Source organism: Mesoplodon densirostris, chromosome 17 (assembly GCF_025265405.1).
Source record: "Mesoplodon densirostris isolate mMesDen1 chromosome 17, mMesDen1 primary haplotype, whole genome shotgun sequence".
Lineage (NCBI taxonomy): Eukaryota > Metazoa > Chordata > Mammalia > Artiodactyla > Ziphiidae > Mesoplodon > Mesoplodon densirostris.
This window is the reverse complement of record NC_082677.1, coordinates 17631082-17701519: the sequence shown is the minus strand read 5'-3', so window position 1 is coordinate 17701519 and position 70438 is coordinate 17631082. Positions and strand designations below refer to the sequence as shown.

Genomic DNA, 70438 nt, shown 5'->3' with positions numbered 1-70438 from the left:
CATAATCGAAGAATATACCACATTTTGTCAAACTAATTTCTTATTGTTGAACATTTGGGTTATTTTCCATTTTTTCACTAGTATGAAGTGTGTGACATTGAGTATCCTTTAATCTTTGTGTGTGTGTGTCTGTGTCTCAGTATTTATGGTATGTTTATTTTTTAAGGCTTTTGACCCTCCAGAATGGTTGGACTCCTGCTGAAAATGGATGCAAGTTCTTGGTCCTCACACTGCAATGACAATCTGGCTATTTATGATCTGTACTGGTTATTTGACAGGGAGCACACCACTTTCCTAGATTTGGGAAGGAAGGGAGGGTATTAAAACCCTGGGTGTAGTATAGGTATTTCCCAGATATTTGCAGTTAAAAAGCTATCTCAATATTTTGTTTTTTCTTAAAAAGCACCATAGTCTGAAGAAGGAAGGCTGATTAGCTGGCTCCATGGCCGCTGCCTGATGCCTGCAGGGTGTTCTGAGTGTTTTCTTCTTCAGAGCCTCATGGTTGTGCCTAAATGAGACATTACCCCAGAAGAACCTCCACCACCATGACCACCACTACTTCTGAACTGAGTCTGTCTTTGGCTATAAATTTGCTTTGGAGACTTCTCTAGAAGTTAAATTTGTTTGTGTGGAGGCTGAAACTAGTCACTTGCCCACATGTGTAACATGAGCCACATGAATAAAGATCTAGGATGGTGGTAAATTGTTCTGCCTAAACCGAATCAATAATGGCAGTGGATATTAGCACTTATAACTTACAAATGATATCTTTCCCAGTCCCTCTCAGTTCAGTCTGGGTTTGACTTTTTTTTTCATGACCTATACACGAAGGGTGTGTGCACGTGCACGTGCGCGCGAGTTATTTTGGAAATTTTGAACAAGATTTCCATATGTTATTGTGGTATACTGCTATAACCAAGTGTTAATTCAATACACACACACACACACACACACACACATTACTTGTTTGGGGAAATACACTGACTTCTCTTGCTCACAAAACTGAAAAATTGGCAGAATCTTTAACTTGTAACTTGGCAGTATTGCAATTTACAGGCAAGAAAGGCAAGCTAAATTGGGTGAAAATTGTTTGAAAAAAAGTTTTGAGTCTTAGACAGTGAAAATCATGTGGCTGAGTGTGCACATTCGGATGTTTTCTGCGTGATTTTTAACCACATCCATTGGCACTGCCAGAGGCAGTTAAAGCTTCCCAGTGAAGATGTGTGATGTCCAGGGGAAGGTGTGGGGATTTATGTCTATCCTCTCCATGCTGTTAATGTTAAAATGACTGTTGGTTTACTTGTTTTGAAATATTGATTAGGGAAATATGAAATGTGATTTTATCGAGCTTCATAAATCCACGTTAATCATGAATTATATAAACACAGACTTAGGAGTTGAGAGGTCAAAATCAGACATGTTTGCAGGCCTGAGCTTTTTCTGTGGGTTCCTGGAACATTCGTGGTGACTGAGACGCAGCAGGAACCTGACAACTCTAAGAACAGGCTTTCTCTTCTGAATGCTGGGGGCTTTGAAATTGTCTTCACGATGAGGGAGGATTCATAAAGTAATGAAAAGCTGTTTCCTTTTTAAAACGTTCAGACAGCAACACAAACATCTGGGAATTTATTTAAGTACTCTGGTTCCCTGAATTACCCATTTCCTTAACATATACTTTACTTATTTTTACGAGAGGGGGTAAATATCCACTTTGTGTTTTTCCCAGTTCAACTGTGTAAGGCTCCTCATTTTAGCATTTAGTTTGCTTGATATTTAAGAGTACAAAGTAAGACCCTATCACTCGAGCTATGATTTGGGGGGCAAGGGGGAGTGGGATGTTATCAGGTGTGTGGGGCAAAGTGATTTTTGTGTAGTCAAGTTTCATTACGTTATAGTTTCACTTCTCATAAATCAAATAAAGGAATAGATGGCTAAAAAGATCTAGTGTATCTTTTAAAATATAATTAAGCAACAATATTTTGCTCAATACTTGAATTAAGCAAAACTTCCATTCTTTTCTCCTTTTCAGAATTTAATTCCTCTTTCCAATTTCTGAAGTCACGAGACTTCTCTTTCTTTCTCTTTCTTTCCCTCACCCTGCAATGTCTCAAGTGGTGAAAATGCATGTGTGGTGAAGGGAGGTGGGGAGTAGTGGTCAGAATTCTCAGAAAGCTAGGATGAGAGGACCCAGCTTGATTTCTACACTTGGAAAATAGTTTATGTCTATTTAGGGATGTGAGATCTGGATGGATATAAAAATTGGGACATACTTAAATATTTCAGTATGTAATATCAGATGATGAGATGGTGCAGCATTTATAGCTTCCTGGGTTGTCAGTGTGGTTTGGTCTCTTCTTCTGTTTTACTTGTCACATTTGTAGTAGGTAAAGTCAGTGTGGTTTTAAATGTTCAGGACTGGGCTATTTTTAACTAACTGGACTATATTATCATATGTGGCTTGCCAGTTTATAATCAATTAAAATATGAGAAAAAATATGAGATCTATTGATTAACATGACTATACTAAATAGAATTTAATTTAGTTGATTTATTTAGTAAGCATTTTAGGACATCACAGTTACTACTGTGAACTTCAATGGCTTAGAAGCAACAGTTGTTACTATGCAGCATTGGACATGGAAATGTGAGGACTGGGCTTAATAGATACACATTTAGTGGTATAACCTGGCAGTTGCCTAGTTTAATATCCTGTTGCCAGTTGAAATACTATTCATTTACCCTTGTCTCATAAAAGTAGGTTTCAGGACATATTTTAAAAAATTCTAGCTATATGAACTGGTTAGTTTATTTATTTAAAAAAATTTAAACAGTAGTTAATTGTGATTTGCGGGTCATTCCTCCCCCCCCCCCATTCATTTAATCTCTGCTTCCTTAAATAAATGAACGAGTATTCTGGATGTCTCCTTCTCCACCTCAAATTTAGGAGTATTGTGAAGTGAGACTAATACACTCGACTATGGAAAGGTATATATTTGCACCGTATTACCTGGGTTCTCTTCTCAGTGTCTCTTTCTGGTTCAGATGGAATTATCAATTTTATATCTAGGTCTGGTGAAATAAAAACTGAGGGAGAGGGACCTCCCAGAACCCCATTTTCTGAAATGTCATGTTGCCTGACATGAATGAATACACAGTTACACTCTGGTACCCTGGGACTGTCAGTGAATATATGCACAGATCCCAACTAGGAGAGGATTCCCTGTGAGGAAAAGATAGGCCTAAGGTCCTCTAAGTATGAAGATGTGTTGCAACAAGTCCCAGAAGTAGTTCATCGTTGAGATCCAGAATTACATGTTTGGGTTTGTGATACATGGAACCAAAACGAGGCTTTCATTAGCAAAGGTGAAAATGCCTAATTCTGTTATATCAAACTTAGTTGATTAATGAGAGGGCTGACAGTTTTGGATGTTTTTGTTTGTTTTGGTGTGTGTATATGTGAAGAGGGTGTTTGGTGAGAGCCAGGCAGTGTGAGAACTGTTCTAGGGGTCTGATTCCTTTGGGAACAACCCCAAGTTTCTCATCTGACCCTGGTAATCTTTGATTATCATTCAGCACAGTACCTGGCTCTTAATAAATGGGTCTGTTTCATAGCTGCAATAGAAATCGATCCCTCTACCATGTGGTCACCTCTTCCCTGTCTCTACCCGCCTGCCCCCAAATTTGGCCTTTCATCTTGAGATTTGGGTCACAACCTTTGTGGAAGGGTGGAAAAAAGCAGAATTGGCAGTTATCCCAGTGATCTGAATTCTAATAAATTAAGGTCTACTTTATTCTACTCTTTTGGGGGGAATTGTGCCTGTTGGCATTTTGTGGGAAGGATGCATTTCTTAATGACTAACTCTACCTCAAACTTTTTTTGGACCCAAGAGGGGATATAAAAAATAAATTGTTAAAAGGGGCACAACTGAAAGTAAAAGATTTACACTCAAGCCAAGAACTTTATTTGCATATCAAATAAATGACAGAGTCATGCTTGTAGTCTCAGAATCTCTAGCTATCATAATCAGTAAAGAAAGTGAAACCAGATGTTTCATTTAAGCTTTGAATTGTGTTACTATTAAAATAAAAATCAAGTTTCTTTAAGTATTCTTCTAGGTCCAATCTAATCATTTTTTTCTACATAGAATTCTTGGAAAGGCCAATGGCATTTTGAGAGTGGAACCTGGAGTTTTGCTGGATTTAACAGTTCTCCATGAAGCTGCATACAAATTTTGTTCATTTGCCCTTTTGCTGTATATTTCTTAAAGCGCTATTTTTGTTGTGGTTTCAGTGATTCTCATCCAAAAACATAGCAGCCTCATGTCATGGAAAAACACTGGACTGGGAGAATCAAGTCTCGTCTCAGTCCTTCCATTAAATGAAAAGATTTGAGCTTTTGGAAACCCACTTTAACTCTTTGGACCTCAGTTTCGCCAGCTGCGTGTTGGTCTGCCACGTAAGGTCACTTCTTTTGTCTAATATTTTAAGTCTTTACTGGAACAAGCACATTACAAGTGAGCTACAAGGATACTCGTCCGTAGAAATTAGACATCTCAAGCTTCAGAATAACACTGCTTAGCGTTTAAAGTGAGTGTCATTGTTGGCAGAGTGTGTAAATCTTAGCATTAGAAAAGCAAATACCATTAACTTATTGAACTGACAGTTTGAAATATTTTAATGTATTAAGAATAACATTTAATGCTTTTTCTGTTATGCTAGTAATTCACGTTCATTGCAGAACATTTACGAAATTCAGAAAAAAAGAAAAAAATTGATCTTAATCTCACCACTCAGAACTAACCAGTAATATTTTGATATATTTTCATTCCTTTTGGCTCTTTATATTTCTCTTGCATTCTATGCCATATATGATTTATTTTTACAAAGTTTGTAAAATATTTTTAAATTGTTTGTGCTATTTTGTATTTTTTTTCACTTGAGAAAACATTGTGAGTTGCTTCCCATGTGCTTATTGTGAAACATGATTTTTGGAAGCTTTTTATTTTTGTGACTATAAAACATATATTTACCAGATATAAAGATTTAAGCAATAACTAGTTTTATAAAGCAGAAAATTAAACTTTCTCTCTCTTCACACACTGCCAACTCACTTTGTCTCAGTCATATTCCCTGGAGGCAACTCCATTTAAAGCTTGGGGTATATTTTTATGGTCATTAAAAAGTGTAAGTATATAAATGTATATGTATGTCCGTGTGTATGAATTTTTTTCTTAAATAAGGTCATTCCACTCAAGCCACTTTACACTTTGTGTTTTTTCAGGCAGCATCACAGGTGCATAGTTTATTTTTTCTTCCAGTTTTATTGAGGTATAATTGACACACAGCACTGTGTAAGTTTAGGGTGTAGAGAATAATGCTTTGACTTACATTGTGAAATGATCATCACAATAAGTTTAGTGAACGTCTATCACCTCATGCAGGTGCAAAATTAAAGGAACAGAAAAAATTTCCTTGTGATGAGAACTCTTAGGATTTAGTCTCTCTTTTTTTAATATATATATATATTTATTTATTTATTTTTGGCCGTCTTGGGTCTTCATTGCTGCGTGTGGGCTTTCTCTAGTTGTGGCGAGCGGGGGCTACTCTTCATTGCGGTGCGTGGGCTTCTCATTGCGGTGGCTTCTCTTGTTGCGGAGCACGGGCTCTAGGCACGTGGGCTTCAGTAGTTGTGGCGCACGGGCTCAGTGGTTGCGGCGCACGGGCTCAGTAGTTGTGGCTTGCGGGCTCTAGAGCGCAGGCTCAGTGGTTGTGGCGCACGGGCTTAGTTGCTCTGCGGCATGTGGGATCTTCCCGGACCAGGGCTCGAACCCGTGTCCCCTGCGTTGGCAGGTGGATCCTTAACCACTGCGCCACCAGGGAAGTCCAGGATTTACTCTGTTAATAACTTTCATATATAACATACAGCAGTGTTGATTATCTTTATCATGTTGTATATTACATCCCTAGTATAAACTTATAACTAGAAGTTTGTACCCTTGGACTGCTTTCATCAAATTCCTCCTCTCCCCACTCCCACCTCTGGTAACCACAAATCTGATCTCTTTTTTTCTGTGACTTTGTTTTTGAAGTATAATTGATCTCCAACACTATGCTAGTTCCTGTATGCAACATAGTGGTTCGATATTTCTATACGTTTCAAAATGATCAGCGGGGTGGATATTTTCTAGTGGGTATGTACAGCCAGAATTGCCCCACCACAGGGGCTACACAGTGATTCCATTCATGGTTGACCAATTTTATTTAATCAGTCTCCTATTGCTGGACATTGTGGTTGATTTGAAATTATTTTATTTTGCTTTTAAAAGTGTTGCATAAATATCTTGTATGCAAATTTTGGGGTCATCTTTGATTATTTCCCTAGAATGAATTCCTAGATATAAAATGACTGGGTCAAATGTTATATACGTGTGATTTGGGGTACATATTGCCAGTTTTCCTGCAGCAATATCTTCCTGGTTTACATTCCTGAGAGCCATGTATGAGAAGCTTTTGTCCTGTCCTTTTCCAATTCAGAACTCGTCAAAATTTAAAGTAAAATTTTCATCATCACTGTGTCAATTTTTACCTCAATTTTAGTTCAGGACATTCCTTTCAAAGTATAGGATAAAAAGTAATTCAAAATCTCTGGTGCCTTGACCATCTTTGAATCCTCTGGTGAGACTTTATAAAGAACCCTTGGGAATTTTAAGTTCTACTATACTATATTTCTGTTTTTATTTAGTATCATGAACTCACAGATTAATGATTTATATATTTCGTCTTTTAAATTTTGAAACTGGCTGGCTTAGATTTCCTCTCCTATTAAAATATAAAGTCCTTTAGGAATGAAACCTATTAAAGGACATTGTCATTTATAGCTCAGTAACTAGAGTCTGGTCTGATTGAGCTTCTAAAAATCTTTGTTAGTGGGAGATGAAGAGAGCCCAAGATTGGAGGATAGGGTGCCTTATCTAAGGGGAAGTGTCATTGCTGGAAGAGGGAAAGGGGACCAGTGGAGATTCAGTGTAATGAATAGCAATTTAAATACATTGGAGTTAAAATTGCCAAGGTCCAAAGCTTTTTCTTAAGCATATAACAGTAAAGGTATCCATATTTTATTTGCATTGAAAAACACACTTTAACACTTTGGTTTTAGCAAACTGTGACCATTAGTAGCAAACCACAGTTTCATTCAGTCTTTAAAGAAATGTGTGTTACATTTTAGTTGAACATTTTCCTGGTCTTTAGATTTTGTGACTGGAGATACATTCGAGTTATTGCTATGCTTTTTTCCTAGAAAAGAGTACTCCCAAATGGGCAGTGTTTTGAAATATAGCCAGCACCATTTCAATACAGCACTCTACCGTGGGGTTCAGTTTATGACAATGGAATGCAGCAATAACTAGTCACAAAGGAATTGAAGTCATAGTATAATGGGGAGCAGGTTCAAGCCTAAGTCAGGATGTCTTTGTTTGATTCCTGGCCCTGGATTAATTAATAGCCCACATTACGCTGGACAGGTAAGGTAGGTCATGACACTATAGGCATTTAATAAATAATAGTGTGAGCGAGCAATGCCGCTTAGGGTCCTAACCCTCCATGATATCTTCACTAAATCAGGTGGTCAAAATACAACGGGAACAACAACAACAACAAAAATACAACGGGAACAAAGAACACCTAACCACCGAGTTCAGTTTAAGCCATACAGACAGGACTTTTCTTCCTCTTCTCCTGAGTTTGTCCAGCTATAGCAAAATATTGGTACCAGTAAGATATAATCTAGAATCTGTGACTTTTTTTCTTCATTCATTTATTCAGCAAAGGTTTATTGACTATGACTATGAGGCAGGTCCTGTGCTACTCACTTAAATTTACAGTGGTAGGAGTCAGGGGAGTCAGACTGGAAGGTACACAGAAAAGGAGCCCACCCTACATCTGGCATCCCTCGGTTCTGCATTGAGATGTAGATGCTTGGGCCTGTCGAGAACTTCACCACTGGCTCCCCTGTGAGAGATAAGAACCCGTCTTTGCAGTTATTGCTGCCTGACCCTTCTTCAGTACGCAGAGGTTGGAAGGGGAAAAAAAGCAAAATTTGAAAATTAAAACTCTCCCTGTCCTCATAGATCTTGATTCTTGAATTTCACTGTCATACTAGTATCTTGAGTCATTTATTTCATAGATGGTAGTGATTTGTTTTTGATAAGTAGCTCAATACCTTTTCAATCATCAAAAGACCAACTTGTCCACACAACAGAATAGTAAATTAAAGACACATTCTAAATATACTTTCACATACACAGTTCACAAATGTATGCAGGAACACACATACAACTGTTAAAGCACCCTGCCTTGCTGGTTCTTTTTAAAATTAATTTATTTGGTTGCACCGGGTTTTAGCTGTGGCAGGCGGGCTCCTTAGTTGTGGCATGTGAACTCTTAGTTGTGGCATGCATGTGGGATCTAGTTCCCTGACCAGGGATTGAACCCAGGCCCCCTGAATTGGGAGCATGGAGTCTTATCCACTGCACCACCAGGGAAGTTCCCTTGTTGGTTCTTAAGAATAGAATTAGACCGACAGTTGTGAAATACAAACTGAACCACATATATTTGGGGAAAAAATTATACCTTAAGAAAAAAACAAGTTCTGAGGCAGAAATGTGCTATTTGAGAAACAAGAACTTGTAAAACACCACACTTTGTTAAAACTGGCTTAATGGAAGCAGCATCTTGCCAAAGTGTATCTAATCAGTATTCCACTGTATCGAGGCCACAAAGTAGGGAAGGTTTCATCTTCAGTTTTGCAAAAAACATTTTTTTTCTTTTTTTTAAAAAGTATCCTGTCGTAATCAAGAGTAAAATATTTAACTTCTGAATACATTTATTGGATTCTTATTTAATAAAAATTGAGAAAAAGACTTGTAAAGAAAACTCTTGGTGTATTAAGCGTGGCACGTTCTCTGAGGCACAGGAACCCAGGGTGCTCTAAGAAACACTTTGACATTTTCAGGACTTTCTGCCGTCTGGGATGTAGATCAAACCTGCAAGGCATATCTGACCATCTCAGGACAAGGAATGATCGTCTCAGGCATCGTTCATGCTCTATGTTTGATGAAAGATTGGGATAGAGTCGAACCATGCATTTCAGTGTGGGACTTTAGTATTTGCATTTGGCATTTATTAGCTGATGAGTTACTGGAGATTGGCATTCTTTTGGACAGCCGATATTATCTAGCCATTTAATTGCGGCCTAGAGGTGTACGGAAGGGTGCCTCGGACAGCATGTTTTCTGAGTGTTGGGCAAGACTGATGTTCACAAAACTTGTAGCTGAATGTAACATTATCCAATGCTAGTCTTGAAAATACAATGACTCTGCAAGAGATTGTGGAAAATTTAGAATAACTAAGACTTACATTTCCAAGACTACCTTGGCTTTATGAATTAAATTCCAGTACCTTTCTCCAGTTTTCTCTCTGTCACCCCCTCTGACCATCCCTAGACCCTGTTTAACAATCCTCAAACCCCTTCCCCAGTCCACTTTAATGGACTCAACATCTCAGATTTCACTTTTATTTTTAAATTAATTTTTTAATTGGAGTATAGTTGATTTACAATGTTGTATTACTTTCTGCTGTACAGCAAAGTGAATCAGCCATACATATATATATATATATATATATATATATATATATATATCCACTCTCCTCTAGACTCCATTCCCATATAGGTCATTACAGAACACTGAATAGAGTTCCCTGTGTTATACAGTAGGTTCTTATTAGTTATCTTTTATATATAGTAGTGTGTATATGTCATCGGATTTCACTTTTAGTATTCTAGGAATTTATTACGTAAATTAGAGCAAGAAGCAAATACAGAGGAAAGAAAAAAATTGATCAATAGTGTGGAAAAATAGGACTATATGAGGGTTAAAGGAGCCAGGATTATTTAGCTTGGAAGAGAGAAACTTGTGGGTAGCTTAATAAAACTTTTCAGGTATATGAAGGGTTATTGTATGGAGACTGGTGACCAGCTGTTCTCTTTGCTGCAGAGAAGAGAACAAAAGGAAATGGTCTTTAACTTCAGCAGGGGGTAGCTAGGTTGAACATAGGGAAGAATTCCCCCAAAGTGAGGTTTGCTAAGCATTGGAATGGATTACCATAGAATCTCTTTCTGGAGATGTTTGGAAATAAGTCAGAAACTGATGTGGGAGGAATGGTTTAGGTAGGTGGAGCCTTGCTTAAGGCACTGGAGAATCAACCAGATGACCTGCCCTTTGCTGGTCCCTTGAGTCTACACCAAGCCAGCTGGACCTCAGTCTGACAAGGTATGGAGGAGTGCCAGGCTAGTTCATGCCTTTGACTGTTTTAGCAGATGCTGAGCCAGTGTTCACGCTGCCACTGGCTTGATTTTCTTGGTATCTAATTATTATTTGGTGGGAAGTAGTGATCGGGGCAGAGGTGGAAGGAGGTTAAGAATACTGCCTTGTCATAGGCGAAAGTATACATAGGCCCCCTTCAAAGAATTCTGAGTGAGTAAGGGCAAATTCTATGAAGTGTGAGAGGCCCTTGTAATTTTGTTCTTTTTTTTTTTTTTAGGCCTCAAATACTTTTTTCCCCTAAGCAATATAGCTTCTATGTGTTCATTAAAACTGCTCCTTCCTTAAAGCTTTTGAGATACAGAAGTATGTGTATGTCTCTGAAGAAGTGTTCTATTTAGTTCTTGTTAATAAACTAATTAGAATAGTAGAATTTTAGGCTTGGTTGGAATCTTGGAGTGACTATCTCGTTTAAAGCAGTGGAAAAGTTTTTCCAACCTTATTAATAATCCCCAAATTGTATTGCCATGACAGTAATAAATAATATAAATATTACCACAAGAATTAAGTAAAATCACATTAACCAAAATAACTTAGTGTGTTATTTTTAACTAAGCTGTAAGTATAATACTTTTACTGAAATGAATTTTTCTATTTTTTAAAAATTTGATTCATCATTTAGACACGGCTTAAGAGATCTGACAGGGCTTCCCTAGTGGCGCAGTTGTTGAGAGTCCGCCTGCCAATGCAGGGGACACGGGTTCGTGCCCCGGTCCGGGACGATCCCACATGCTGTGGAGCAGCTGGGCCCGTGAGCCATGGCCGCTGAGCCTGCGCGTCTGGAGCCTGTGCTCCGCGACGGGAGAGGCCACAACAGTGAGAGGCCCACATACCGCAAAAAAAAAAAAAAAAGAGATCTGACAACATTTACTCAGTTTTAAGTACTAAAATTTTGAATACTGGCTAATAAAATATTCTTGGTTGCTTCAAACATGATTATTACAATAGAACCACAGTAAAAGATTGAATCAATACTAATAGCTGATTATAAACACACACACACAATCAAATGTAAACCCTTTGTTACTGAACAGTTAAGATGAAAGATTATACTACTGCAGTTTTTAGCCTAGAGATTTTTCTCTTTCAACTATTTTAAGAAGTTTTGAGATTAAAACTGTTTTAAACTTTACTTCTGACATCGTTCTACAAAAATGTCATTAAAGAAAATGAAAGTAACATTTTACTGTGCAGCATCAGACTCATGAACGTGGTGTATTCTTTCTCTTTTAGTCATTTCCTTTAATGCTCCATTCACAAAGATTCATAAAGAAGCAACTGCATCGAGGATGTGCTTTGGCAGGCAAGGAGAGGACATGTGTTCAATTTCCCACCCCGTTGTCTAGCTTTGAACTATTAATATAAAGCCCAGAAACCCGAACTCTTATCTTTCCCTTCCCTAATAGGGGTGACCAGACCTATTCATATTAACCTGGTGAAAATCCAAAAAATTAATGGGTCAGTCTGATAGTCTTAGGGCTTCCTAAATTTTCTTTGTTCTTACAAGATATTCAGGTCTATAAAACCTAATTTATTCTTAGGGACACCAGCAGACTGCTTGAAGTCAGATATTTCATCTAAAGAATATGACAAATGGGGAAGTAAGGGCAAGAAGCCAGAGGGAGCTTGATGCTTCTGGCCCAGGTAACACCTGATAAGGTCAAGTCAGCAAGTCTTTCAGCTTTACTAATAATGACAGCCTGAAGCTTGGGTTTGGTCAATAGCCTGTACATGCCCTCTCTCTAACTGGAAAGGTCATATGTCATAGAATATTTTTTCAGTTTTAAAAAATCTGCTGGAAGTTCATCCTGATTTCTTGACACAGTTTTGGAAAGGAGCAAAGCTAGAATATTTGATGCATCTCATGGGTCTATGGTAGAGTTCGACACATGTGCACGCACACTTGTTCTTAAGACTTCTGTGCGGTCAAGAGAGCTTGCTGTTCAGAACTCAAAGTTGGCCTAAGACACCAGACTACAGTACTTGCTTTCTTTGTTCTGTTTGACTGAACTAAATGTCTTCAAGTTTCGTTTTCAATTTTCATTGTAAAAACTGTGAAGGCAAGGTATTTGCTTACTGCTGGGATTTGATTCTATCTTAAAGACCTGGAGCAGAAGTTTTATACAGGTTTCAGAAAGCTGGTGTTTTATGATACATATATAGTACAAGGTATAAAAATGTAAAGTAACCCAGTAAGAGTAAAAACAACATAACAAAAACTAAAAAAAAAAAATCCAAAGTTGAATACTTAGTACACCTCTCACAATAGAAACCCAGACTTTTAAGTGATTGCAGCATGCATTTAACGTGAGGAATCTGTGAACGTTGTTCCCTAACAGTTAAAAGATCTGATGGGGTTATATGTTTCTGTCCTCTTATTCATGTTGGCCAGCTATTCATATATTCAGATGCAGTAGATTCATGGGAGAATTTCTAGCAGGAGTTCTGGTATATTATTCTGTGTTATGCTTTCTCTATCTATTTTTTATGATGCGCATCCTGTTGATTCTGCTCATGATGGTAGAAAGGACTTATTTTGGATTATGATTGCACTATTGATATACATTTGATACTTTGTCTAAGATAATCAAAAATCAGGTAAAGGCAAGAGTATTTTAGCTTTTTAATTAATATATGCATTTCCCACCTGCTCAGCCTAAAAACTGTCTTGTAGGATTAAAGGGAAGGGGAGTGTTCATGGGAAATCATTTTTAAAGGAAAAAAGAATGATACATAGAGTTAAAAAGCAACAATATAAACTGTTAAAGGACCAATGTTTCAACACAAACAATATCCAAGTTATATAATAGCCCTGTGTATGATATGTTTATTGTTATTAATTTTTAGGCTCTATAGTCTTTGGGGACTTTGCTGGCCTGGATATCTAGTTCAGTAGAGTACATTCAGCTGCATTGTGCATTTTGAGTTCTATGGAACTGTTGTGCTTCATCCCTATTTACCTCATCCTTGTGGGCAAGCATCTGCTTTTTCATCTTACTGCTAAGAACTGCAGCTGGATTTCTGGAATTTTGTGGCTGTCTGGTATTTTCTTCTGCATATTAATATGATTAAATTGTACCAATGGTTCTCTTTTGATCCCTTCAAAATGAATATACTCCTAATATTTTTAGATTATGAAAATAAGATAGCTTTGTTGGAAAATATTCTAACAGTATAGGAAAGTACAGAAGTTAACAACAAAAAAGACCCCAAGATAACACTGGTATTATGATAACACATTGGTGATCATCCTTACAGATGTTTCTCAATGTACGTATATTCACATATAAAAATGTATAAGTAAATACACATGCACTTTTACATAAATGAGAATACTAAACAAACTGTCTTGTAACCTTTTCTCATACTAATAACTACAGATATACATCACTATTTTACTGGATGCATTATGTATAATGTGTATGGAATGCTGCCTGGCATTCAGTAGGCCCTCAACTAATAGTTGTTGAATGAATAAGCAATAATTTATTTAACCAATCTCCTATAAATGGACATGATTTATTTCCAGTTTTTCAGTATTGTAAATTACGTTGCAATGAATATCCTTTTGCATCTTCTTGGGTCACATGTGCAATGATCTATTTAAGGAAACTTCTTAGGAGTGGAATTGCTGGGTCAAAAGGTAGAAATATTTAACAGTTTGACAGTGACAAACTTGCAGAGTTGCTAAATTTATGCTAAAGTTGTTCAAAATTATACCATCAGCAACAGTACACGAAAGTGTCTGTTTCCACACATTCTTCCCTGCACTCTGATTGTTATCAGTGTTTTAGAATTTGCCATCCTGATAGAAAAATTGCTGTACTGGTTTTATTTGCATTGTTCACATTACAAGCAAAGCTGAATATCTCTTTGCATATTTACTGGCTGTTATTCATTGTGTGCTCTTTGTCCAATGATTTTCTCTTGAAACAACAGAGACCTGTTTTATTCTGCTGAAGGCATCTAATTTTGTAATCCCCAAATATACCCCAAACAGGTAATAAAATACTTCCTTCAGTTGGGTATACTGGTAAGTGAACATGTGGAACCATAGTCCTCACTTGTCAGAGATAGCAAAGAAGAGAATTTGGAGATTTTACCACTTAGTGTAGTGTCTCTTTGTCTGAGGACCACTACCAAAGTTTTAAGAGATTTGTTAAAGAGGCAATAGTCATCTGGAACAAAGATTATGTTGTTCAATATCTGGATTCCAAAAAGTGGGGAAAAATCAGTTTATTATTTATGTATATTAAAATGACACACTATTTCCAACTGCTAGATACAACGTTCACCTTTCTTCTGTTTTTGTTTTTTTGTTTTTGCTTCATCAACAGGCTTCTGAAATGTGTGTGTGTGTGTGTGTGTGTGTATTTAATTAGAGAGAAACTCATTCCTAACTTCATATGTAGTATTGGGACCAAAACTTATTTAGTGAGGCTAATTTTTTTTCAGATCAAAGTTGCTGCTGAATTCCCAATATGAATAAATCACAAGGGTTTTAGTACCCTTCCAGAAAGTGATAATAAAATGCTTGTTTTTAAAAACAGTAGGTATGTTATGTCCAGTGGGGTTAGTTCAATTCTTAATTTTCCAGACCAAAATGCCAGAAAATGAACTTCGGTTTCTTGGTGAACTGACTTCCAGCAGAGAGAGTGTGAGACTTGTGACGTGCCCCCGTACTTCCCCCTTCTTCAGCCTCCTTTTTCCACTTGGCACACCTTGCTCAGCCCTCTAGCCTTACTTGGAAAAACGTCCTCATCAGTGAGTACTTGTGGGGTTAGGGTGATAAGGATTCTAAAGGAAAGAGTGCCTTGTTTCAATTCAAATAGCTTGATTAGTCACAGGGATACTTAATCCACTACAAATAGTAGAATCCTCCAGCAAGCTTCTTTGTGTTCATCAGAGTATTTTGTACTTGTTTAAGGGGAAAAAAATGAACAAATGAATGCAAACTATGCAGGAACTGTCCAGTTAACAGAGCTCTAATTTTCCTGATTCTAAATTGTGTAAGCATTTGGATATTTTTAAATTTTAATTTTTAACATATTTTAAAATTGTCTTTAAAAGGTACATAACATACAATTTACCATTTTAACTGTTTTAAGTGTATAGGTCAGTGGCATTAAATACATTCATGTTGTTGTTTTGTGGTTGTCACCACCATCCATGTCCAGGACTCTTTTCATCTTGTAAAATTGAAACCCAGTACCCATTAAACAATAACTGCCCTTCCCCCAACCCCTGGCAACCACCATTCTATTTCGTAGAGACTTTTTTGAGGGATATTATATTATATCTCCTTCTTTTAAAAATAGGATAGAAATCCAACTATCAGGAATGGCTTTAGTTGCGTTCCTGCCTGGACACACAGTTGGACAGTCCTATAATTTAATGCATCTTCCTGAAATGCGTTTCAGGTCATTTCTACACATAACTTTAAAAAATACTTCATATGAGTACTAGAGGTTCTTGCATCTCTTATCCCACTAACTTTTTGCAGCCATAAGAATATCTTATTAAGGATTATGCAAAATAACCTCCTACAAATCCTGATATTATTACACTGCCCAAAAAACTTCAAAGCATCAGGAAAGTTTTTTTTTTTTAACTAAACCAGATTCAGCTGGCTACCCCAATTGGCTACAGAGTACTAAAGAAGAGACTGAACTTGATCCTGCTGCCCTTGCATACACAACACTCCCATTGACTCTAGAGAAGACTTAAGTGCATGAAAGGATTCCAAGATCAAAAGGTTAGCTCTACGGGGAGCTGTGTCTGGCTCAAGCAATCCATTTTTTTTTCTATTGACAGAGAAAACGTTTTATAGTTCTTTTTCAAGGTTTTTCAAACTTTTACAAAAACAGGCTACTTGTGAAAAAGTGAGAAGGCATCTAATTGAACTATATCCAGAGGAGATCATGGCAGAGACCAACCGGGAGGAAAACATTTCTAAATCAGAGTGATATTGGCCAATCACTTGTATTAAAAAAAAAGTTTTTGAGGCACCAGCTGAGGGAAATTTTCATTATGAAACCTGGTTGGGCTGTGAAGCAGAATGTGAGATAAATTAAAACCCAAAGTTTGTGAGTTTTTACCCTTGTCTGTTAATGACAACACTTTCAAGGTTATATAACCTTTACATTTTATGAAATCTGTGAAATAGGAAAAAATACATGCTGTGGGCAGATGATCAACCATCATTTCTGGGAAGATAAATGCCTTCAAACATTTCAAAAAGAAATATCCTTTAGGAGAGTAAATAACAAGCAGGAGTAGTAATAGCATTTTTGAGGAAAGTGAGATACGGTTCTACATGTGAATTTTCTACATCTATTGAAGCTCCTTAGTATATCTAAGAATTTATTCATTTATCAAACATGTTTTTGGGTGCACTTACTATGTGCCAAATGTTAATCTAATAGTTTTCCAAAACTTCAACTGAACAAGTATACAAGGAAGTGGATTACATTTAGTAAAAAAGGATCGACAAAATACTTGAGACAAGTACTTTGTATTCTCAAATCACTCTTCGTTAGTAAATTTACCTCAAGAATTTTCTCCAGCTTCACCTGGAATGTACAAATTTTTATGGCAAATGGCTTCTGTGATCTGTCTCCTAGGAATAACTGTTCTAATGTTTATCCTAATACAGGTACCAGGACAGAGAACAGTACATTGAACTGACTTGAAAAACATGTTTTATAATCAGAAAACCGATTTAATGCCATTAAGTTGTTGTTGTGTTTTTTTTTTTGACATTAAGTTTTGATCTTAAGCATCCTCCATTGTATGAGCAATGGAAAGCCTTGGTGAGGAGCTTGTCTGAACAGTTCTCTTGCATTTTCACATAATTGGACTTGACAGTTTTCTGCCATTGCACAGGATAACTGCAGTTGATGGTGTTCATGTTTTTACTTAAGGGCCATTGAATTGTATTAGAAACTTTATACTACTCTCTTGTAATCCTGTAAGTCATTTTTGAGTTGCATGATTGAAAGTGAATAATAATGTACCGCAAAACAAAAATTACTCATGCAGTTAAAGCTTTCTGTGTGTAGTTTTAGAAACAACCAGTCCACAGAGAATAGGGCTCATGAAAGAAATGAAAATACATGTTCATCCCTACCCACTCCTTGTTGTCTAGGCTTAGTCAGATCTGGTGAAAACATTAAGCCACTTACCCTAAGTGGTATTGGATAGCTAATTTATTCAGCTTCTGGAAAGTACTGAGTTGATGCTTACAGAGGCAGGATTTAAAATTTGGGAGGGTGGAGGAAGGTTCTAGCAAACTCTTCCACGTGCCCAAAGGCCCACAGAAATCATGTGCTTTTTTTTTTCAATTACCTTAGGTTTTCTTGGTAATTTTTAGGTGTTTCATGGGTCATGTTCTTGTATAGTGGTTAAGTTGGCTTGCTGAAATGGATCTAAAAAAACGACTGAGAGAGGTGACTGGTTGAAAAAAGAGTTTATGAGTGGGTACTCAGAAAATTGAGGAGGTATGACTCCCAAATTTCTCTTCTAGCCAATTAACACTAAGGTCTGAAACTTTCCCCATTAGTGTCAATCAGGCCATTGTTTCCAAGAAGGGGCCTGCTAAAATTCAAATATGTCCCTTTGGAGCATTAGCACATTAATTTAGGTGATTTTGTCAGGCTAGCTAAGCCATTATCTATGGAACTAAGAAAGAAGGGTCCAGGAGGAGTAATATGATAGATACTCAGGTATTAATAGAGAAGGAAGTTGGAAGAAGAAAGGTCCTGAGAATATAATAACATCTGTTGAATGCAGTCCAGGTGTAGGCACATAGCATGGAAATTTGGCAGCTTGATGTGGCATAAACATCCTAGAATGATGGCTTTGTTGGGGTTGGGGATATTAGAAACAATGGAGTCACTCTGGTAAAGAGGGTTTAGGTGTCACTGAAGACAAATGCAACCTGTTTCACAACCTGATTTGGAGTTTGGTTTTTACAGTAGCTCTTCATAGGAGATTAAAAAGCCTTAGCCTGTATACGGAAAAAGGCTTCATCTCAAGTCTTCACTCTGCCTGATTGAGGCTGCTTGGGTTGGGGTGCTGGGTCAAGGAGAAGTTCTGAAGCCAAGTCCAGACTCAGGGGAAGGAATTCTATCATTTAATGATTTCTGCCATAGGTCCCAGGGGAACAAGTGGTCGGTTATTGCAGCCTTAGATTCTGCTGCATTTTTGAGAATTAAGTACATCAGCAATGACAGTGACAACTCAGTCCAGTCCTGACAAATGTGAGAAGAGCTTGGGGACATCCAGCTAATGAATCTACAAGAGTTCTGGGCAGCCTTGATGGGCCGAAGTATTCTCCTTGCATATTTGTATAAACCTGGAAAATTGCTTCTTGAAGAGAAAAGGAAGTGATATTTTTAGACTTGGATCAGCATTTCCAGCACATCTATTGATGGGCTAGCTCTTCAGTGTGTACATGGCAACGGGATGAACTATTATTAGTACTGCTCACATCATGGGGTATCAGAATGCTTTTTGCTATACAGATGAGGAGGTTGCGGGCATTGATTTATTGAAATTACTGTTGACATTTTAGCTGTGATTCTTAGTTTTTTCTCTAATGTCAGACTGTAAATTCTCATGCTCTTGAGAGAAGATTTTTGAAGACAATAAAACACAGACTCATATTTAGTGGAATGAGTTTTTCTTGAATGTTTGCTATGTTTTTGACACTGTGCTGAGTGCTGTGGGGATACAAATGAAGGAGGGAATACCCTCAAGGAAGTTATCATTTATTAAGAGACCCAAGGCATTCCTGGACCACTGAAATAATGACAGTATATGATATATATATACTTATAATGATTTAGTAGTTTAGAAAAAGGAAGGAACAGTGGGATTACTTAAAGAGCTAAAATACCATAGTCTGCTTCTCTCATTGAGTGGTCAGTAACTCTGGAGTTCTGTGAGAGAGGGGGTAAGGAGAATGGAAGAAGGCTTACTCATCTCTTACTTCCTCACTCAGCAGTGTTGCTCTTGTAAAGTCAATGTCGACGGAAATTTGGGGATTGATGGGAAAATTATTTTCAGAAATGGAGATGAAGGTAGTAATGGTAGAATATATATTTTTTAAATTAATTAATTGATTTATTTTTGGTTGCGTTGGGTCTTCGTTTCTGCACGCGGGCTTTCTCCAGTTGCAGTGAGCGGGGGCTACTACTCTTCATTGAGGTGCGTGGGCTTCTCACTGCGGTGGCTTCTGTTGCTGCGGAGCACGGGCTCTAGGGTGCGCGGGCTTCAGTAGTTGTGGCTCGCGGGCTCTAGAATTCAGGCTCAGTAGTTGTGGCACATGGACTTAGTTGCTCTGTGGCATGTGGGATCTTCCTGCACCAGGGCTTGAACCGGTGTCCTCTGCACTGGCAGGCAGATTCTTTTTTTGCGGTATGTGGGCCTCTCACTGTCGTGGCCTCCCCCGTTGCGGAGCACAGGCTCCGGACGCGCAGGCCCAGCGGCCATGGTTCACGGGCCCAGCCGCTCCGCGGCATATGGGATCCTCCCAGACCGGGGCACGAACCCGCATCCCCTGCATCGGCAGGCGGACTCTCAACCACTGTGCCACCAGGAAAGCCCTGATGGTAGAATATTAACCAATAGTAACTCGTCTTCTGTCCACCAACCCAAAGAGCTGAGTGCATATACGTACTCTTCTAGGTACTGCAGCCCATTCCTGGATGGTCACAGGTCTGTCTGAGGTCACAGGGACTCACCTTGATTTCTGGTTTTCCAGTCAAATGGATGTTTCAGGCAGGGAGAGGCAAAAAGCCATATATGGATTTCCTTTCTTCCTCATTGCTTTTTCCCTCCTCTCACCTCCCGTCCCCATTCCTTGTGTTTTTACGGATTTCTTTCTCTCCCTTCCTCCTAGTGGTACGTCTACTTTCCCCTAGCATTCCTAGTTTCTTTTTCACAGCTGTTCATGGCTGTCTACATGCCATTGTCTCTGTCTAACTCTGAAGAAGGAAAAAGAGAAAGAAACAAGTGTTGCTAAGCAAGACCCTTCCCTTCCTTGCATGTTTGGAAAACCACCTCATGGAATATAGCTCTTGAAGTAGAGGGGTTGAATTATCTTTGTTGTTCTGTACACATCCCAGTGTGCTTAAGTCATTCCATAAAGTTTAAGTGAGAGCAATAACAGTCACCTATCTTATACAAGACATTCTGAGCTTCATCCTACATAGGTGGTGCATTGCTCTCTCTCATTCATTCATTCATTCACTGAATAAAGAAAGAGATAAGCAGAAACCAGATCCTGTTAGGCCTTCTAGGTCAAAGTGAAGAATTTAGTTTTGATTCTAAGAACTGTGGAAGACCGGGAGACTGACACAGTCTCACTGGGGTTTTTAAAAGATTTGGCTGCAGTGTGAGAATGGATGAAAGAGGTCAAGGGCAGAATGAGGAGAATGCTCCTCTGAGAGGCTATTGCAGAATTCCAGGCTAGAGATAATGATGGCTTAGACTAGGCTGGAGTAGAAATGGGGAGAAGTGGACCAATTCTTGCCAAAATGTGTATTTGCAGGCCCAGTCCTATGTCTCACACTGCTGTAGACTTCATTTATGGCTGGGGGCTGGCTTCAGCATTCACATGCTTAGGTTAGTGTCTGAGCAGCTGGGTTAGACCCATAGCAGCCAGGCCTCATTGGATCAGATGTAATCTTGACCCACGAGCCATTCATGCATATCGTAGGGGCCTGATGCTGCTCAGAATGTTTGTTTGACAACTTGATTACTACATTCCACTGGCTTAAAATATTTTTTAATAAAAAAGAGATGCTGGAACTGGTGGTTTAATAAATTGCAAAATGCTTCTCCCACCCATTTCCTGCTTTATGTGCATTGTCATGTGAGTTATTTCATCCAATCAATCTGCTGAGATAAGAATTTTAATATTTGGGGCATAAGGATGCCAGTGTGGCTTTGGAAAACACCAAAAAGCACTGGACACGGCAGGGGTCATTTTCACAGATATTTGCTAAGGGTTGGGTGTGTGCAAGATAAGAAAAATGATGTGGCTTCTGCTTCCAAGAGGCTTGAGAAGAAGAAAAAGTAACAAAGTTACTGAGTATCTTTTAAGTTGCTGGCCTTTTACAACCTCCACCCGTTCAACCTGTGCAGTGCCTCTGAGGTGGGTGCCATTCTTACCCCTATTTTATGACAAGGAAAGAGGCACTGTCATCTGTCTCGGGTCACACTGCTGTCCTGTGCAGAGCCACAAGCTAAGCCCAGAGCCCATGGTCTCCCCACTCCACGCTGCAGGTACCACTTCACAAGATGTCAGATATCTTCTGTTTGAATACTGCCCCTGCTGCTTTACAGCTACAAGATCTTGGGGAAAATGCCTTACTCTCTCTGAGCCTCAGTTTCCTTATCTAAAAAATATGGATAATGGTATTTACTCAAAAGGGTATGTGTGAAGCATGTATGAACGTTCCTGGCACGCAATAGCCAGGAAGTAAATTTTGCATTCCATTTATTTTGTGAACCAGCATTAGGGCAAGAGGAAGTGTGATGTGATTCCGTTGTAGAGTACTAAGCAAGCATGGCAAGATTTTTTATTTTTTCAACCTCACAACTGTCAGAAAAGTTTGCATTAGGCATTTGGGTATAGGGGTTAGGAGAAGGATGCAAGACTGTGGGATTTGTGTGCAGAATATCTGTGGGAAGAGAGGCATTCCCAAGCATCCTGGATCATCCTACCCAATTCAGGTAGCAACAGGAGGGGAAAGAGGCATTGTTTATATAAGACATATAAATGAAGGCCTCACATCCTGTGGGGGCAGCTTTGTGTGTCCTTTGGAGCTGAAATTAATGGATATTTCCCTTTGAAGGGTCAGCTCTACAGGCAATATCAAAGGGACCTCATACCGTCTTTTTGTGAGGGATCATATTTATGTTTTCAATATGATGAAAACCAGTTTGCCCCCCCTGAAACTAGACATGTAAGCTTTGATAAGCTGACAAGAGAGGAAAGAAGACAACAACCACAACCTTTCAATTTATAGCAGGCTCTTAAAAATAATGTGTGAGACAATAGTCCTGCTAAGTTTTCTACAAAGTCACCCATCATATGCACGTGAAGAAGATAAGAAACTACCACTCTGGGAGAAAAAAAGGGCCAAAAGGCTAATCTTAATCATTGAACCACCATATTGGTCCAAAGTTTTTTTAGAGTAGATCATGGAGGCCACATTTGAGGGGGGGTTCTCAGTCTCACTGGCTGACTGTGCTTTATTAAAATCATTGAAGCATAGATGATCGCTGGACCTTTACTCTTCTTTCCTTACTTGGCGTCTGCTTTGAACCAAATCTTATTGGATATATAGGAGCACCCAGAGCCTTTGTTAGACTCATCAGTGTCCTCTCCACCCTTGGTTTCCTTTTCTTCCAATGCTGTTTTCCTACCATGTGGTCTATTCCACACCAGCGGCCAGTCTCCAGCAATCGAATAATGAAAGCTCTGTAAAAGGTGCTACCAGTGTGTCCACAGAATTATGTGTTTCTAAGTCTTGCAAAAGCAGGATGTTTTGAGTGCAATCACTCAAGATCACCTTCTCTTTCACTCTGACTTCCTGCCCATCACAATTTGTCAGCTACCATCTGAGTGATGGGCATATTTTGGATCTGGCTAAAAGGAAGTTGAATTGGGGATCAAAGTAGTTTAGTGGAATAGTTTTAAGTAGTTTGCAGTCCCTTTTGTAACCGTCTGGGTGAGGAATGGCTTCTACAAATACTCCTACCACATTGGATGGCTCACCAGCATAGACGGGGAGATCAGGTGAGGGCCAGAGGTCCTAAGGATGTGAGCCAGTCCTATGGCGTTCATCACAGGAAGTAATGGGGGTAGGTGGAGGGGAAAAAAGTGTTGAAGTAAGGTTTGAGAAGCTCAACTGTGGAAAATACTTACTTCAGCAGACATAAAATTGTGAGCAGAATATTGATGCCTAGCCAAGTATATTCTCTCTTGTATGGAATATGCTTGATTATGTCAAATATCCAATTATAAACTCACTATATGTACGAATAATATGGAATAGATTTGATCAGAATTCTTGTGTTTGTAGAGCACAGGCCGTAGGCAGTACAGCAAGAATGTCTGTGTGAGAAGATGCATGTTTTTGGCATCGCATTCTGGATCTCGTCTTATTGTATCTGTTGCATCTTGTCCCAACAAAATTTGGTGGTTTCGGGGGGAAGGATGCACAAAATTGCCACCAAAGCACGAGAAACGCCCTGAGAAACAACTGTTCTGGTGACAAAACTCTCACACACATTCATCAATAAGCCACAGTATGTGGCATAAGAGGAATTCAATTATCCAGTTATGTAACTCAATGCAATGTAGAAACATTAGAATTGTTCTTGTGTATGTCATAATTTCAGATTAGTTTTGTATTTTTTGCAGAATTATTGTTCATACAAAAATTCAGATGTGACAGGAAAGATGTATCTCTATTGAAAGCCAAAAGTGAAAATTGAAAGAAAAAATTTGCAGTACTTGTCATCTTTAAAAGAAAATTGTAACTTGTGTAATTTCTTTACTCATTCTCCATAAATATTCATTTTTGTATCGAATTTTGTATTTTATTTTCCTTAAAGAGGGTCGCAACATTTGTATAAGCTTTAGGCCCTGTAAAGCCTGGATCCGCTGTGCTCCTTACCTTTGCTGTTGTGTGGGCGTGTTCAGTAGCAGCTGGGCAGCTGGAGGAACGTGTGTAGAGGGGAAGCAGCATATGCTGAAATGGAAGGAGAAAACTTGATTCTGCCACCTACAAGCTGTGTGGCTTCAGCAAGTTCCTTAGCCTCTCTAAACTTTAGTTTCCTCAGCTGTAAAGTTTGGATGATCCTACTTCACAGAATTGCTGTAAAACCTAAAGGAATACTTAACACAGTGCAGGCAGGGCCTGTGATCAACACTCCATAAATATTTTTACCCCTTTTTTCTTCTTCTCTCTTGAACGGTTCATGGGTTTATCTTAGGTCAGGGACCCAGGGGAGAAAATATTTTGTCTTCAAAATGAATTTTGATATAAAGTTATTAAAAAGAGAGCTGGGGTTTTCCCTGTGATTCTTGTCTTTAACAAGCCCTAGACAAGATGAATCACCATGGTATTTTCTCTGAGTATAAAGCAAAGAATGAAGTGCTTTCATCAGTTAGGTAGAGTATTGGGCCAAAAGTTCCAGTTCAGTGTGTCTGCCACCACACACACACACACACACACACACACACACACACACACACACACACACACACTCTCACAATCATTTGATATGGCTCAAGAATTAGATAATTCTGAATCACTGAAGTTTTTCTTCAAAACTTCATCTGTCAGTCAAAAAATATTGATAAGCAAAGCGCCAAGTCATATGCTATATTCTCATGAGATGTAGGAATCTGGGAACTTGGGTTTGTGACTTGTGGGGTGTCCTTGTGAGCAAATAGCTTTTTGTGGGGTGTACCCTGGAACAAACAGCACAACCTTTCTGATAGGTTTGCTTCAGCCACATGCATGCAGAGATAATCTCTGTGTGGTGGAGGGTGGGAAGTGGAAACATAAAGTTCGCTAAATACTGACTTGCTGTCAGGGTACGAGTTAGTCTGCAGAGCAGACTAGACTAATGTCTGTGATGCTGGACTATGAACTCTTTTCTTCGAGGGCAAGATACAAGAATACCTTTTTTTCCCATTTCCTACCAGTGCTAGTACATAGTAGGTGTTTGTAGTATGCATCGAATTGATTTATAGTCTATCCACATACAGTAAAAGTAAAAAGAAAGACTTTTAAAGTGCCCAAAGGGTTTCCCTTTATGAAAGAAAACTGCAGCTTTTGATTAATAAGCATGATTATTACGTCCCTTGTCATGAAATTTTAGAAGAAGGGGAATGTTCTTCAAATGGGGAATCAGAATTGGTCTATTTCACACACTTTGCTGATAAGCTCTTCCTTCTCTGTGTGGAAGAAACCAAATGTAAGCAAGTCCAGGGACGTCTGAGAAGTTAGCATACTTGTAAAGACCAAACAATCACAAGTAGACTGTCAGCTGAGTGAAGACAGGTGTGGACTGTAACCTGCAGGCAGTTAGAAAGAAAACTTGTTCTGAGACTACCTGTCCCCCTGTAACTGGCACACATGACTGGTTTCTAGGGAAGAGGAATTGTTGGTCAAGTAGGAAAGAGTCTATGTAATATGTGTCCTAATGAGTTATTCATTTGCCCTCGAATTAAGAAACCTGGGTGTGTATAGCTTATCCATATTTTATTTGAGGCCATCTTGGTTAATTTTCCTGCTTTCTAAACTACTGAGTGAAATAAACTCACTCAGGTGTTGTCAAAGTGAACCCACCAAATCTGGCTGATATCTTGGTGGGTGGGTGAGATCTACCTGGGATGTAGTCTATTTGGCTGCTAACACACACACACACACACACACACACACACACACACACACACTTGTTTAGAAATATTTATCCATGCTCACTGTGTGATAGGGGTGTGAGCAGGCACGATCCTGTCCCCAATGCAGAACAAATGAGCACATGGCCATGTCACTTATTTGGCTATTGCAGAAGACCTGGGCCTTATCCTAAGCTTCTAGCAGTGTTTCCAGAGGTGGCTGGGCTTGCTCTCCCAAAGGATAAGACATGCAGGTTACCACTGAGACAAATGCCCCATCCATTGTCTTCTGGGCCACTTAAACCTTGATCTATTAATTAATCTTATGAAACAATAGAAAAAGTTTAAGAGAAAGATAGTCTCAAATAGCCATATTTTAAATTTAGAATATTTAACAGAAGTTAATTGATAATTTTAAGGCCCTTAATAATAACTACCCTTAATTACATCAGTTTGCTTTGGACTGAGATTCCTGGGATAAGTCTTATTTCTAGTTGGAAAAGAGCATTGAAATAGTACTTACCTTATATTGTCAAATTTTTAGTGCTTGGGTATTTGGAGTCACACAGATGTACTCTTTGTGAGTTCAGGAATGTTAGTTATTTCAGACTGCACCATGACTGGCTACAGCTAGTTGAATAAAATTCCTGCAGTTCATCCATTCTTCTTCTACCAGCAGGTGTCATTATGGAAATATGAAAATACTGTAAATTCCAAAGTTGTAGGAACTGGCTGTAAGAAAGAGCAGTAGCACTTTGGATATTAAAAAACAAAAAGAAATCATTTGGTGCTAACCAAGGGCAGCATGTTTAAGTACTAATTTGGCAATGTTCTACAATATAATGTAACTGGCACAGGATTTCAAGGGACATACGTAATTTATTTTAATTAAATTAAGCAAATGTTTATTAAAACCTACTTCAGGCTCATAGGAGTCTCAAAAGAAAATGAAGACAATTTTTATCCTTAAGGAACTGGCATGATATCTGGGGAGAAAAGGATACATTCACGAAATTATAGTGAGCAGAATGAATTAGTCCTTTTTTTAACATGCTGGATTGAAGTGCATAGCTAATAAAGGTAGTAAAAGTTCCAGTTGGAGCAGCTATGTAGTATTGTGGATTCTGGGCTCTTCAAAGAATATTTTTTACATATTTAAGTAGAGAGGAGCTTCAAAATTATTTGGAAACTAGATGGCTCATTCTTTCCTTTCTTGCTCACTACTGTCACCTATCTTTCTCCATACATCTAAAGAAATAATTACAATAATTACATATATATTGGTTAACCAAGCATGTAGTAACTGGTTGTAATAGTTTGCTATAATCAACTGATTAATATGATCAAATCTTTCTAAAAACTAAGGTAAACACTACAAGTGGGCATTTTTACGGGGAGACTTACACCAGGAGCCTGGGTAAGAGTATTAGTGTACTAGATCAGGAGCAATGCTTCATCTACTCTAATTCCGCCCTAGACTCTGAGTTCTTCCAAGGCATGGGGTATGTGGCATTCCTCTTTGCATTCCCGCTACTCTAATTCTGTATCAGTACATGTTTGTTGAATGGCTAGATGAATGATAATATCACCAAAGAATAGGGTATTGGCAATCCTTCCTACGTTATGTTGTTAGAATATGTGTCGATATTAGACTAAGAAATCTCAGATTGAATAATTCAGAAAACTGGATTGAAAAGTTGAGAGCATAGATCCTAAAGTTTTCTCCTTTGGTTCCATTAGTCCACCCAAGGAAACTTGTCTCAAAAATTATTTCCGCATACTCTATAAAGGACATTATAATTCATCTAAATAGAATGTGCTTAATTTTAGACCAAAGGATGTATGTATTATTCTTTATTTCATAACCTCTTCAATAGCTTGTTTCTGTGGTAGTAATCAATATTTTTCAATGAAGGCAGCATGTTTACTGTACTCATACTAGTTCTTTTTATTTGAAGGTCATTGTTAATTCACCAGCTGCTACATGATGAGGGGGATGTTCTCAGCCTCCTTTGGTAGAATGAACTAGCTATCATTTTTGCCTCACTTACTTAAATCCCTAGCTGTTTACTGGACTTTCCCATCTTGCTTTTTTCTCGTCACCTCCAGCTTAACATGTAAAGAGGGAAATCATTTTAGCTTCTAAACCACTTCCTTCTGTTAGTCATACCTTTTCTCTTAATGGTACCATCATTTTTCCAGTCGCAGGCTAAAAACTTTGACGTTTTCTTTTTGTTAAATCCCCATCCAGTCAATCAACAAATAATTTATACTTCCTTTGTGTTGCTTTGTTATAAGTTCTTTTCTTCCTTTCTATTTCCATTACCAGGACTCTGGGTTAGACCATGCATGGATGAAATAGCCTCCTGGATCATCCTGTTATGTTTCTCCTCTTTTTTTTACTCCATCAACGACTGTGAACATTTTAGTTAGAATCATTCAAGCATCAGCACGAAGTCCATACTCTATCAGAGTTGCCATGGCTCCTCATTATATGCTATCTGATAACTACTCTAACTCAAATCTTGTATACTTCAATTGCTTTGCTCCAGTCATGTAGAAAAATGCAACCTCCTAATCCGTGAATTCTCTCTCCGACTTCTAGATTTTTTTTTATTGTGGTAAAATATACATACCATAAAACTTACCATTCTAACAATTTTTTTTTTTTTTTTTTTTTTTGCAGTATGTGGACCTCTCACTGTTGTGGCCTCTCCCGTTGCGGAGCACAGGCTTCCGACACGCAGGCCCAGTGGCCATGGCTTACGGGCCCAGCCGCTCCGCGGCATGTGGGATCCTCCCGGACCAGGGCACAAACCCGCGTCCCCTGCATCGGCAGGTGGACTCTCAACCACTGTGCCACCAGGGAAGCCCCATTCTAAAAATTTTTAAGGGTGCAGTTCAGTGGCCTTAAGTACATTCACATTGTTGTGCAACCATCAGCACTATCCATCTTCAGAAGTTTCTAATCTTCTCAAACTGAAACTCTAGTCCCAGCAGACAATAACTCTCCATTTCCCTCTCCTCCAGCCCATGACAACCACTATTCTACTTTTTGTCTTTATGAATTCAACTACTCTAGGTACCTCATGTAAATGGAATTATATAATATTTGTCTTTTTGTGCCTGGCTTGTTTCACTTAGCATAATGTCTTCAAGGTTCATCTATGTTGTAGCGCGTGTCAGAATTTTCTTCCTTTTTAAGGCTCAGTAGTCGTCCATTGTATGTACATACCATATTTTGTTTATCCACTCATCCATCAAGGGACATTTGGATTGTTTTAACATATCTTACTAATTGCAAACAGGTTAATCTTCCTATACCTTACTTCAGTCATGTTACTTGACTGCTCAGAAGTCTTCAGTGAGTTCCTTCATACAGACAGGATCAGCTGCAGCTTTCACAGCCTACACCCACTGCTTTCCCCTGTCTGGGTCCTGACCTATGTATAGAATATTATCATCTGTTATTAATCTTCAACACTTATTTATGAAGCAAATATTTTTTGAGTGTCTGGTATATGTTGGGCCCTGATATAAGTGCTGCTGACACAGCAGTAAACAAAATAGACTCAGTGCCTCTCCTCACGTAGGTGACTTCAGAAAATGATGGAGACACATCTTTTAAAATAAAGTATATCAATATACATTCTATTAGCCAATCTTTTAGTGTAGGGTCAAGGCATTTTTTTGAAAATGGGCCTGCTGATTATTCATATCATCTCTTACATAAACCAAAGTGAATCACCTATGATTTCCAGTTTCAGTTTCTTTAAATAGGAGCAAGATCTTAAAGATACTTGTGATATAATGAGTGCAGAGTCCTTGTGTATTTTTATTCTTCTTCCCTGTCATTAACAGTTATATCACTCATAGCCAATTTAAGAGGAGATTTTCTTAGCAACTCATCTTTACTGATTCTTTAAAGTAATTTGATTTGCTTTTTCAAATATAACTCTCTTTTCATACTTTATCAGATAACATAATATTTAATTGAATTATATAATTATAATAAGTACAAGTGGCACAACGTTACTACCAATTGACCCTTGGAAAGCCTACCATGCAGCTGATGGGAGAAGAAACCTGCAGGCTTATGACAGAGGATCCTGCTGGCCATGAGCACTAATGATGCCGTGGTGTCAGCTAGTATGTTTTCCTGAGGCCGTAGGGGACTCTATGTCCTTTGTATGTATAGGACTTTAGTGCAGGTTAAATATATAGTCTTTAGGGCAGGTGGCTAGAAGGACTTTTACTGTATTTGTTCATTCTTATAGACAATGGTGTATACATGCTTACTATCTTATAATACAGCAAGCGTTGAGGAGGGATCTATCAGAAATTGGTAGAATTTGTACAGTAGAACTGCACAGAATCGGTAGATTTCCTTCAGGTTCAAATGCACAAATCCTTTCTATTCAAATAACAGGAACAGGCAACTTTTACATTTGATGTAAATTTGCACAGAGATCCAGCGCCTGTGGTAGTGAGGGTAGAGGGTGACGAAGGGGCAGCGTCTTCGGCTGTCACAATTGGCCACTTTATCTCTGGGCGGATGAATTTCTTCACACGGACCATCTCTGCCAGGAACTCCACTGCTCCACCCAGAGTTGCAGCCCCCTGTGAGGGGGGCTCACTTCACGTGTCTGCCCATCCTCTGGCTGCCATTGACCTCCTCTAAGTGTGTGCCAGTGGTGTTCTGTCAGGGTCTCCTCCGCTTACTTCTGTACGTGTGTATAAGAAAGAATTGCGTGTGGAGGTGGGAGCCGGGATGCAGGCCTTGTGCCTCAGACGTGTGTCCACCAGAAATTCCTCAACAGTTCTGACAGTGGACGCTCCCTCCCTACTTTCCAGTACTGATGCAGGCTTCTCCTGTTTTTATATTCCATTTGTCATTTCCATGGAAATCCATATTTAAGGGGTTGGAAACCTCTCATCTTTTATCCCAAAGCTCTCTTCCTCTTTACCTCAGACTCTGCCTTTTAGGCTCTTGGACCGGGCTTAACAGTGTGTTTTTCCTCTGCTATTATCAGATGATAAATAAACTATAGGTCAGAGTTAGGCAACCAGCAGCTCTTTATTTCTCAGTGTTAGTGCCGTTAAGTTATTCTTCCTATTCCGACTCAAGGCAATGGAATAACAATACTGATAAGTTATTTTAGGCTGTACTTGATGGTTTTACTGTGCTTTATTGCTTCATTTAATGAGATAAATAACCAGACTAGTTGAGAGGGATGTTTTTGGAACAGAACATTAACTGAGGTAAGAAAGGAGTCGGATTCTACTTTCCCTTTCTGGCAGTCCTCATCTGGGTACTTTTTAAATTTTATTAGTATAATTTTTATTTTTGGCTGTGTTGGGTCTTTGTTGCTGCGTGCGGGCTTTCTCTAGTTGTGGCGAGCGGGGGCTGTTCCTCGTTGCAGTGCGCAGGCCTCTCACTGCAGTGGCTTCTCTTCTTGCGGAACACAGGCTCTAGGCACATGGGCTTCGGCAGTCGCAGCATGCGGGCTCAGCAGTTGTGGCTCATGGGCTCTAGAGCGCAGTCTCAGTAGTTGCAGTGCATGGGCTTAGTTGCTCCGTGGCATGTGGGATCTTCCTGGACCAGGGCTCGAACCTGTGTCCCCTGCATTGGCAGGCCGATTCTTAACCACTGAGCCACCAGAGAAGCCCTGCATACTTTTACTTTTTAATTATTTTTATTTTTATTTTTATTTTTTTTGCAGTACGCGGGCCACTCACTGCTGTGGCCTCTCCCGTTGCGGAGCACAGGCTCCGGACGCGCAGGCTCAGCGGCCATGGCTCACGGGCCCAGCTGCTCAGCGGCATGTGGGATCTTCCCGGACCGGGGCACGAACCCATGTCCCCTGCATTGGCAGGCTGACTCTCAACCACTGCGCCACCAGGGAAGCCCCCTGGGTACTTTTAAATCATCTTGTCTCAGCTTTGTCTCACACAAGTACAGGTACATCAGGACATTAGCTTATCAATACACACTGTTATTTTATTTTTCTTTTAATAAATATAGTTTTTGATAGAACAGAAAGATCAATAAACAATGTCAAGGAGAGCAAAGACCTTAGTCTCAGTCTTGAGGATAGCTTTCAGAAAACAGTGGCTGGGATTTCCTTGTCTTTGATCTTGTTTCCTAACTGCCCAAATCTGCATTGTCACAGATGGGCATACTTTTGCAGATCAAGGAAAAGATGAATCCTGTGGCTTAGGAACAACAGTTTCTTCAATTCCTTAACTGCAGGCAGGATACAGTCTTTTTGAGAAATGGCAACTGAACTGCAGGCATCTTTCTTCCCTCAGAAGAAGAAATGGATCCTCAGTCAGCCTTACCATATACAACCCTTGCTTTATGTTAACCTGTGTTGAAATCTTATAGATTCTCTCCTCGATTTCTGAACTCGAAAATCTCTTGTAATACTATACATTACCCTTACTGGCTTCCTTTTTTGAGCTCTAGTGAATAATCCAAGTGTTCTCAAATTTCTGATATAAATATGTTCCTCCACGGATCTGCAGTGAAAATGAAGCGTTGTTTTACCACTGAATACTGTGTGAACCCAGTCCCTGCTTTGCTTTTGAAACTGACCATATTTGAGGCAATTCTTCTGCTTACAGCTATGGCTGAATTCTCTTCTTCTTTTCATTGCCTCCAGGGCTGGGAGCCTCTGATTGCATGAAGGTGGGGTGAGAACTGTGACCTGCCATAAGAAAAGGAAAAGTCGGTGCTTATTCACCCAGTGAACCAGGGTGAGTAAAGAAAAGAAAAATTCGAGAAACCTTGAAGAATAATGTAAATACTTCCAGTGCCCTCAAGAAAAAGGGCAGTGGAAACAATCCCCCCTTAAGACAATCAAACATAAGAAATGCACAGCAGAGTGCTGTGCACATAATAGATGCTCAATCAGTATTTGTTGAATAATAGATGGATGCAGCAGAGGGCAGCAGTCATGCTACTCCCAGCTCGGCCTCTCTGGTGGCAGCCTCCATCTCTGTTTATCCTCTCAGACCTTAGTTCTTCATCCCTTGCCCTCTCATCGCTGCTGTCCCATTGTTGCTCTGGCTTATCTTCTCTAACCCAGGGGAAAAGACAAGGACTAGTTTGGGAATCTCATTCTTAGGCAGGACTGGACTGATGGCAATTAGAGGACATAAAATGAGGATGCTTCAGAATCAGATCCCTATGCAGCTTCTTTCAAATGCAGACATAGACACCTGCCTCTACCTTGGGCTTTCCTGTCCTGATGCTTCAGTAGGTGGGATGGTCATTGGTGGCCAAAGGGCTTTCGTGGAAGAGTGACTATTCAGTGTCCAAGTTGGGTTTCTAATGCTTTGTAATCCAAGGGGTTTAAAATCATCTGTGTTCACAACACATCTTATTCCAGCAAGCTTTGGATGAATTGCATGCTGTTGACTCTGGAACTGGGACATGTTCTCCTCTAGCTTCTCACCTTTTTAGAACATGGTTTGTGTCTGTCGTGTTGTGTCACTTCTGGCTTTCATAGAGCCACAACTATCTGTTAAGCAGTGGAAAACCGAGTGTGGCTTTTCTTCAACGCTTCTGGGGGCAGTGTCTACTCTGGAGGCGGTTTCTCTTTTCTCCACCTTTAGGATAATTCTGAGAATTCAAGGAAATTTTGGTATCTTTTGGACTTTCAACAAAGTGTATTTGCTGGTAAGACTAAATATTCATGCAGATTTACTGTGAGTGACACTGGGTCTTCAGTTGTAGGGTCAAGTTCAACACTTTGATTAGGGTCAAGTTCACTTCGATGTGTCTTCTTTCCCACTGTGTTTTTTCTTCTGACTAGATTGGAATCTTATCAACTGTATGTTTAGCTTAAACAAATACCATTATACTTAGATAATTTTGCTCCCTACTCCAACCAGTGAATGCTTGCTTTGGGGCACACAGGAGATGATAGAAAAGAGCCTGCCGTTCCCTGTGTTGTCTTAGTTCCCATGTGCTGCTCATGGTGTGAACTTTTCCTTGTGTTGAGAGTGATTTTAATGTTGATTGGTACAACTACTGTTGTTACCACATAGTCTATAAACAGAAGCTAGGTCTCTGGTTTTAACCAAAACCATGATCATCTGTTCTACCTTTGGCAGTATGGATGTGTTGGCCTGAACTGAGGGACTGTGTGTCTCCAACATGGTGCCCTCCTTAGGGATTTTCAAGGGTCTTTTTTTTTTTTTTTTTTTTTTTTGCGGTATGCGGGCCTCTCACTGTTGTGGCCTCCCCCGTTGCGGAGCACAGGCTCCGGACGCGCAGGCTCCGGACGCGCAGGCTCCGGACGCGCAGGCTCAGCGGCCATGGCTCACGGGCCCAGCCGCTCCGCGGCATATGGGATCCTCCCAGACCGGGGAACGAACCCGTATCCCCTGCATCGGCAGGCGGACTCTCAACCACTTGCGCCACCAGGGAGGCCCTCAAGGGTCTTTTTTTTTAAGCATCTTTATTGGAGTATAATTGCTTTACAATGGTGTGTTAGTTTCTACTTTATAATAAAGTGAATCAGCTATACATATACATATATCCCCATATCTCTTCCCTCTTGCATCTCCCTCCCTCCCACCCTCCCTATCCCACCCCTCTAGGTGGTCACAAAGCACCGAGCTGATCTCCCTGTGCTATGCGGCTGCTTCCCACTAGCTATCTGTTTTACATTTGGTAATGTATGTATGTCCATGCCACTCTCTCACTTCGTCCCAGCCCACCCTTCCCCCTCCCTGTGTCAAGTCCATTCTCTACTTCTGTGTCTTTATTCCTGTCCTGCCCCAGGTTTATCAGAACCATTTTTTTTTCTCTTTCTGACTTACTTCACTCTGTATGACAGACTCTAGGTCCATCCACCTCACTACAAATAACTCAATTTCGTTTTCATTTAGGGCTGAATAATATTCCATTGTATATATGTGCCACATCTTCTTTATCCATTCATCAGCTGTTGGACACTTAGGTTGCTTCCATGTCCTGGCTGTTGTAAATAGAGCTGCAATGAACATTGTGGTACATGATTCTTTTTGAATTATGGTTTTCTCAGTGTATATGCCCAGCAGTGAGATTGCTGGGTCTATTTTTAGTTTTTTAAGGAACCTCCATACTGTTCTCCATAGTGGCTGTATCAGTTTACATTCCCACCAACAGCGCAAGAGGGTTCTCAAGGGTCATTTTGATCATATGTAATTTTAGCCCTAAGCACTGGTTTTAGAATCTGTCCCCTAAGATATTATACTATAGTAGTGTCTGATTTCTCTTAATGGTGCCTTTTGTGGCATAATTCAGACTGGTGACAGTTTGTGTTCCTTTTTTATTGTAAAACATTTTCTAGTCTTCCTAGGTGATGAGAATATAGTTGGAGCTGGTATTTGTTGCCTTCTCTACATGTGCTATATAGGGTCTATGTAACCTTACTGTTGATCTGGGATATTATGGAGGAAACTTAGAGCCACGCCTGGAGTCAAAATATTGGACACATCCCAAGTTGCTTTTTTAGAATTAATTGATGGATGCTTATGCCACAGGATACTAACAGTCATAAAAGTAAGCTAAGATTTCACCAAAGCTCAGTCTTTCCACATTCTGCTTATTGTGGATCATAAGTTGTTATAATATAAGGAAAGGTCTGCACTGAAAGGGGCTTGGGAAATATGTTGAAATCTGAAGATGGACTTTGCCTAAATGAAACTCACATAAAGCCAGGCTTCCTTGTATAGGTCTCATCTCTTGTAAGTGCAACTTTCAACAACAGTCTAATTTGAGAAAACTTGAAGAATAATGTAAATATTTACCCTAAGGTTTACTTTAAAAATATTGCAGTATAGGGATTTCACGTAGTGAAACCATACAGAAAGCTTCCTAAAAATTCCCTTTGCACCTCTTTCCTTCTTGCCAGTTTCGTACTCAGGACAACTGCGAAAATCTCTCTCTTGTTCTGCGAAGAGTGTACTTCTGGGTGGCTCTCCCATCCTGTGCTCTCCCACACCACACACTGGTCTCCTCTGGGATGTGTACTCTCTAGCTCAGGCGGGTTTTCTTGTGAGCATAAGCTACCCTTGCTCCAGAATTCTGGTGAATGGAAATTTCAAATCAGTATGAAAGTTTTGCTCTTATTTACACTTTGATCTTGGCTTGAGACATACCGCTTGTTCTTACATTGATATAATGTATTCAGTCAAGTCCTCTAAGACCCTGCAAAACAGATCAATCTGCCTTCACTCTTTCATTAAATTGGTGGGGCCACTAAGAGAGGAGGTGTACAGTTATAGTTACAGTATATACCAGATGGTGGGCCCAAAGCATCACTCCTCCCTTCCCCTCTTGGTCTCTCCTTAGAAATTATGTTGTTTAATACAGCCTGCTTCCAGAAGGCTGTATGAAGGTGGTAGATTTAGATGTAAATGGCCCTGACTGAATGTGGCAGCTCTGAATATGGCGGTGTCAGTGGGGACTTATTTCCTTTTAAGTCTGTGTGTGACTTTTACTCCAGATCATTCTTTGAGTTACTGCCAGAGCAGGACATATGGCTGTGGGTCAAGGGGAGAGGCAAACAACTAAGTCTACTTGATATATCTTTATCTTTTACACAAGTTTGCTATAAAATTTATAGAAGCATCTGTATTAGGGTTCTCCAAAGAAACAGGATGTGTGTGTGTGTGTGTATGTGTGTGTGTACAGAATATATATATATATATGTGGCTTATGTGATTGTGGAGGTTTACAGGTCCCAAGATCTGCAAGATGAGCTTGCAAACTGGGGACCCAGGAGAGCCAGTGATGTAGTTTTAGTCTGAAGGCTGGCAGGCTTGAGATGATGTTTCATTTCAAGTCTGGAGAGAGGGAAACACTGATATCTCAGCTTGAAGGCAGTCAGGCAGAAGGCATTCTCTCTTACTCATCCCTTTTGCTCTATTCTGTCCTTCAACTCATTGGATGGGGCCCCACCCACAGCAGTGAGTGCCATCTGCTTTACTCAGTCTACCCATTCAAATGTTAATCTCATCCAGAAACACCCACACAGACACACTCAGAATAGTGTTTGATCAAATATCTGGGCGCTCTGTGGCCTGCCAAGTCAAGTTGACACATAATTTTTTCCATCACAGTATCCACAAGATTGTAGGAATATATAATTTACAATTCAATTTCCATTCATATGTATGGGTATTACTTGATGGATATGATCATACTTTTAGACTTCCGTAAAAGGAAAGGCATGGGAAAGTTGTAATTTATTTCACATGTTTTTCTTGAAGAGTTCTATCGATCCATAGATCTTTCCTCCACTTCATTTAACAATTTAGAGTATATACTTTATATTGCTGTCCTGACATCAGGAAATGATAAGAGAGTTCTTTCTCTGTTCTATGAAAAGATGACTCTCTTTTTCTCTATAGAAGGTGTTTATATCCACTCCATAAAATCTCTAAATGGTTTACCCACCTCAAAAGTAACAGTCAGACCAGAGTTTCTGCGTGAATCATAGCTTAAAGAAATCCTGTGGTTTTTTTTCCCATTCTCTTCATCTAACTTGGGTTGTCTCAAAGAAGCCTGCTTGAGCTGACTCACCTCAATATTATGCCTTCTGGGTTTTGTATTGTCAGCTTTCTTCATCTGAGAATTTGACTGAGAGACAGGTCTGTCAAAAGATTACAGCTTGATCCACTTGGTGGAGTTATTTGGGCCACAGTGCAGGGAAACACCTGTTGGGTGGGATAGGCTTTCTGGGTGAGGGGTTCTTTCTTTCAGAGGTGGCTTATGCCAGAGGGGTGAAAATATAGCTCCTAACTTTCTTAATCCAATTAACTGGGAGGCAAAATACGCTGTAGTGGTGTTATTTCTGTGGTAAACCTTCTCAGAGGTCTTTAGACCAGTAACTGGCCCAAAAGAAAGAATAAAGAGAAAGACTGGTTTTACTTGAAGTCTATGGTCTTTCTTATTGCTGTCCTTTGTACCTTCAAACCAGACTCCCTCCTTGGTCACCCGATCCCTCTCCCACCCATGTCATTTCCTTGGTGTGGTTTGCTGCTGGTACAAGTGTGCCCTCATTGTTCCAGACCTTCTCCTGGACTGTTCTTTATGCCCATCCAACTAATATCTCAAACTTGACCTTTTTTTTTTTTTTTTTTTTTTTTTTTTTTGTGGTACGCGGGCCTCTCACTGTTGTGGTCTCTCCCTTTGCGGAGCACAGGCTCTGGACGCGCAGGCTCAGCGGTCATGGCTCACGGGCCCAGCTGCTCCACGGCATGTGGGATCTTCCTGGACTGGGGCACGAACCCGTGTCCCCTGCATCAGCAGGCGGACTCTCAACCACAGTGCCACCAGGGAAGCCCTCAAACTTGACCTTTGTCTTTTCTTTCCAGCTTTGTGCTTGCCCCTTTGGGTTGATGAGATTTTCAGTTTCTTCCACTCCCGACTCGTTTCTAACTCTTCTTATTTCTAGGCCCTTGAAATAAATACTTTTTCCAAACCCACACTGGACTCTGGGGCCTCATCCTGTGCTTCCTTACCCAGGCCATGGTGGGAGGGGTCGAGGAGGAGAAATCCGACAAATACCCTATGAGGTCCAATTTTCAAAAATCCTGCACTTAACCACAGCAACTTTAGAAGTAGCAAGCTCATTTTATGGGATTTGGATTAAATTTATTTATCAGATAAACAAAAATAAATATATATATAATTATTTCATTCCAAGATTATTTTCTTTCCAGGCTTGTGCTTGCTCAGATCAGAATTTTACTCCTGTAGGACGTTAATAGTAAATCACCAAGGGAAATGTAAACTCTGCCACTAATAAACAGCCTCTAACATGGATGGGATAGAGGGCTAAGCCAAAGGGAGAAAAATAGGAAATTTGAGAAATATCAGTTTTGGAATGGATAATTTTTAAATAATGTATCTATCTAGTAAGTTCCCAGCATTTTAAGGGGCAACAGGAGTTTGATGACAAAAGAATTAGGTGATTAAAACATACAGGAAGCCAGGGCTTCCCTGGTGGCGCAGTGGTTGAGAGTCCGCCTGCCGATGCAGGGGACACGGGTTCGTGCCCCGGTCCGGGAAGATCCCACATGCCGCAGAGCGGCTGGGCCCGTGAGCCATGGCTGCTGAGTCTGCGCGTCCGGAGCCTGTGCTCCGCAGCGGGAGAGGCCACAACAGTGAGAGGCCCGCGTACCGCAAAAAAAAACAAAAAACAAAAACCTACAGGAAGCCAATCCTAGTAATTAGCCGTACTTAGGTATCGCAGTGTCACTTTGCTCAGGGACTCAAGCAAAAAGTCTGTTTTCAAAACTTTTCTAAATGATAAAACATTGGTATAATTGAGTAAATTTTTTCTACTGCAAGAACACTCTTTGTCAGAAGGAATTAAGAATTAATTATCCTCATATAATTGGACTCGGTTTTTCTCATTAACAGTAAAAATTGGTGGCAGCTTGCATTGTTTTTACCCTGGGGCTTACTGGTCATAAAGCACTCTAGAAACAAATTAATTTGTAGAGCTTATTCTGACAAGAAGTAAATACAAAGGTAAAGTATAGTTTGTATAGTACTATTATCATGGCAGTCTTGGGCATAATTTATATATAAAGAAAATAAAAGAGCAAACATAATTTTCAAGCTGATTGCCTGTAAAGAACTTAATTGAAAACAGTTTTCTCCTTTTAAAAAGTGATTTATTTTAAATGTGCTTTTAAAAACAAAGGTCTTATTGATAACCATTTTAAGTATATTATCTCAATGTGGGATTTAAGTAAAAGGTCAAATCTTGTAGAAGTATTTTCGGTATGACTCAGTTCTGTTCACAGACAGACTTTATCAAGAAAATGAAATTAGTTAACATTTTCAGGCCTGAGTACTTGTTTAAAGAGGCAGCAACTTTTTTTTTTTCTTCTCACAGATAAAGAGTTCAAGGAGAGAACTTTGATTAAGAAACATGGGAGGGGCTTCCCTGGTGGCACAGTGGTTGAGGGTCCGCCTGCCGACGCAGGGGGCACGGGTTCGTGCCCTGGTCCTGGAGGATCCCACATGCCGTGGAGCGGCTGGGCCCGTGAGCCATGGCCGCTGGGCCTGCGCGTCCGAAGCCTGTGCTCTGCAACGGGAGAGGCCACAGCAGTGAGAGGCCCACGTACCGCAAAAAAAAAAAAAAAAAAAGAAACATGGGAACTGAAAAATTCAAAAAACTGTTGTGTACATGTTCTTTAAATAAGCTAACACTATATAAGAGGGGAAGAGCGCTGGCTATGCTACACTAGAAGAAGGAACTTAATTCACACCTGTAATTTTTACAGTGTGGACAGATGAATCTCATATTTTGTGCTTGAAATTATTTATTCAACTTGTTCAACTAGAGAGCCTACATTTTATATCAGAAAAGCTACTGTGGAACTTTTCATTTAAGTCCTGTCTAGGAGTTAGCCTTTCACCCACCTTGGACCCTATCCTGAGCATCTATGACTTGCCTTTTTCCAGGATCTAGTATGATTCCTACAAATGGCCAATGAGAGTCATGCACCCAGTCACAGTAGGGCAGGCTCCATTTGCTGATGGGCTATGTGACTCAGTGCCCACAGACGTTTAGTCATTTAGCTCCTTTCCCACGGAATAAGCCCCAACCATTCAAGTAATTAACCTTAGCTAGTCCAGAGGTTCATGAGAGGCAGGGAAAGAAGGACCTTTTCACTTTCCTTCTCAGTCCTGCTGCTCTCCCCAGCTTTGTGAGTGACACCTGAAGTGTGTACTTAGCAAAGAGCACGTGGGACTCAGGTCCCTAGAAAGCACTGCTTGGTAAAAGCTCTGAGCATCCTAAAGTATTAAGCAACAAGAATCTATTATTCCCTAATTTTCCCTGATGGGGAAACCTCTTTAGCATTGAACTTCATTTTCTTTACCCCCATTTCCTGCTCTTGAAGTGGCGAAAAGGAAAGCTTCCTCTAGGAGTCTGAGGGGACCACTGCTCAGGCGGCTAAGCCCTCCAAGCCTCCCTTCTGTTTGCACCCCTAATAACCTCTGATTAGATATGAGAGATACTGCCAGGCTCTTCCTGCATTTCCATCTTAAGCTCTGGCAAACAAATGCCAAATCTTGGCTCTTTTCCATTTAAAATAATCCTTCCTCTTTGCTATGTGAATTGGGGTTAGAAATACTGACTTAAGTTGTGCCAGGCTTGCTTCCAGCTTGCCTGTTCTCCATCACCCCCTTCTTCCTTGCTAACAGAACCCGATTTTGTTCATTATTGGCAGCAACATGCCCTATCCCGGGCAGTGGATCTTGACTGGTCTAAGCCAACAGGGATATCTTTCCCAGTCTCCCTTGCAGGTAGGGGTGGCTGAGTAACCTAGTTCTGACCAGTAAGACTTAAGCAGTCTAAGTGCACTGGGAGGAAGTGAGTGGGGAGGGGCAAGAGAAGGCAGATTCCTGGGGAAAGTTTTTGTGCTCTTGATAGAAGGGTACAGAAACTGCTGGGCTTTTTGCCCCTTTATCTTGGCTTGTCTGCAAATGTATTGCTTGGAGCTGGTGCAGCCATTTTGTGACCATGAAGTATAATCTTGACTCTGTTATGTGAGAACAATAAACCTACATCCACATAAGTTACTGTCATTCCTTCCACTACTGGGTACAGAATTTTTAATTGACACACACCAAAATGGAGATGTGCAAGGAAAATATAGTTTCTTTAATTTTTTTGTAACTGATTTCATTTTCTTCTCCAGCCTTCACATTGGAAACGATGGTGGTGGAGGTAGTAGTAGATACTGACATTTATTAATTAATGATAATTTAATTTATTTGGGTAAATGACCCAGTTGTCTGATTTTTCTTCCACTAACCCTATACCTCTCCAAGATGATATTTGGAGAAAATGGGCAGGGTTTTTTAAGCAGTGGCATGCTCTAGCTGGCTTGCACTGGCTTACCAGAACTGATGGTTAAATCTTGGGGAATTTTGTAAGTCAGTTTTTAAATACAGTCTTTATTAATAACTAAGTTATACAAACTTACAATTAAAGAAATAATACTGACAAGAAAGGTAATACTCATAACTCATCACTTCCTAATTATTTGACTATATTTTACTGTTATCTATGTTACTGAAGTTATGTCTCTTGTATCTGTAAGTGGAAGTACTATAAAATTGTATGCTTCTATGAACCTCATCTCTTCCCAACTCTAAGTTCAACGGTACAAAGGTGAAATCTTCCTCGGTGGCAGTATTTACACCAAGAAAATCTCTAAATGCTACAAACCAGGGCTTTTCCTCTCTGGAGAGTCTGTTGTTAAACATATATTGGAGCACCACTGGTATTAAGTGACCTCAAGGTCTATGCAGAGACTTAGGCCTTTGTGCTGCCTTCTGTTCTCCACACCAGTGTCACTTCTCTGCAGGTCGCTGACCATCTGCTGGTATCTGCTTCTGATGAACCTGGGCCTCTCTCTTATTCTGGTTGGGCCCTGGTGGTTGGTCCTCCCTAGATGGCCTGACCCACCTCATTTCTTGTTGACACCATACACACTCCTGTGGTCTGTTGGGATTCTCACTTATTTCCAGACTGGGTGGTTTGTTCTCTGGGCCTTGGCTACAGGATCTTTTCACTTTTGCCCTGGCAACCTCCTTGGAAATCCCCAGGAAGCTCTCCATGGGGCACATGGGAATTTCTGGATCCCTTCCATGCCACATGGGAGCTGAGGAAGACCTTGGGGTACTACCTCAGACCTTCCTCTAATCATACCATTTTCCCTCCCGGGAGACACCTCCATACTGGTGAGGAAGTTATTCTGGGATGAGGTTTCTTCTTGGAGTCCCAACAGGAAATGGGGGCAGAAACCCCTCTACTTTTGACTTTCCCCTCAACTTTTACCTAACAACCTCTTACTTTGAGAGTTAGGCCCAAGGCAAAGAAACCATGCCTTACCTGTCTCCCTGCTTATGTCTCTCTCTTTTTTTGTGTGTGTGGTACGCGGGCCTCTCACTGTTGTGGCCTCTCCCGTTGTGGAGCACAGGCTCCGGACGCGCAGGCTCAGCGGCCATGGCTCACGGGCCCAGCCGCTCCGCAGCATGTGGGCTCTTCCCGAACCGGGGCACGAACCCGTGTCCCCTGCATCGGCAGGCGGACTCTCAACCACTGTGCCACCAGGGTGCTTATGTCTCTTATTTTGAAGTCACCATTCACTGGAAAGTTTAATTTCCCCTTCTGGTTGGTAGGAAATATTTCTAAGTTATGTCCTTTCTGCGGAAGGAGTTGCTTTTCCCCTTTCTCTGAGGGCATATGGTGGAAAGGCTGCAGAAAACCTGATTTATAGGAGAGAATGAATTAAAAATACAGCTTAACGTATATAAAAAAAGATCCCCATCGTGCTTATCCATATGAGTCGTCTTGCCCAAACTTTCACTCCTCAGAACTCCGTTAACTACTCCAAGGTGCCCCAAATCTGAGAGTAAGGAGGAATAACTGACAGACATTTGTCACTGAAAAAGCACCAGAAAAGGATGAGTAGTTGCATTATCCTTTATGTATAAGTACTTATCTTTTGTAATTAATAAAATCTTTGAATCTTTTTGGGTACTAGAAATAAAAGTGGGTGTAAAAAGAATAAAATGGGCTTTAAGATGTTAAGATATACTGTTGCAGGGGCAAATTAGGAGCAAGGCAAAGACTATTGCCAATGCTTTGCTACTCCCACTTGCAACAATTCTTTCAATGCCCCTGGCATCTCTCTATGACTTCAATTGAGTCCCAGCCATTTGTCAAGCAATGTCTCCCTTTATTGTTTTTTTTTTAATTTATTTACTTTTATTTTTGGCTGTGTTGTGTCTCCGTTGCCGCACGCAGGCTTTCTCTAGCTGTGGCAAGCGGGGGCTACTCTTTGTTGCGGTGCCGCGGGCTTCTCATCGCGGTGGCTTCTCTTGTTGCGGAGCACGGGCTCTAGGCGTGCGGGCTTCAGTAGTTGCAGCACGTGGGCTCAATAGTTGTGGCTCACGGGCTCTAGAGCACAGGCTCAGTAGTTGTGGCGCACGGGCTTAGTTGTTCCGCGGCATGTGGGATCTTCCCGGACCAGGGCTCGAACCCATGTCCACTGCATTGGCAGGTGGATTCCTAACCACTGCGCCACCAGGGACGCCCCCTTTATTGTTAATAGTTTAAGGTGTCACCACCTCCTTAAGTGCATTTAAAAGCTTAAATATGCTCTTATTCTTTCTGGTCATAAATAATTCATGTTCATTTTAGAAAATACAGATAAACATAATAAAAGTCATTGTCTAGAGACAACCACCATTAATACCTTGGTGTACATCCTTCATTAATCCTTCTACAAATTACCTTAAATGGCTGCACAGGATAGGTCACGTTCATTTTTATCAGTTATAAATAACAACGTATTTGTGGCCTAACAATAACTTCAAAACCATTAACTGACATTCAGAACCTATTGAAAAGTCATGGGGAAGATATCCTTGTTGGGGAGATCTTCCTGGTGTACCTTAAATCACTCCATGCCTTTGTCATTTTGCTTCTGAAACTCCGAAGTCTTTTCCCCCTTTTACATTGACCAAAATCCTCCCTGTCTTTCAGGGTCCCTTGAAGTTCTACCTGTTTAACCTCCTTCAACTATCCTGCTCACAGTATTCTTCCCTTTCCACGAATCCCTTATTACACGTGTTGTTCATTTAGTACTCATTTGTACATTTTCTCAAATTATTGCCGAACTGTTTAATGTCTTGTAGAAGTGTTTAGGGCCAGAAAGCACTTTCATGATCCCCCAGTTTATTTGAAAGAGATCTTGTTATTACAAAGATTCTATAGCTGGGATTAAATCCCTGTTCCCCTGACTCCCAGTCTGGCTTTTCATGATCTCAGATTGCACCTTTTCATTGACTAAGCTAATAAGCCTTAAACGCTAGGGGCTACTATTAGCACGTTCTCCATTTTAGGGATGAGGAAACTGATGTGCAGCTAAGTCGAGTAACTCAACTCAAGGTCAAAGAGTTTGTAATAGGGTGGAAACCGACTGCACCCAGACCACTGACTGCAGGATTCCTGCTATTAATCCCACTTGGTATCACCTCCTGGCTGTGCTGTCACTTCAGAAAGGAGAGTTGGATGAGAACTGAAGACTGGGTTTGACAAATAGGAAATTTTTTACTTTTGCCTGGGAAACTTCCATATAGGAGTAGGACTGGGAGCTCAATTACAAGAAGCTGAAGAATGAATGGGAGGTGAGGCGGCTGAGGGCCTGAGGACCACAAATAGGCTTGGTGGTGAATGCAAGGGCATACAGGGCGGTGGTTTGAGGAGTAGGTGGAATTGAGGGAAGGCTGGCATTATTGATTGATTGGTTGGATGGAAAAAGCTCAGTAACTGATGAAACATCCTAGAAGAGGAAAACAAGGATGGGATCAAAATGCAGGAGGGACTGGCCCTGGAAAGGAGTAGGACACTTTTCTTTTTGGACAAGAAAGACGTGGGGAAGATGAGTGGAATTAAAACCTGAAAGGTGGAAGGCATGGAAGTTGTGGATAACTGTTTTGTTTGGAAGTTAGGGGCTGGGGTTGGGGTAGGGGACTCAAAGAACACGGAGCAGCTTTGGAAGTGCTGCTGTAGGGAAAAACAATAGAGGAATATTTAGGGCAGAGCTGAGGTTGGAGCTCTTAAATTTGTAATTTAGGTAATCAATAGTGCTTTGAGATTCTCTCCTGTAGTACCAGAACACTCAGAACTGGGGAAATCAGAGAGCTGCTGGGGATTGTTGGGGAGAGGTGACAGGTCAGGACAACGGGACAAGAGAACAGATATGTTGATGAAGATGTTGATGTGACTGACCAAGTATTATTGTCTGTATTGTTGATGACCAAGTGTTCAGAACTTGTTATGAATATGTCTCATATACTTTTACATTTTTTTTTTTGCGGTACGCGGGCCTCTCATTGCTGTGGCCTCTCCTGTCGTGGAGCACAGGCTCCGGACGCGCAGGCTCAGAGGCCATGGCTTATGGGCCCAGCCGCTCCACGGCACGTGGGATCTTCCCGGACCGGGGCACGAACCCGTGTCCCCTGCATCGGCAGGCGGACTCTCAGCCACTGCGCCACCAGGGAAGCCCTACTTTTACATTTTTGATATGCCTAAGGACAAAGAACACACAGGCATAAATGTGCTTTCACATTAAACAACAGAAGTCCACTGAATTCACTTCTCAACTCCCCCTGCAAACTTTGGTGCTGGAGAAGAGGGAAGGGAGGTCTCTATTGAAGAGTACATTTTATCACCCATAGTGGTGAGTATATGTTGATGGATGGTAAGGGGAGTGAGGATTTCTTCCAGTAATCCGTGGGACCCCTAGAGTGCTGAGTCACTGTCTTCAGGATGGAGAGAGACAGCCTGTCTTTTAGTGGATGCCAGGAGTGACATAATGGTGAGAGTGCTTCTGTTAGACCAAGAGCCCCAGGAAGAAGCACAGGGCCTCATTTTTACGGGGCTAACTGGGAGTAGCCATGGTTCTTATCAGTTGCCACCTGCCGTCAGCTGTTTTCTCTCTACTTGGTCCCAACCAGTCTAACACACTTATCATAAGTTCAAACCAGCACTTACATCACCAGCATAACATTGCTTACAATTGTAGGCCTAGAGGATTTTACTAATTTAATCAGTAGTCTGGTGATCAAAGGGAGAGGGTTCATAACGTGGGCATTGGGCCAAAGAAACAGTCTCACAGGGGTTTTCCTGGCATTTTCTCTGGCCACAGGTATGGAAGGAAGAAGTGTCAGGAAGGGTTGATTAACTGGGAGAAAAGGCAGGGATTGAGGAGTTGGATGTTTGGTGAGGCAGAGGAAGAGGTTTAGTGGGAGAGGTAGCAAGGGAAGAGTACATGGATAGAGGGCAGGATCTTCAGGTTTATGATTTAGATGCATTCTGATGCAGGGCTGGAAAGAGAGGAGAGCATGAACTTGGGATCTAACCAGCATGGTTTAGAATCCCAGCCCCTGTTATCTCTAAACAGGGGTGCTATAGCCAAGCTTTTGGCTTGTTGCGAGGGTTATAGAAAACGATGTGAAGTTACTGGTATAGTGCCTGGCATTTGCCGAGTACTTGGGAAATTGGATTGGCCAAGTCATCAAGGAGAACACTGAAGTTACCCAGATGCTGGCAGGAGTCCAGGGGTGAGAAAGACCTTGGAGCCAGATGCCAAGGCCTTCAGACACACTGGGGGAGTGGATGGAAAAGGATGGTATTACATGATAGATGCACATGCTTCAAAGGAAGAGGCTCTCGAGGAAAGACAGAACAGCAGTGGTTTGGAAAAGACAATGAAGAGTGAGGGGACAGCCTTTTTATGGGGTGGGCCTGGAGGAGTATGTCATCTCCACATCATTCAAGGCTCTTCTACTGTTAAACCCCAAGGCCAATTCAGAGGCTCATCCTGCCTCTTATTTATTTTCTTCTTCTTCTCTGCTACAGCCTCCTGGGATAGAATCTACTTTTCTTTCCTTTTAGCAATGGCTAGCACTCCTTCTTTCCCTTAGGTTTCTGATCTCAAAATTAGCTGTGAAGTGGGACACATCCACCTGATTACCCTTCTTTTTTCTTTATTGACCCTGAAGATTAGCAAATACCATTAATTTTTAAAAATTGTGGTACAACACACGTAACATAAACTTTACCATCTTAACCCTGTTTATGTGTACAGTCCCGTAGCATGAAGTACATTCACACTGTTGTGCTACCATCACCACCATCCATCTTCAGAGCTCTTTTCATCTTGCAAAACTGAAACTCTATACCCATTAAACAACAATTTCTTATTGCCCCTTCTCCCAGCCCTTGGCAAGCCCCATTCTACTTTCTGGCTCTCTGAATCAGCAAATACCCTTTTTGTTTTAAGGACTTCAGAGCTCTTTACTACAAAGGAGCAAACAGAGGGGAGAGAGAACAACCGTAGGAGTCAGCCGTGTAGCTCCTGTGTGGCAGGAGCTGCACCCTTCTCCTCTCTCCAGGGTGTTCGTTGTCAGTCTGCTGTAGCTAGGGAACGTCAGGACGTGCAGTCTTGTTCCTCTCACTCCTGGGCGTGGGGTGTCTTGGCTGCTGCTGCACTATAGGTCCCCCCACCTCCCGCCCCTGCAGCTAGTGATATCCGGGTCTCCAGCTCTCCTCCACAGAAGGCCCATGCTTTGCCATGGATAGAAGACCCTGAATGATGACATGACCATTAATTACCCCTTTTCTCTAGGACCTCCTTCCTTGCTGGTCTTCCTCAGGCAAAATCCACCCAGGACCATTATGAATTCGACAGGTTGATTTACCTGCTCGGTATAGAAAAAGGGGCAAAGGTTGTGACTTGATCCAATTTACGCATTAGATTGTTCCCTACAGATGTTTTCTTTGGGAGAACACAACCACTCCTCTTCACTACAGCAGGCATCCCTCCTTCCTGCCTCCCTTTCTTGTTCCCACTGGATCCTTTTCTCCTCCTCCCCCCGGCCCCGCTTCAAGCTCCTTGTCCTGGTGACCCACACTTTCCCTTAGGAAGTGCTGCTCCCATCCTCTGGAGGAGGAGAGGCTGCTCCCTTGTCCCTCTTTGTGTGTTACACTTCAGCTCATCAGGCTTGTTGACAGCTAGTGGAGTACCCTTCCTGGGAGAGGGGTGGGCTCTGGGTCTTGTTGCCTGCAGGAGGCTTATGGGCTCTAGAAGTGGGGAACTCAGCAGTCCCTTCTCCCTTGGGACTGGGTGGGCTTGGCTGAGCGCAACTTTGAGGAGAGCAGCTCTCAGGCTCTCCCTCAAAAGGCTGAGCAGGCCCTCTCCTGGCACTCACTTCACAGTGCATGCTGTGTTTTGTTTCTCATCACTAGGATCACTCTGTAAGAGAAGCGCGCGCGCGTGTGTGTGTGTGTGTGTGTGTGTGTGTGTGTGTGTGTGTGGTGTGTAATTCTTAGAGCTGCCCCGTTGGTTGAGGCATAAAACTGAAAACCATCACAAGCTCAGATTTGTATTCTGAAGTCAAAGCTAGTCTGGTAAAGCCATCTTTTGATTCAGCCACAGCTTTGTTACAGTCAGGCACTGATATACTTTACTTCTCCTTTACTGAAGTGAAAAGGTGAAGGCAGATTAAGAATTTATGGAAAAACAAACTATTGGAGGCATTAGACTCACTAGAATTCCACACATTTAATTTTGTTATTTTTACTTTCTTGCATCAGGCCTTTTAAATCTTGGAAGGAGAGCAGATGTTTGGGATTTCTTTTTCTTTTTTCTGTTCTGTTTGGAAATAAATTCCCTTAGTGTGACAGTTCAGACAAGCTGTTTGGACTGCCACTGTGGAATGCTCCAGAGGTGGGCAGGGAGGAGGCGTCTCGATTCCATGATTAAGGCGTGACTGCACTGGGAGCTCCACTCAGCCATCTCCAATGAAATACCATGAGAAGGTACAGTTGGAATCTGACCCACAAGAAATAGCCTGAGTCCTCAGGCCAAAGTCATGTTTTTAGATTTGCTTAGTTATTTAAACTTGGTTCCAGAGGCAGGCTGTGTATCATTTGAGCAGGATTTGTGTACCTGGGATCCTCAAGTGTGCCTGGTGGCTCTAGAAGGCTGGCCTGTTAGAGCTACTGATGTCTGCTTTGGGCACCTAAGTGGAAACATTTGCTGTATCTCAAATGAGCTGGCAGATTTTTAAATTTACTACTGTATGTTTTTGCCGAAATAATAATACCCCACATCACATATGTGATTTCCCTGCATAGTACAGTGGTTAGGGAAAAAGCCTGTGGGGTTGGCCTGCCTGGGTTTGGATACTGGTTTTGCCTTTTGGTGCCTCTGGTTTTCCATTTATGGAAGAGGGATAGTGGTACCCACTTTTTAGGATTGCTGTAAAGATGAAATGAGTTAATGCCTAAAAAGTGCTGAGGGTAGTAGTTGAAATGTTGAAAATGCTCTGTAAAGCTGCTATTACCATGACATGAAAAGGCACTTAAGGGATATAGCTCTTACGAAGGTTTTTCTTTGTGTGTGGGCAAGATGGGGGGACAGGCTAAGTTTGAGCTCGAGTTCTTTTAGATAGGCTGTCTTTTATCAACCTCTTCTATGTGGCATCTCTCCCCTACGTCCAACCCAGGGTATTGACACTCTTGGTCCTCTCAACCCTCGGCGGCTCTCGAGATAGGTCAACTGCCCTGAGATGTTCATTTCCCAGGGACCTATGCATTTCAACAAAGCATAAATGGATGAATGTAATTGAGGAAGGAATTTGGGAGACTGGTTAGTGACTTAGATCACTGACCAGAAGTCAGACCCTTTGAGAAAGGGGATTTGGGAGAAGAGTGGGAGACGTTGCCCAGAGTCATCAAGTAACACCCCAAATGCACCTTCCTGAAGTTATCTGCCCCATGCACTCGGCCAAATAGAGATTCTTTGGTTTACCATCTCCTCAGGTATGTGTATGCCTTACGTACATGCTTGTGTAAATTGCTTTAGATACTCAAATGGCTTTTTTTCCCTGAAAATCTAGTAGAGATCTGATTCTGAAGGCCTGGGAGTTTTGTTTGTGAAGGAAGATGAAATTTGGAATATAGTTCCTTGGAGGAGGGGTGGTTTGGGTAGGGCCTTGGGTATCTGAGGGCCAAAGAGAGGTAAAAAGGAGATGGGTTAGGGCTCAGAAGAGAGGTGAGAGCCTGCCCAGGAGAGCACAGGATGGAATGACTATCTTTGAACAGGCTTGGGTCAGACTTCAGATCTTTCACCTAATAGCTCTGAGAGCAAGTTATTTCATTCCCTAATCACGTTTTGTTTTTTCTCTCTTTGGTGCCCTAATCAAATATCTGATGCTACAACTTAATTTCTGTGGTTTAGCATTTTATATTGCCAAAGAGGAGCAGGATTTTGGAAATCGAATCCCTTTATTTTTTGGTGTTTCACACTTTTTTCTTTCCAGTGCTAAACGTGGGTGGAGAGGTTTATTAGTTTGCTAGGGCTGCTGTAGCAAAGTGCCACAAACTGGGTGCTTTAGAACAATGGAAATTTATTGTCTCACAGTTATGGAGGCCAGAATTCCTAAGTAAAGATGTCAGCAGGGTTGGTTCCTTCTGAGGGCTGTTGAGGGAGAAATTTGTGCCTCTCTCTGAGCTTCTGGTGGTTGTCTTCTCCCTGTGTCTCTTCATGTTGTCTTCCCTCTATGCATGTCTGTCTCTGTGTCCGGATTTCTCACATTGGATTAGGGGCCGATCCTACTCCAGAAGGACCTCATCCTAACTTAACTAATTACATCTGCAATGATCCTATTTCCAAATGAAGTCCCATTCTGAGGTGCTGGGGGTTAGAACTTCAGTATATGGATTTTGGGTGGGGCACACAATTCAACCCATAATGGGAGGGTTTTTTTAAGTAGTCTCTGTGCATCTGGGCTCATATAGCAAGGACCAGTTTTCTCCAGATTCTATTCCTTCATTGGAGTGATATCCGCATGTCATATGTTTCCATCCTTCCCTCCAAGGTGTCTGTTTACATATCTGGCCACCATTTGATAATCTTTTCATCTTCATGTGTTTTGAGTATGGAATGGCTCTGATAATTCTCTGATACTAAGGCCTTATCTGGTGAAGACTGTAAGATTTATTTCTCCATGGGTCATTCCTCTTGGGGGTAGTTGTATAATTTGAAGCAGAAAATGACTTGCCTAACTAATTTACAAATATACTTTAATATTACTAAGTGTCAGATGACAGGATAAATTCTGGGATGCCTTTGCCAGCGTCTCCATGGTATGGGCAAATGTAGCCTGTGTCAAGGGAGTCTAACACCAGCCCTGGGCTCCAAAAGCAGCCATTTCTTTCTCACACATTTGACTTTGTCATTCCTGGGCCCATGTGCCTGCATAATTGTACACTCAAAATAAGGACAGGGGCTTCCCTGGTGGCGCAGTGGTTGAGAGTCCGCCTGCCGATGCAGGGGACACGGGTTCGTGCCCCGGTCTGGGAAGATCCCACATGCCGCGGAGCCGCTGGGCCCGTGAACCATGGCCGCTGAGCCTGCGCGTCCGGAGCCTGTGCTCCTCAACGGGAGAGGCCACAGCAGTGAGAGGCCCGCGTACCGCAAAAAAAAAAAAAAAAAAAGGACATTAAGCAGACTGTGGTGGAGGGAAAGGCTTTTCAGTTTACCCAGATGTTTCCAGTTGTTTGAGCCTATGGACTACTCTCCAGAAGAGGGCATCTTATTGGAGTAAACGTGAGCATGCTCACTACACTTATGATCTGAAAAGGTGGTTGGTGCCCACAAGCGACCAAAAGAAGCCAAAGGAAATCCAGAACCCCTAGAAAATGTTGGTAAGTTTAAGGAGACATGCTGCAGAAAAGAACATGGAAGAACCATTTGCAAATTTACCTAATTTAATCTTATTATAAACTTGTTTCCAGTAAGAAATTCCTCCTAGTGAGTAGAACACAGCAAAATTTGAAGCGCTTTTCAAGTTTCTTTGACTGAAGAATTGCATTGCGAATTTATCCCAAGGAGATTACTGGACAAGTAAATATGGATTTATGTATAAGAATGTTCATTTCTGTGTTCTTTATAACAACCAAAACTAGAAATCATTTAAACACCCAATATTAGGGGACCAATTGAATACATTCTGATGGCATGTCCATTTACTGGAATTATGCAGTTGAATGATCATGTAGAATCTATTGACATTGACACATATTTATAATATATAGTTAAGGTTACAAAATAGTATGTATAAATGAAACATTTTTATAGGAAAAATTGTTTTCATAAGCCTAGAAAAAAGTGTAGAAGGATATAGAGCAAAATATTAATAGTGATTATCCTATGAGATTGAGTTATTAATTACCTTCTATTAAAATTTTATCCATATTTTCTGATTTTTTTCAATAAGTATGCATTACTTTTATAATAAAAATAACAATGAATCAATATGAAAATTGCTTTTGGAGGCTCTGGATGACCACTTAATATCTGGAAGTTTTGCTTTTTCCAACTCCATAGTTCTTGAACAATTAGCCCCATTCAGATTCTGACATTATAAACCGCCACACTTTTGATCAAAAGGCTTATATTTTGATCAAAGCTCAAGGACTGTTTATTGCTACCAAAACGTTTAAAACCCATTCTACCTCGTGAGCTCTGCTCTTCCCTAGTTTGTTGACCTTGATTAACCTTGTGAGTCTGAGCTCATCTGGGTGCATCCAGAGCAGAGTCTACCCCATTTTCAAAAAGCATCAGCATGTCACCATGTGCTTGTGAGGTTTTTGAAGCATATGGATCAGCTCACAGCACCAGCAGTCCAGGCCCTGCAAGAGCATGCCACCTCAAATTATCTGCTCTTCATCACCTTCATCGAAGCTTTGCTGAGAAAAGTGATATTTATGGGAGATTGTTTAGAATTCATCTTTTCCTCTAGATGCTACAAGTTCTATGCTTGAATCAAGCCAAACCAATGGAAATTTCCACTCTTGGAATATATTTTCTAAGCTTCTCTTGAAATTATATTCATTTAAATATTAGTCTAGAAAAACAGGAAGTTTATTAAAAGGACACAATGCTCTTGTCTCACAGAACTCTCTGAAAGAATTCCCCCAGGCCATAGGGAGGACCAGAAAGAAGACCAAAAATCAGAAAGACTCTTACTTGCACCTCTAGTTTCTGCTTCTTACTGTGTCAGTTTCATTCTTTTTTTTTTTCTTTGTGGACCCAGCCTTCTGAGTGTCTCTGATCCAGGAACCCACATGTCCATGAACAGAATAAACAAGGTGGCTTGAGCACCCCCTCAGCCCCAAGGGTGGAGGAGATTGGCCAGGGTAGGGGAGAGGAGCAGTAGGGGGAATTGGGTAGTTTTCACAGAAAAGGCGTCTATTACATTCTAGCATTTTTAAAGAAAAAAGTATTGTCATGTTTTTCTCATTTATAGGGCATAGACTATGACATAAAGCCTTATTTTATTTACTTCTATTTTATCTACTTCTATCTATTCCACCACCTTTGGAGGTGGCATATATTTCTATTACCTGGAATTCCCTTTACTAGAAGTTCTTTCTTTGGGAATAACCATTCTTATGTCCTAGATTTTAAAATTGAAGAACGTGGGAATTCCCTGGTGGCCCAGTGGTTAGGACTCGGCGCTTTCACTGCTGTGGCCCGGGTTCAATCCCTGGTCGGGGGGGGAACTAACATCCTGAAAGCCATGTGACACGTCCAAAAAATACTAATATAAAAAATAATACATAAAATTGCAGACTGTTACGAGAAATAGGTATAGAAAATCATTTAGTGCATTTTTTGGTAGGAATGGTTTGAGGTGACTGTCAGGGACATCACTGCAGCATCTCGATAACGTTCACATGACAAAATTGCTTTAGAACATTGTGATAAATATTAGATTAGAAAATTAAATATAACTAATTCTTACTTTTCTCTGTGGCTCAGAGACAAATGTGAAGCTCAGCTGTAGCTATTATCCTAGGCTCCTATGTTGTGAATTTGTGTTTTTCTTTTTGTTGGTCTAAAACCCCTACTTTTGTTTATATTTTCCCTGGTCCTGATGCTCTTCTTCTTATTTAGTTTTATCAACTACTGCATGTATTTTTACTGGAAACACCACAAAATCTTTAGGAGGGAAGCCAGTCATAAATAAAGACCAAATTGTTAATATTCAGTAAGAGTTTAATTCCCAGCCCACTCCACCATGCACCTTTCCACCTGTCAAAGTTAGTTTTAAAATTGCTGCTTCTTATCATCTAAAGGGGTTAGTAATGTAGAAAAGTCATATAGGGATAGACACAAGGAGAGATGTAGGGGAGCTTTTACTGTCACCCTACATAGAACATTATGTACCAGTTCCCTAGAATATCTATCCATAAGGTTGGTGTCCAGGATACTTCTGTGCATACTTTTTGCATGTAAAACTGTGTCTCGATAGATAAAAGTTGTCTTCATGTTAACAGGAGTCAGCTTGTGCATGTGATAAAATAAAATCTATTTGATATTGTTTGTTAATTCATAGGATGCCTTTTTACTCACTATTATTTTAATATAAAACACAAATTATATGTATGTGTGTCTGTGGCATATGTACACTTATAATAGCTGTATTATATGTATATATTTTATAGATATGAGAGTCAGATATAACACCTGTCCCCATAAGGATATACTTAAATATGAATTCTCATACCCAGTAACACTCATCAAGCGCTTTTTTTGGCCACTTTATAATAAAATTTTCAAACTTTCAGAAAAGTTGAAAAAATTTTGTAATGAACAACCATATGCCCACCATTTAGATTCCATAATTAACATTTTACTATACTTACTTCATCACATATAGATATCTACGTACCTATCCCTCTATCCATTCATCAGTACATCTTATTTTTTTGGATACATTTTGAAGCAAATTGAAAACATCGAAACATGTCATCTTGAAACACTTCAACATGCATATCTTCAGCTAGAGTTAAATATTTTCTATGATTTTTTTCCCCTTTGAGGTAAAATCCACATACAGTGAAATGCACGTACCACTGGAAAACTTTTGATAAATGCATACAGCTGTGTAAACCACTATTAAAATATAGAACATTACTATCATTCCAGAAAGTTCCTTCCATGCTCCTTCCCAGTCAGTCCCCATGCCCAAACCCCTAAGGCAACAATAGTTCTGATTTTTTCCTATCATAGATTTGTTTTGCTTATTCTAGAACTTACAACTAGAATTATATAACTGCTTTTGAGAATAAAAGGGAATTTTTCTTTTATTGTTAACACTATTTAAATTTCTGCGATACTGATACATGGCCCTCAGGGTCCTAAAGTACATAGAATCATAGATTATTATCAGTGGGATACTAAACAGGGCAGAGCAGTAGTTTACCCTTGGATCTGGTTGACAAGAGATAGCTTGGACTATGTTCTTGGGCAAGTCGCTTCCATGAATTTTTTTCCTTGTGGTCTGAAAAAGTGAAGAGCTTTTGGAAGAGAGTCTAGTGAGCAATCAAATACCCCAAAGTCTGCAGGTGTCTGGCCAAAGATTGTTAGTCAGCTCAGAGCACGGAGACACTCTGCTGGCTGGCTGCCCCCAGGGATGGGGACACATCCTGCCTTGAGGCCCCCAGCTGGCGGGAGGGGCAGAGGAAGAACAGCGAACCCCAGGAAAGGATGGGCAGCTCACTCTCGACCACTTCACCCCAGACACTTCTTTTTTTTTCCTCTTTTTCTTCCATTGCCTCTCTGTCCTCTTGACCTTTAATTTCCTTTCTTTTCATTCTCTTCCTTCTCTGCCATTCCCCCGGAGCAGCCCAGCCTTCTGATCCCGTGCTCCAGGTCTTGCTTGTAGCTCCCAGCACCCGCCAGACGCTCTTTGGGGTGTTCCTTCCCAGAGCCCTCCCGAGAGCGTGAGGACAGTTCCTCCACACCCAGCGCTTGCTTCGCTCCGTTGCCCCACTTAGCAGGGCTGGGGAAGTGAGAGCTGCTAACCCGCCGAGGCTATGAGTCAGCAGTTCTCCCCTTGGACGCGGGCCTGGGGAGAGACCCTGGGAGAGGATGTGGAGGAGGCGCGCTTTCCTTTCCCAGACTGGAGATCAGACGTCCCCAGGGACGGGGGTGGGGAGTTGGGGGCTGGAGGGCCGGGAGCACAATTGTTGTAGTGCTGTGTTCACGTGCTTGTACACATCACTGGGTTTGTTTCTGTGAACTAGTGTCACAGTTCTAAAATCTGTTCTTAAAGTCTTTAGCTCTTAAAAAAATTTACTTGAAAATAAATTTTATATAGGTCTCAGAAGTTTGAGAAAATATACCTACTTGTGAGAAGGAAAAAAATACATACAAGCTAGTTAAATTAATCATCATGTCAAAAATGTATAATGTGATTTTCAAAACATGCTGAACAGTAAGACATCTTTTTCTTTATGTTTAAATTTTCAGTTTGATGTTTATAAAAAGCTTTATACAAACTAGGCACATAATAGGTATTCAGTAAGTTTTTGTTGGTTACAGGAAGTGCAATAAATTAGAGATCATAAGAGATTACTCTGTATTTAAAGGATTGAGATTTTCTACTATTTTTAGCCAAAGAACAATGTGCACTTTTGAATTCAAAGATTCCTTATTACTGATTGGGAGTTTGGCTGTTTTGCAAAAACTGGTTTCCACATAATGTTATATGATGGTGCGATATCTTCTTAAGTTTAGGCTTGATATATAGTGAATTATGTGGCTTTTCTCCAATTTTGAGTAAACACACTTAAAAAAAAACCCTCTGGTTTATTTATCTTCATGTAGCTTGCATCACAAAGTTTATTTCAGTAGTCATTTAGAACTAAATTCTTGAATTCTCACGTTGTGTAGAAATATCCCAGGAACCCTTTCTCGGTTGAACAAGACTTGTATATCAGTTCATGAGGCATAGTGTTATATTCTTGTAGTTGGCTGTGGCTATAGCCAGTTTGCATTTCTGAATATGATGACACAATTTTTAATTAGTTACAGCCACTGGTGAGGATAGTTGACTAATTTAAAAAAAGGCTCGGCAAACACTTGGGCATTGTATCCTGCTAACACTCTTCACAGATTATTCCCTTTCTAAACTAGATTTCTCTTGATGAGATTTAGACTCATCTCTTGTTTGGCCTTGAAAGGTGACTAAGGCCAGCTATACTCCAACCTCTGAATACAGCTGGAGCTCTGAAGCCTGGTTTCTGTGTCCTGGTCTTCTCTATGGGGAATAAGGAATTGCTTTCCCTGGGAGTTGATTATAGCTTAAGCCATATTGCATCTCTCAGTGGTGTGATTCATCAGGCCTCTGGTGAGAAAGGTAGACTTCTTTCAGGAAAGAGTAGCAAACATTTTGGCACCTCTGTTGTCACTAAACACCACAAGGTAATGGAGTACTTCACATACCCTAGAGATCCACATATGCTCTAGATAGAGCCAAACTATTAATCGGTGCCATATGAAGAGGATGTCTGTGGAAACAGCCTCTCTCTTCCATGTCAGGATTTTTTCAGTTTAACATGAGTGTATGTGTTAAGAGACATATCATAGAAAGTGTCGAGAGACTAGAGGGTCTATTTGAGTAACTAAGAGAGTTTATATCTAGAATAATGGAATGAACTCTGTCCTAGGCCATAAATCCAGGTATCTTTGTTCTGAAATGAAACAATGCCCAGTTATAAAGAGTTCATTTTATTTTAGAGCAATATGAGACTGGGGAAATTCTTTTTCTGCGAACCTCCTTGGAAATCAGGATGGGGTTCAGCTTCAGTAAAGTGTTGCTCAGAGACTTCCAGGGAGAGTAAAGTAAAATTTCAACAATGATCCTTCAGCTGCTCTGCAGAACACTGATGTTCTTTAGGCAGGGCCAAGGAGTTTTGCCACTACAACATTGGAAAAAATGAGTGCCTTTTCTTGATTGAAAAATAATTTTCCCAGCATTATATGTTTTTTTATTCCAATACTTTCTTAAGCTTTGATATCTGGTTTGTGCTAGAATCTAGTGTAAGAGAGTATTTAATTAAGCATAGCACATTAACTTTTAAAAGTTTAAATGTATCAATATTTCATAGTGTTTTGTGAAAATACAATTACTTTCATGTAACCCACCACCTGAAAAACTCTGAGAACCATGGCTATCGTATAAAGAACACTGAAATAAGTGTCAGGAGAACCACATTCTAATTCTAGCACTAACATTAACTAGCTAGGTGTCCTTGGGTAAGTCAAGAGAAGCTTCATGAAGGAGGAAAGATTTGAATGGGACCCTGAAAGAAAGTCAGATTTTGAATAGGAAGAGATGGATAGGGGAAGTTATTCCAAGTGAGAGAGAGGAGGGAAAGGGGAGTAAAGGCTGGAGAAAGATAAGGTGTATCTGGGTCATAAGAGAATACATCTGCTTCTCACAATGTTTTTTTTTTTTTAGTTTGTTTAGGCTCAAATGCAGGCTTAGTGTCTCTGTCCTCTGCTGTGATTTTACATGGGAATGTATGTCAGTTTATCATGCCATCATGGATTAAAAGATATTCACTGGTGGAGGGGAACCCTAAGACCAGAGACATGTCATGAATCACATACTACACTGTAATTATACTATATAACAATAGACATATAGATTGATGGAATAGAATTGAGAGTCCAGAAATGAATCCATGCATTTATGGTCAATTGGTTTTTGATAAGGGTGCCAAGATAATTCTATGGGGGAAACAATAGTCTTTTCAACAAATGATGTTGGAACAAGTGAATGTCAACATGCAGAAGAATGAAGTCAGACCCCTACCTTATACTATATATATTAAAAATTATATATATATATATATATATATATATATACACTAAAAGTATTATACTATATACATTAAAAAAGTATCAAGGGCTTCCCTGGTGGCACAGTGGTTGAGAGTCCGCCTGCCGATGCAGGAGACACGGGTTCGTGCCCCGGTCCGGGAGGATCCCACGTGCCGCGGAGCAGCTAGGCCCGTGAGCCATGGCCACTGAGCCTGTGCGTCCCGGAGCCTGTGCCCCGCAATGGGAGAGACCACAACAGTGAAAGGCCTGTGTACCGCAAAAAAAAAAAAAAAAAAAAAGTATCAAAACCTCAAATATGAGAGCTAAAAGTATAAAACTCCTAGAGAAAAAACAAGCACAAATCTTTGTGACATTGGATTAGGCAATGGTTTCTTAGTTGTGACACCCAAAGCACAAACAAACAAAGAAAACATAAATAAGTTGCATTTAATCAAAATAAAAACTTGAACTTTGGAGGGCAATAGCAAGAAAGTGAAAATAAACTCACACAATGGGAAGAAATATTTGCAAATTATACATCTGATAAAGGTGTAAGTAGAATATTTGAAGAACTGTAATAATTCAAAAATAAATAGATAATGAACCTAATTAAAAAATGGGCAAAAACATTTGAATAGAACATTTTTCCAAAGAAGTATACAAATGGTCAATTAGCACATGAAAAGATGTTTAATATCATTAGACATTAGGAAAATGCACATCAAAACTACATTGTGATATCACCTAGCACCCAATAGAATGGTTAAAATAAAAAAAGACAAAAAGTGTTGGTGAGGATGTGTAGAAAATGGAACTCTTATACATTGATGATGGGAATGTAAATATTGTAGTTGATTTGGAAAACAGTTTGGTAGTTCCTCAAAAATAAAAACAGGTGCTTCCCTGGTGGCGCAGTGGTTGAGAGTCCGCCTGCCGATTCAGGGGACATGGGTTCGTGCCCTGGTTCAGGAGGATCCCACATGCCGCAGAGCGGCTGGGCCCGTGAGCCATCGCCACTGAGCCTGTGCGTCTGGAGCCTGTGCTCCGCAATGGGAGAGGCCACAGCAGTGAAGAGGCCTGCGTACTGCAAACAAAAACAAAAACAAAAACAAACAAACAAACAAAAAAACCCCAGCAAGGTTGGGATGAGTTTAAAAAAAAATTAAAAAAAATAAAAATAGGGCCTCCCTGGTGGCGCAAGTGGTTGAGAGTCCGCCTGCCGATGCAGGGGATATGGGTTCGTGCCCCGGTCTGGGAGGATCCCATATGCCGCGGAGCGGCTGGGCCCGTGAGCCATGGCCGCTGAGCCTGCGCGTCCGGAGCCTGCGCGTCCGGAGCCTGTGCTCCGCAACGGGGGAGGCCACAACAGTGAGAGGCCCGCATACCGCAAAAAAAAAAATAAAATAAAATAAAATAAATAAATAAATAAAATAAAATAAAAATAAAAATAAAAATAAAAACAGAGTTACTGTATACAGGCCTGGCAATTCCACTCCTAGGTATATACCCAAGAGAATTGAAAGCAGATGTTCACACAAAAACTTATTCATGAATATCAGCATTATTCACAAGCTAAAAAGTAGAAACAACCCAAATGTCCATCAACTGATGAACAGATAAGCAAAATGTTGTATATCCATGTGATGAAATATTAGGGATCTATAAAAAGGAATTAAGTGATGGTATATGCTACAACCTTCAGGAACTTACACTAAATTAAAGAAATCAGACACAAAAGGCCATATATTGTATGATTCCATTTATATGAAATGTCCAGAATAGGCAAATCCATAGGGACAGAAAGTAGATTAGTGGTTGGCTGGGACTGGGGGGAGGGGGAAATGGGAAGTAACAGCTAATGCGTGCTAGATTTTTTTTTAAGGCAATGAAAATGTCCTGGAATTAGATAGTGGTGGTGGTTGTACAACTTTGTGAATGAACTAAAACCACTGAATTGTACTCTTTGAAAGAATGGATTTTATGGTATATGAATTATATCTCAATTTAAGAAAATGCCAATTGAGGGACAGTATACAAAATGCCTATTCAGTAATTCTCAAAATTGTCAACGTCATAAAAAACAAGGAAAATCTGAGAAACTGTCACACCAATAAGAGTCTAAGGATATCTGACTCGTAAATATAATGTAGTATTCTAGATGAGATCCTGGGTTAGAAAAAGGACATTGCAGAAAAACTGAGGAAATTTGAGTGAAGTGTGGACTTTAGCTAATAATAATGTATCAGTGTTGGCTTATTCATTGTGAAAAATATACCATTCTGGTAGAAGATGTTAGTAATAAGGGAAACTGGGTGAAGGGTATATGAGAATTCACTATATTAATGTTACAATAATCTAAAGTATTGTAAAATAAAAAGTTATTAAGAAAAAAAGTAAGTAACAGGGGGAAAATGTAGTTAAGAGCCCATTGGGTTATTAGACATTAACTCCTAGAGGTAAATAAAATCTTGAGTCCTTCTAACTTTAGAAATGTGATTTCCTGTACAGTTTGGCCAGTTGAATTTTGGGCTGTAAGTTTCACCAGCCAGCTTCTCAGCCAGTCTTGGATTAATCATCTGTTTGTGGACTCAAGAGAGAGAGAAACACTGAGGGAGGAGTGTTCCCATCAATGAAAAGCCCCCTCTCAGACCCTCCCCTCAACCGGCCTCCTGTGCAACTTTATTCTTTTGAACTGCTGTTATATCACGTAAAGGTGATGCAGTCCCTTTGTGGCAGGTATTTGCTGCGTGCCCATTACATCAGGCATCTGGGAGAGACCACGGTGAACACAGGCACAACACCACACATTTGAAGCTAATTGCACACGTAACTAAGTACATTGTGATAATGAACATGATGAACAGGGTACTTTGAGAGTATATAGCAGGATCTCACCTGGTTGGCAATTGGAAAAGGTGACGGAGGGAGTGCAGTTTACCTGAGGGGGGGGCAGTAGGAGTACTTGGGGTGAAGAAATAGGAGGGGCATTTCTGGCAGAGGGAATGGCATTGGGAAGTGTCTGAAGGGGACAAGGATTCAGGAGGGACTGAAAGAAGACACCCATAGCCCTGAGGTGTAGGGGCAGGTGCTGGGGTGGAGGGTAGAGCAGGAAGATGGGTGTGTGATTAAGCTAGAGAAGTAGGAAGGGGCCATTAGAAAGTCACTGACAGTTTTTAAGGCTGGAGATGTCTTGGTCAGACGTGTATTAAAAAAATAATTCTCTTTGCAGTGTATAGAAAGGACAGGGGGAGCAGCAGTGGAGTGGGGAGGCCTGTTAAGAGGCTAATACTGAAGCCAGCGGTTACAGGGGCCTAAACAGGGTGCTTGTGGTGAAGAGCAGTCAACTGAGTTGAGAAAAAATTAGGAGATGGAATCAAAAAAAAAGATTATGGGGCTTCCCTGGTGGCACAGTGATTAAGAATCAGCCTGCTAATGCAGGGGACACGGGTTCCAGACCTGGTCCGGGAAGATCCCACGTGCCGCAGAGCAACTAAGCCCGTGTGCCACAACTACTGAGCCCACGCACCACAACTACTGAAGCCCGTGCACCTAGAGCCCAAGCTCCCAACAAGAGAAGCCGCCGCAGTGAGAAGCCTGCACACCACAACGAAGAGTAGTGCCCCGCTCGCTGCAACTAGAGAAAGCCGTGCACAGCAACAAAGACCCAATGCAGCCAAAAAAAAAAAAAAAAAAGATTATAGAGTGAAAAAGAACATTATTTATACATACAGATAACATAATACAAAGACCGTTTTACTAAAAAAATATCAACACAACGTATTTGTTAAAAAGCAAGAGACAAAGCAACAACCTGACTAACGCACACAAGGAAAAATTAAAACCAAGGCTCTGGTAAGAAAAACCAAAAGGCCAGATATAATAATGAAATGCCTGGTATTTTTTTAAAGCACAATTATTCTTTCAAAATAGCCACTACAGTGTTCTTCGGAAAGTTGGCTTGCTCTTTATCAAATTACATAAGATTTGTCACATATGATTTGTGTCTGTGTTTTACTTTGCCAGTGGTTTGGAGAGTAGTGATGTGTCTTACGAAGTTAGACTAAAGAGACTGTTGATTTGAAAGGAACTCTCTGAGGCAGGCCTGGCTCAGTCGTCAGTGCCCAGTGAGACAGACTCAGGACCCTGTCCCAGTGAGGGCGTTCAGTGACAAGGCAGGCCAGCGGCAGGGTCAGCTGTGACTCTGCAGACAGGCTCACACCCACAGCGTCTCCAGTACCCACAGCTGCCGCCTGGCTGCATTACAGAGGTGTATTGGCAGAAGAATTTTGGCTGTCTGAACACAGCCTTCACATAATCCTTAGCCTATATTTTACAAGTTCATTTTCTAACACACAGGCACGCTTTTTATGGCATCTGGAGCGTTTTGCTGAATGACTCGGTAGTACACTGCTGACCAGACAGCATATTTCCAGATTTAGATTATGAGAGAAAAACAGCAAGTGGTAAGTTCAGCTGCAGGTCATTGAATACTTATACTGCAATTCTCTCCCCAAGCCCTGGGCTACTTTATCCCATGGGGACCAGTACTGTAAAGCACTTTAGACAGAGATGGTCCTAGGTGTTTGCTTTTATGACCGTTGGTTACACTCTCTCTGAGACTGTGCTGTTATCACATTGTAAACATTATTCTTAATATAAGAAAGAAAACTGGGGGGAGTGTCAAGAATTGGCATGCAAAAACTATGATAGAATGGCCAGTGGATGGTCTTACTATTTTCTGACCACTCATGAGCCGCAGGAGGTAAGTGCAGCTTGTAAAAAACAGAGGTGGTGAGAGACAACCAGTGTTTATTGAGTTTGCTTCAAACTGTGTGCATCCTACATTTTTTAGGTTCTTGGTGATGTTGGGATAATTTGGAGGGGACATAATGATGTTCACCGACAAATAGCTTTCTGAAGGAGCTGAGAGTTCATACACTGTTCCACATGGATCAAAGACTCCCAGAGCTTTTCAAATTATGATCACATTTACCATTTAAGGCTTTTGCCCAATTTGTCCAGTTTGACTTTTAAAGATGAGGGAGGATTATATGTCAATTATGTCTCAATTAGAAAAAAGAATGAGGGAGATTAAAAATCATAGTAGTGTTAAATATATGAAACCTTAATTTTAAATGGTGGCTATTAGCAAGTTTGCCCTCAGTGAGAACAAAAATTTAAAGACATTTGTACTGGAGGTTCCAGGCATTGCTTGCCCACCCCCAGTCCCTTAATAATTATGTTTTATACTTCACAATTTCACCCCGTCTGTCTAGACCTTGGTGGGCTCTCGATTTCACATTCAGGGATGGCTCCAGCCAAGACCAACTCGTTACCAGGACCTGTGTACACTCGCCTACGAAGACCTTATGGGTCCTTCGGAATCAGGAGATGGGAAACAGAAGTCTAGGCCAGCTAGCTAAAAAGGTCATGTGGTAGATTTAGCAAAAGGAGGCCACTTTGGTCAGGTGCAAGCTGAAGTTACAAAGAGGCCAGCTGGTAAAGGGAAAAGAATGAAACTAACGTGTGGAGAGGGAGAGATGTGGTTAAAGAGAGAAGGAAGAGTAACTTTCTATGATCCTGATGTTTTCTGAGCCAGGTCTAGCCCATTTATCTTTAAAATAAATCTGATTTTTCCTTGAGGTAATCTGAATGAGATTCAATCTTTCAAAGAGAAATGATCATTTTCAATGACATCTGCCTGTATGGTTGGTGAACAGTTAAAACTGGCAGCAGGAGGGATAAATCCCACTCGTAATCAAATTTAGCTATGAAATTTGGTTTTAAATAACAGAATATTTTAAAGATTGCTACTTCCTTGTTCATTCCGGGTTACTTTGGGGGCAACCATCATTATCTCCATTCATCCAAGGCATACTTGCCTATATATAAGTTTTGTCTCACCTTTTGTGAGATTTCCTTAAAAAAATACTCTAACTGTTATGGCTTACTCTTTGGCTTTCATGAAACAAAACACCAACTACACAAAACCTACCTGGGTCCTCTGAGGTTGGATTGAAACAAAGGGGGAGGTTGTGAGACCCAGCCATGTGCCTGATGACTAAGATGGAACCCATGTAGGAGTTAAGTCAGTAATAACATGCCTATTGCTGCAGCTCAAGTTGCCTGCAAACTCTCCACACTTTTTTTTTAGCAAATATTATTTTGAATGTCGTAGTGCACAGAGCTGTTCTTGAGGGTTGGGCTAAACTTGACTCTGTGGGAGAATAAACCTAGAATTCCAAATGTGGTGATCCCAACAGTGTATGTGATGCAAGACCAATTTTCCACTTGTGCCGGGTGGGTTTGTTCAAATCTCACACAGAAATGAGAGATGCCAGACAGAGTGTTGACTTGCCCCAAACATAAGGTAGTAATTTAGGTTTTATTTTAAATAGGCATTAGAGTCTGGGTAATCCAACATTTTAATTTAGGAAGGAGCCTGGGAGAATAGCAGAGGACAGGAGCTAGGTGGCCCTCCGATGAGGGGCGGGGAGTGGAGGAGTGGAGGCCGCACATGCTTCCGTCCATTTCTGGAAGAGTTATTTTGTGATAAACTCAAGGCAAACTCTAAGTCTAGGTCTTAATATGAGTCTGTAACCAGACCTAAAGGAGATTCTGGCGTTGTGATTTGGCGTAATAGTTTCTTTCTTTAACATGCAGATGATAAACTTTAATGATTAAAGCATTATGGGCTGACTGCAGTGTTTAAGCACTGACCCAGTTTCGACAGTGACCTTAATCAGGGTGGCCTGGGAGAAAGGGGGCTTGGGGAGAAGCTTGGAAGAAATAGGTCAGTGGGATTTCTCCCAGCTCTTCTCAGGGAGTCACAATGGGCTTTGTGTTCTTATTCTGTTCTTTTAAAATTAATTAATTAATTACTTTTTGGCTGCATTGGGTCTTCGTTTCTGTGCATGGGTTTTCCTCTAGCTGGTGTCGAGCAGGGGCTACCCTTCATTGCGGTGCATGGGCTTCTCATTGCGGTGGCTTCTTTTGTTGTGGAGCGTGGGCTCTAGGCACATGGGCTTCAGTAGTTGTGGCACACAGGCTCAGTAGTTGTGGCTCATGGGCTCTAGAGCGCAGGCTCAGTAGTTGTGGAGCATGGGCTTAGTTGCTCTGCAGCATGTGGAATCTTCCCGGACCAAGGCTCGAACCCGTGTCCCCTGCATTGGCAGGCAGATTCTTAACAACTTCGCCACCAGGGAGGTCCTGGGCTTTGTGTTCTTTAAGCAAAGCCCAGGGGTTGCTTGAAGAATTCTCATCCAAAGTCTGCTCTAAGCAACTTACACTTGGTTCAAGTTGATGCTTGTGATGCTGGGTCATTCTCTTGGTTTGTGGAGGATGTATGGTATATTCATTCAATAAATATTTATCGAGCACATACTATATCCCAAGAACCATGCAGATGGCTGAGAATATAGCGGTAAAAAAAGCAAAGTCTCTGTTCTCATGAAGCTTGCTTACTAGTGCAGAAAAGCCTGAGTTCAAATCCTGACTCCACTGGTTATTAGCTTCTTGGGTTATTTAACCTTGATTAAGTTAACCTCTCTGTGCCTCTGGTTTCCGTATCTGTAAAATGGGGTGACAAAATGGTACTTTCTTCCTAAGGTTGTTTTGAGGATTAAATGAGGTAGTACATGTAAAGAACTTAACAACAATGGATGCATTGTAGTAAGGACTAAATATAAACCATTACATATCAAATGAGCTTCAGCTGCTATCCAAGGGCAGGGAAGAGCAAGAAAGCTTTCATGCATCTGGTTATTACAGAGCAAGTGTTCAGATGAAGTCTTCTGCTGAATGTGGTTATTGGATGTGGAGTTCAAAACTTGTGAAAAGCAAAGGGACTCAGAAACTTTCATTTAGGTAAACATTAGTCTTTGAAAAAGAAGCCTAAGTGAAAATGTAGTATAGAAATCCATTGACTGTTCTTTCCACAGGGCTTCAGTGATCACAACTGTAGTCAAGAGATCTTGCTTGGAATTAGTAGGTAAAATTAAAAATTTGGACCCCTTTAGGAGAGGAAATGCTCCCCAGCCCCAGTGGAAGATGTGCTATGTGGATTTGCTGTTGGGTCACCTGGTGTTCTGAAACATTGATACCACGCTTCTGCTTTGTATGGGGGAGAGTGATTTGGTAACTCAGTTTTTATAAGAAATCTTGAGAATTCTGTGATTTCGAATCCTGGCATTAACAAAAATCAGGCTGTTTGAGCTCACCTGTCATTCTACTACCTCCTAGCTCACTTTATCTGCAAAACAAAGCAAGTTCAAAGAGTAACTTTTGGTTAAAGCAATAGGACTTAGGAAGCAGTTCTACATGAATGGATGCCCACATGGGTAGGATACCTGTGATATCGTGTAGCAGATGGCAAAGCACATGTACCTTGCTTCAGGACAATATGTACTCATACCTGGAGTAGATTATGATGGGCAATGTCAGTTCTCTTATGTATAGAGACATGACACTCTTTAAATAGAAAGCCAGTTCTTCACCCCAGATGCTTCTAGTTTGTTATGGTCTGCTCCTCTGAAATTTCCAAATATGGTTCTGGGGAAAATGGGTACAAGTTCTTTCTTTTTGGAGCAAAGACTTTTTGGAACAAGGGCCGTGTTACTGATGAAAATGTTATTCTGGGTCTCATGGCAATTCATTTATTGCTTTCTTGACCCTGTGTCATCCAGGGAGTGTCAAAAACCACATGGTGCTTCTGAGCCCTACAATATTTGCAGTTAAGTCTCTGATTTAGCTGACAGATGTTAAAACACAGACACAGCCAGATAACTCCCCAGTGACAACACAGATGCAAAAACTGAAAAATGCAGTTATTCCAGCTTGGGAGGGATTATATTGATGCTCCAAATTTTCCTCCTGATAGCCCTTACATTTTTTTTTTCCTGGTAGCCTAATATGGCTTAGGTTAGAGGAAACTGAGTCTCTTCCCTTTTTTGTTGATTCAATCTCCCGTCCATACACCTAAGAGAATGTGCCTATCTGAAGCACAGCAGATCAGGGGAATATTAGCAATAATAATGGGCTTAGGTCTCATTTATGGCCAGCCCAGCTCTGACTGAGCAACTTTTGGCTCTGAAGAGAGAAAAAAAAGAGATCTTAGATCTGAAGGGAACTTTCCTTGATGCTCACCAAGGCATTTTATGGATTAGGAAATATGAAGCCCACAGTGACTTTCTCTGGGTCACAGATGGACTAGTGGACACAGAACTAGAACCAGGTCTCCTAAACTCCAGGCAGAGTCTTTTCCCATTGGGTCTTGCCCTCTTGTGCATCCTCAGCCTGTCCTCCAGCTCCCACCTCAGGTTTCCCCTTGAATTGGTGTTGGGGACCAGGGATGCACAGTGGAGGTTAGGGTAGGGCTTCTGACTCTGCCCTGTGTTGGGTGTGCTTCATCGAAGCCCATTTCCTTTTGGGAAATGCTAACCACAAGCATGGTTAGATTTTTTGACTGTAGAGCTAGTTTAAAAATGTGAGTTGATAAATGAAGAAACTGAGTCTCAAAGAGGGTGCGTAGCTTACTCAAATTTCCATAGTTCACCAGGAAAACAATTAACAAATATTTATGGAGCAGTTATGATGGGCCAGTCCTGTGGAACCTGCTGGGGATTTGACTGAGAAGAAGACAGCTGTGGTTCTTACCCTGGAAGAACTTCCTGTCCAGTAACAGAACAGACAGAAAACAAGCAGCCACAAATGGGAGGAATTTTATGAAGGGGAAGTGCAGGGTCTAGCTGAGAGCTTAACCTGGTCTTTCAGAATGTCAGTGGAGAGTTAAAAGAGAGGCAAAGATACCTTTGAGTGATCTTCTTTCTTGCCCTATTTAGATATTTGGATCAATTTTTAAAAATTCTCTTTCATGTAAGGTTGTTCTGGCACTTTTCAGACCCTTTCTATCATTACCCTATTTTTTTAAAAAATAAATTTATTTATTTCTTTGGCCGAGTTGGGTCTTTGTTGCTGCGTGTGGGCTTTCTCTAGTTGCAGCAAGTGGGGGCTACTCTTCGTTATGGTGTGCGGGCTTCTTGTTGTGGAGCACGGGCTCTAGGCGTGCGGGCTTCAGTAGTTGTGGCTTGTGGGCTCTAGAGCGCAGGCTCAGTAGTTGTGGCGCACGGGCTTAGCTGCTCCGCGGCATGTGGGATCTTCCCGGACCAGGGCTCGAACCCGTGTCCCCTGCATTGGCAGGCGGATTCTTAACCACTGTGCCCCCAGGGAAGCCCCTCATCACGCTATTATTTACTACACTGAAGCATCTGTTCCAATTATGGCCTCATCACAGGCCACCCTAGGAGGAACTGAGGTGGGGTGGGCGGGCTTGCAGGGCTCATAGGGGAACTGAGGCCCCGTACACTCCCAAGGGAAGCTGCTGTCTCCATGGCTTCTGGTTGCCTCTAGAAAAACTATCTAAAAGTTCATTCATAGATTTATGACATCTGCCACTTGCCTGCATTTGCCTGGGCTACCATTATGTACCCTGGTAAGATGGCCCCTTCCAGCTCACAGACTTCTTTTCTCCATGTTTTACTTCTCAAACTTTGGAACTTTTCTACGTGACAGCCATTTTCCTTGCACCATCCCTTTCTCTGAGCCGTGCTGCTTCGATTCACCCTCTTCTGCTCAGAGCCCACCTCTTCCTGACAAGCCCCACCCCTTCCTCCATCAGCCTCCCACAGCCCTTGTGTACCAGCTGCAATTGGTTTTGTATATAGTTATGTATTTAAAACAATTTGTGTTCCTGTCTGTTTTCATTATGTGCATCCTTTCTTCTCCTGTGGATTACAAGTGTCCTGAAAAGAGGGTTTGGGGCTCCCATTTCCTTTAGGGCTTAGATTTCCAAGACAGCAGTGACTGACGGCTGGGCGGACTGGACCCCACTACTTCAAAGGCAAGATGGGAGAGCAGGTGTCAGGGGGACCCATGACAGGAGTACAGTGGACAAGAGCGGTTGTCTGAGGCAGGGCAGTAGGCCAAGACATGGCTTTGCTGTGTGACTTTAGGCTGGGTTTCAGGTTCCTTGCCTATAAACGTGTGCAAGCACAGTGTCTTCTCCCTTTGGGATCTAGTGCCGTACTGTCTAGGACGGCGCCCTGAGTGATGTAAAACATTAAGACTGTGTCATAATGTCCTGCTCTCAGACCCTGCCAAGATGTAGAGGGCCAGGAAATGTCACACAGGCTTTTTTGAGTTGGGTCTGGACCCAATCTGAGTCTTTGCCAGAGGGATGGACAGTGTTGGGTGACCCAGATGACATAGTCAACCTGGCTGTGGGCACTGGCAAAGAGGCCCCTCAAATAAGAAAACGATGTCTTGGAAAAGTTTTAGAATTTGATATATG

General features: G+C 41.0%; 1 long non-coding RNA gene across 1 annotated transcript; it reads left to right on the top strand.

The window, feature by feature from the left end:
* The first annotated feature begins 10265 nt into the window (after nucleotides 1-10265).
* On the top strand, nucleotides 10266-39756 carry LOC132477541 (uncharacterized). Its single transcript, XR_009530285.1, has 3 exons — nucleotides 10266-10328; nucleotides 32472-32565; nucleotides 39714-39756. It is a non-coding gene; the product is annotated as an uncharacterized LOC132477541 (long non-coding RNA).
* The last annotated feature ends 30682 nt before the right edge of the window (nucleotides 39757-70438 follow it).